The 71,936-nt window shown below is 46.6% G+C and overlaps 1 protein-coding gene and 1 long non-coding RNA gene across 2 annotated transcripts; both read right to left on the bottom strand.

The window, feature by feature from the left end:
• Positions 1–5,784: 5,784 nt before the first annotated feature.
• On the bottom strand, positions 5,785–12,587 carry LOC116519069. Its single transcript, XR_004256612.1, has 2 exons — positions 12,530–12,587; positions 5,785–6,501 (listed from the first exon to the last, which is right to left on the bottom strand). It is a non-coding gene; the product is annotated as an uncharacterized LOC116519069 (long non-coding RNA).
• Positions 12,588–15,298: 2,711 nt separating this feature from the next.
• Positions 15,299–64,146, bottom strand: STRBP (spermatid perinuclear RNA binding protein). The gene is given in 16 exon segments (XM_032232736.1): positions 15,299–15,494; positions 15,590–15,724; positions 18,076–18,234; positions 18,350–18,381; positions 18,384–18,548; positions 20,379–20,471; positions 29,899–30,010; positions 30,170–30,267; positions 32,008–32,119; positions 34,577–34,672; positions 34,812–34,903; positions 42,372–42,516; positions 44,061–44,226; positions 50,441–50,661; positions 52,675–52,852; positions 63,650–64,146. Coding segments are annotated over 15 exon segments (1,818 nt in total). The 5' UTR covers positions 52,678–52,852; positions 63,650–64,146; the 3' UTR covers positions 15,299–15,305.
• Between the last annotated feature and the right edge of the window lie 7,790 nt (positions 64,147–71,936).

Raw genomic sequence — 71,936 nt, 5'->3', positions numbered from 1 at the left:
ATAGATAGATAGATAGATAGATAGATAGATAGATAGATAGATAGATAGATAGATAGATAGATAGATAGATAGATAGATAGATGATAGGCAGGCCAAGTGTAATTGGACACAGAAGGATTTTGTCTTCAGTGCATAAGCTCTCAGTGTACATTATAAGCAACAAGTGATAAATTTAGGGGGGGGAACCATGTGGTTTTCCACAGCAAGTGATGTTCTTTCTTCTCAGGCAGATGTGGACAGATGTTGCTTGCAGACATTACTAAAAGACAGTGTCCATGGGTCCATTTTTAGACCTCCTTAATGAACCATCCATCACACACACACACACCCTGAATGACTAGAAACTCACACTTTTTTGTTCTGGATGCCAAGTTTTAAGCCTGAACCCCAATCTGACACCGGCTTCTCTCCGTGTTATTAAAAACTCTTTCCCCACAGCTCTTTCTCAACGGCCACCTGTCAATCAGCCCCGAGAAGGAATTGGTTTCAAATCAGCCCCGAGAATTCATTGGTTCTATTTACAGCTGGATGTCCACCAATATTTTTTTTTGAAAGCTTTAAAGTAGATCTTGAAAGAAAGGAAAAAGATCAGCCTATCACAGTTGGGAGATCCATTTTAATGATTGATCGTGAAAACATGAAGGTCTCAGTTGGAAGCATGTAGGAATGGGTTGTCCTCTTCTGTTCTTCATGCTAACGTGTTGGTGTCAAACTGGACAGCAGGGACCACGGATGGTATCACCAACCTCTTCTCCCTCCCACCTTCGCTTCCATTAGCCAAAGGCAGTACCTTCAACTTGGACCAAGAAGTACCCTGTTTCCCCCGAAAATAAGCCCTCCCTGGATAATAAGCCCAATCGGGCTTTTGAGCCCATGCGCTAAAATAAGCCCCCCCCCCTGAAAATAAGCCCACCCCGAAAATGTTGCAACACAGCAGCAGCCATGCAGTGACCACGCTTGCTGCCTCTTGGACCTCAAAAATAATAAGACCTCCCCGAAAATAAGGCCAAGGGCTTATTCCGGGGTCAAAATAAAATAAGACCCTGTCTTGTTTTCGGGGAAGCATGGTAGACGCTGGACCAACTCATACAAACTTGACTCCCTGGTCCAAATCTCCAAACCTTTGCCTTGATGGCTGAGAATTCAGGTAGCTCGCCTGCAGAAGCACCCAACTCTGGAAAAACCAGTCCTGGATGCTACTCAGACAACTTAGTCCTATCCTAACTCAAGAAGACATTCCCACCACTAACTTCTGCATTTTAAATCACGTAAAGAACACCCTGCCCCGATATCCCTGTTAAGACTTGCTAATAAAACAGTTGGAAAGTCAAGATACAACTCCCTTGGTCTTTTATCCCAATAAATAAATATATTCTCCTCCCCACCCACCCCCACAGAAAAGAAAATCTGAGAAAGCCTTTGCAGAATGAAGCATGTCCCCGTAAATATTACATCACATTTCATTGAGAAGGACACAGAGGGGAAAAAAACAAAAACTGGCATTAAGTATGAGAAGCGGTTGCAAGATAGCAAAAATGCAGGAACAGAAAGAGATCTCTAGTGCTTAGCTGCTCACCCTTTCCATTCTCTGTGACTTCTACCTTCTGGCTTATTTTACACACAAATGTCTCCAGGGGCATGGAAAACACAATTGCTTCAAAAACAATCACGGGTAGAAGTTTACCCGACTTTTGGTAGTGAAGGCACAATCCAGGGGCACCGTCTCCCACAGAGTCAACAAAAGGAGCCCATCACAAGGACTTCCACCTTCTTGGTTCGCCCTCCCTACCTTCTTGCTACAACCCTCCTGGTTCCCCAAGCCCACCGCCCTTTTGCAAAGTCGGTACGAGCTCCGGGTTGTCTCGTCTTTCTGGCAAAATCCTCACCTCACCTTTTCTCGGACAATTGGGGCTTCCTAAGTCCATCTCCCGGGTGGACGTCATCGAATGATGATAGCTCAAAATAGCCCATCTCACGGAGATTTGCTCCTTCGGGCAATTCAAGTCACAGAAGGCGCTCTGTTCAGCTAGTTTCCGCCAGCCAGGAATGTTGAGGTTATTGCGGATCCTCTCCAAACATCCCATGTGCCTCCGAAACATCCACTTGTGTCCTTCTGAGCTCATAGGGGCATTTAGCTAGCTCAAGGGTTAAACACTCAAAGAGCCACAAAGGTCCTAAACAGAAGCCCCGCCTTCAATTCCGGAGCTGACTAGCAGTCTGGTTCCCCCACCATAGAGTCTCCTCCTAGTGTGGCATCCTTTTTCCTCTGCCTGTCCTAACTGAAAGCCCTATCAATTATGGAGCCGACCAGCGACAGGGAGCGGCAGCAGAGGGATGAAAGAGCCACATGCAGCTCTAGAGCGGTGGGTTGCTGACCCCTGAGCTAGCTAGATTCAACAGGATGGGAGGCTTACTGCTGAACCAAGACCTGATCCATAGTGTAAAGCATAAAAAGGAGGCCGACGGAAGACGCCCCTCTATCATACAACTATTGCTGTGGTTTTCAAGAGCCAGGATTGGGGGGAGGGTGTGGGGCAGGGGAGGTGGCCTATTTGCTTTTGGGGTGCTGGAGGAAGTCCGAGGATTTTAAAATATTCGATACAAACTGCCCTTCCCTCCTCCGAGTGAGTCTCCATTAGCTCTTGCTTTGAAAATTCACGGGTGGGAAAAAGCACCTTTGGAGCTGGGCAGTCTCACTTTGCTTTTAGAAGTCAGAGAAGAATTCCTGAGGCCCCAAGTGAATTATAAAAGGCGTCACGTCAAGTGGTTGGCAGTAAGGACTGTCAATGAAACAGCCACCTACAGCACAGGAAAGAGCAGAGGCAAGAAAAGGGAGGGGGGGAGAAGAAAAAAGGAAGGTTAATTTTGTTTTTAAAAAACAGGACAGCACTCCTTCAATTTCTCTGCTCTTTCCAGCTGTGGGTGGAGTTTCCATTGCAACAGGGTGCGTGGGAAATGTAGTTCTAAGGTAATCGTAAGGGTAAAGGTCCCCCTCGCACATCTGTGCTAGCTGTTCTCGACTCTAGGGGGCGGTGCTCATCTCCATTTCAGAGTCAGCGCTGTCTGAAGACGTCTCCATGGTCATGTGGCCGGCATGACTCAATGCCGAAGGCGCACGGAACGCTGTTCCCTTCCCACCAAAAGTGGTTCCTATTTTGCTACTTGCATTTTTAACCTGCTTTCGAACTGCTAGGTTGGCAGAAGCTGGACAAGTCATGGGAGCTCACTCTGTTATGCGGCGCTAGGGATTTGAACAGCTGAACTGCCGACCTTTCTGATCGACAAGCTCAACATGTTATCCACTGAGCCTAATGTAGGTCTAGCCACTTCCAAAATGCCCTCGCCATCTTCTTATCTTTCTAGGCAAATATTGTTCTGGATCTCAATACCGCACACACACAAACACACACAAACCACAACTAAGGTAACTGAGGAATGGGGTCCCCCCCAGTAAAGCAGAGAAATGTAAATATGCAGCAACAGGGCAAAAAAGTTACGACGTGGTTAGTAACTCCCAACATGATCAAATAAATAAATAAAATAAAAATAAAAAAAATGGAGAGGAGGGACGGGGAAAAATGACTTCATATCAATTATTGGAAATGACGGCCATTGTGTTGGAAAAAGCAGAGCGCTCGAGACAGGCCCTGGCTGCTCAGGAGAGGACCACTCTAGGAAGCAACTTCTCCCAGAACTTTATGCTTTTATAAAAGATGGGCAGGAAGAATTGGTGGGCCTTTGCAGAACGGCCAACCCCTCCGGGAATCGATCCGGCCGCCAATTGCAGGGAACGAATTGATCTGGGGGATCCTCTTGATCGATCGCCATGCTTTTTTTTTCCAAGCCCCACGATGGCGCCTTTTTCATCCATAGGCCAGCAGGCAGTCCGTGTTTTAACCAAAGCTGTTTCTCCCGTGGAAAAGACGATACCCCGAGGAGGGTTTAGGGCCTCTACCCACCCCCGTCTTCCACCGCCCCCTTCGGAAGGAAGAAACAAGAGGTTTTCCCAGGTTGGATTAAAGCATCACCACCCCGAACGGCAAGCGAGAAGGAACTACACCACCAAGAAGGACGAGGACAATAAATGGAGGAGCACATTCCAAAAAAGCACAGCCATCAACGGCAGCCTGGGCTGCGTCTTCCTTTCTCTCCTTTCCAAAACCAGCTGTGGTTCTTTGCTTTCGGCTCCGAGGTTCTCCATCGGCAAGGGAGATCGACTCGCGCTGCGAACGGACCGTTCCTCTCCTCTCCATCCATCCCCCCCAGCGCCCCCCGTTTTCCCACCAACCTACCCAGCCCAGAAAGTCTTGTCCACCGCATCCTCGGAGGGTCAACGTGCTTTGAAAGGGGAGAACCACAGGTGGGGCAACTTTTGAAAAGAGCAACAGGTTGCTTGCATTGAGCGGGGAGGTGATGCCTTAATAAACCAACTGTCCTTTCCTCATTCACGGCTCCTAATTTCAGGAGGGCTCCCCTCGGCACAGCCCTGGGAAGGAGGTAAAAGATGTGCCTGCCGGGGTGCCCCGCCGCGTGAACAGCGAGCATTTTTGGGGGGTACAGAAATTGAAGGAGGAGGCACGATACCGGCCTATGGCTGAAACACTGAACTATTCACAGCAGTGCTGGACAACACCAGACAATTAAAATAGCAAGTTTTTTTCATGGGGGCTGTTGCTGCTTCAGATTCTGAGAATTGAGCAAGGCTGCCGAGAAGAGGAATGATCATAATTTCTCATTTTAAGCCCTGGCGGATGGGGAGAAACGCATCGACGGGCTATTCAAAAGAGGCCACAAGAACCATTCTGATTTACTCGAGGTGGGTTTCTTTTAACAGCTTTGGAACGAAAAGATCTAATTTCCTTTTGAATCCCTGCGTTACATGATGATATCCGCTAATGGCCTGGAGGCGCCTTTGATCTCTGCAACCGATTTCCCTGAATATTCTGGCTGGCTTAGCGCAAAGCAGCTTTCGAAAATTTGGGAACAAATGAACCCTTGACAAATTCCAAGCCCCTTTTTTGGTTCCAAATCAAAAGAAATCGGAACGGAAGGAGGGAGGGCAACCCTGCTGCTTGGGAGAATCCAACCTAAAAACTCCTGATTCCCAAGGACTTAGGAGAAAGCCACAGGTATGGATGGCCAGGTGGAGAAGACAGGTAGGCAGTCCTACTTACAGCAGTAACACTTAAGACTTATATACTGCTTTATAGTGCTTTTGTAGCCCTCTCTAAGCGGTTTACACAGTCAGACTATCCACAATCTGGGTCCTCATTTTACCCACTTCGGAAGGATGGAAGGCTGAGTCAAACCTGGTGAGATTCGAACTGCCAAATTGCAGGCAGCCAGCAGTCAGCAGAAGTAGCCTGCAGTACCGCCCTCTAACCAGGGGTGGTATATTCACTTACTTTCCCTACCGGTTGGCAAATGTGATGTGCTTTGATTGTGGTTTGCACGCAAGTGTGCAGCTTGAAAACATGCCTAAATAGGACGGCATTAGAGCTGGGGTGAGCCCACCAGCAATTTCAATTTTCACAAACCGATTTGTGTGAACCGTTCCGAACCGACTGAATACCACCTCTGACTCGAACTCCTTGTGCCATGGTGGCTCCTATCCCAGATATGTGCAAAGAAAGCCATGGAAGATCATTCTTGATTTGGAGGCAGGTGTCCCTAGGAGAGGCCTCCGCAAAGCCCTTATTGCCCTGCTAACTTTAAGACAAACTTCCATGATTATAAAACTAGCCCTCTAGCTTCCTTTCGTTTCTTGAATAGTAATTTATTGGCATGTCAGTTTCTTTTAAAAAAAATAAATCCCGAGCCAAAAACGCAACTGCATCCCATAATCCTAAAATTATAAAGTTTGGTCCCAAGGGGTTGGTATTAGGAAACAGGCAAAAAAAAAAAAAACTTCTCTATTACAACAAAAACTGGTTTTATTTTGTGATCAGTTTTTTTTTTATAGTCTATACATCCTTCACAAGTTTTAAGGTTTTACATAATTCGGAATTCCGTTCAGTTAAAAACAAAGCATCTAAAGTTTCTTCCCTATCACATAAGGTTGAGATATGTATGTATGTATGTATATATATATATATTTGGAGGTGAAGGGGAAGAAAAAAAATGAGGTAACCATTTTCACAGACCATAGTTTCATGTATGTTGGTTTTTTTTTTCCTTCTTCAAGTTTTTAAGAGAGAACTAAGTTTGCATTTCGTTAAAATAAAATAAATTTTTTAAAAAAAGTTGGAAAAAGATGGATATTTTTTTTTTTACAAATGCTTTTGCTCAAGTGTGTTTGTGTTTCCAAGAAACCAGGATTAAAAGGTAGGTAGGCTAGCTGTGTGTCCTGTTATCTCATTTCCTTCTAACATCCTGTCTTGGGTTTATGGAAGCCGGTCAAGAGAGGGTTGGAGTCAGCCGAAGGCTAAAAGAACGAATAATGGGGCATTGGAAAAGTTGGGAATTTCATAACTGGCAACAGGAGCATTCTCTTGGGTAGACCTACGGAAGGAAGAAACCGAAAAAAACTTGGATAAATCTAAGTATCCGAAAAAGGTAAGCTAGAAGGAGAAGAAGAAAGGAAATGGATTTGGACTCCTAATTCATCTGAACATCAAAAGACAGATGTGTCTGTGTGGGTCAAAGTGAGTCCCCTCCGCCAGCATTCCCAAAAACCAAAGAGGCCCATTCCTTCCCAACGGACTTTTCGTCGGGAAAGGGATCTACAGAGCTACTAATTTCAAGAACTCGGCACGTCCCACCAAGTTTGTGCTGCGGTCTGCTGGCGGCCTGCGGACTGGCAGTGGATTCGGACACTGAGGAGGTTGGGGAGGAACCTGGGTCAGTCCTGGAGTCTGGGGAAGGCTCGGACGAGGGCTCTGCGTCGGAGGCAGAGAGGGGTCCAGAGCCGTATGCCAGTTATCAGTTGCCTTCAGAGTCAGACATCAGTGAGGCAGAAGAACAGTGGGAGCCTATTCCAACTGTGCGCATGCGCAGAGCTTCCAGAAGGGAAGAACAATTAAGACAAAAAAAGGGCGACTTGGGAGTAAGGCTTGGAGATGATTGGCCCCTCCCACAAGACATAAAAGAGGAGCAAACAGAGGTGAGCCTTTGCAGGAAGCGACTTTGTTCATTCTGGTTGGTTCAAACTCGGAGAAGCTCCGTTTGATTCTGTGCTCCATTTGGCCTTGCAGAACTAGTTGGCAATTAGGTCTCTGGCAGCGTTTCAAGGGAGATAAAGGTGGGCGCTTATCAGCATTACCCTGAAAGACTTTGGCAGACTTCTGTTGGACTTTTCACAGACTCTTTTCTTTGTGAATCATTACAGGCTGTGAATTATATAATTCACAGCCGTTTAAATAAACAGAGTTTTTGGCATTAAGCGTGTGATTTTTTTACTGTCTCAGGAAGCTTAGGTCAGGACAGGCTGATCCTGTGCTGCGGAAAAGCAAACCCATACGCCACAGCCCGACGTCCAACCCAGCGTGGCCAATAGTTTCCTAGAGAATGTGGAGGGCAGGGTATTTTGAAGGTCTTTCTTTGCCTAGATTTTTTTTTTGTTTAAAATTCTTGTGGCCCTCGCGAGAATCTTTGGGAGATGCTCGGCTTTGGTTTTAAGTACCAAAACGAGAAGGTTTGCTTCCCTATCGGATGATCTCTCTGAATTGTTTCACCGCCCCCGCTAGCGTGTCCGGGTTTTTTTAGAAATCAGAAAGCAGCAACAGCAGGTTTTTTTTGTTTTTTTTTTCAAAAGGAGCAACATGGTCAAGAGTGAATTATTATCATCATTTTTTTTCCGACATGCAAATAGATTCACGCAGGCAGAGAAGAGAGAAGAGGGGAGGGAGGGCTTTGGCAAAATCAGGAGCAGCCCCGCGGCCTCAAAATTCAGCACCACAACCAAGCAACCAACCAACCAAAGGACAGAAACAAACCAACGAAGGGACCTGTGAGAAATGTTTATGCAGAAAAGGAGGGCAGCTTTTCTCTGCTTAAGCCTGTTGGAGTCAGCCATGGACCGCTTGAGTAGTAGGGGCGGGGAAGCAGGAGAGAGAAACAGTTGCATGTCAACCTCCCACCCCTCAAAGTTGGGCTTCTGGCCGTTTTGAGGTTTTTTCCCCCCTGATCTTGCACAAGTTGGGGATACCCCAAACTCCTGAGGCTTGAAGGCATAGCTGGAGGGACAGCGCTGTCCGGAGACGTCTCCGTGGTCATGTGGCCAGCGTGACTCAACGCAAAAGGCACACCGAATGCTGTTACCTTCCCACAAAGGTGGTTCCTATTTTTTCTACTTGCATTTTTTTACATGCTTTGAACTGCTAGGTTGGCAGAAGCTGGGACAAGTCACAGGAGCTCCCTCCATTACGCGGCGCTGGGGATTCGAACCGCTGAACTTTCTGATCGTCAAGCTCAGCATTGTAAGCCACTGAGCCACCATGTCCCCCATGTACATTCTGTACATTGGGAACTGTACAGTCCCATTATTTTCTCAAATACCACCAGCTTGTTCACAAGGCAGAATAATGGCTGGTCGAGGAAAAAATTCTCAACAGCCAGCGAAGTCCTTGGAGTTAAACTTTCTCCCAAGTCCATACCTCCACTGGCTCAATATATTTAGCAATAGCAACAGGACGTAGACAAGGGATGTCAAACTGGATTTCTTCGCGGACTGGATCCGCATTGGGTTGTCCTCCGTGAGCCAGTGGGGAGAGACGGGACGATGCCTCCTGCAGCACTCTTCTGGCCAAAACAGTGCTCGGTGCTGCAAGAGACTGTCCAGGCTGAAAATGGGCCGCCGAGAGGGGGGGCTGCACGTGGCCCCCTGTGGCCCATTTGGCTGGCAGAATGCTACAGGAAACCATTTAGGCCAAAAACGGGGCATGGGGGGGGCACTCACACATCCCCCATGCCCCTTTTTGCTAGCAGAGGCACTGCGGGCCACTCCTTTGCTATTCCCTAAGCCAGCCCGAGGGTCAGATCAAAGCACTCCGTGGGCTGAATCCGGCCCGTGGGCCAGATTGAGTTTGACACCCCTGATTTAGGCCTTTTACATACAGTGCTTTCCATCCCTCTCTAAACTGTTTATATAGAGTCAGCCTCTTGCCCCCCCCCCCCCCCAACAATCTGGGTCCTCATTTTAGTGCGATGGAAGGACGAGTCAACCTCATGACTCAGCTGCCTGCCCCTAAAAAAATCCATCCTTCCTGTCCAAACACGGGTTTTTTTTTTTGCAGTGTTTATTTCTTCCTGAGGGAAGTTGCCAAGGTTAGAGCCATATCAAACCCAGGATAAACTGGGCAATGTGACCAGTTTGCTATAGAATTTGGAGTTTAAGGTTTGCAGGGTGCAAGGCAGCCCTCCCCGCTCTAATGAACTACCTGTTGTGGTCTGCCAGCAGCCTGCAGAGCTGGCAGCAGAGTCGGACAGTGAGGAGGTTGGGGAGGAAGATGGGCCAGTCCTGGAGTCTGGGGAAGGCTCGGACGAGGACTCTGCGTCAGAGGCAGAGAGGGGGGTGCAGGGCCATCTGGGAGTTATGTCTCCAGAGCCTCTAGTGTCTGACATCAATGAGGAAGAAGAACAGTGTGAGCCTGTTCCCAGTGTGCACATGCACAGAGCTGCCAGAAGGCAAGAATAGTTAAGACAAAAGGGGCGATTTGGGAGTAAGGCTTGGAGATGATTGGCCCCTCCCATAAGACATAAAAGAGGAGCAAATGGACGTTAGCCTTTGTGCATGAAGCAATTAGTTCGTCTAGTCGGTTCAAGCTCTGAGAAGCTCTGTTTGACTCTGTGCTGCCTTTGGCCTTGCGAAACTAATGGGCAATTAGGGTCCCTGGCAGCGTTTCAGGGAGATAAAGGTGGGTCTTTATCAACATTCCCCTGAAAGACTGTGGCAACTCGCGCAGACATCTGGCGGACTCTTCACAGACTATGAATCATACGGGCCTGGGAATGAACCATAATTCACAGCCGTCTAAATAAAAGAGGGGTTTGGGGACTAAGATTGTGATTGATGCTTCTCAGGAAGTCTAAGTCAGAACATTGCCTTTCCAAGAAGAGGGAGATTCGGAGCGCCGCCTCCACAAGTATCCGGCAACGCCGTTGTGCTTCCGTGCATCATCTGACACAACCCCCTGCAAAAGTCAGACTGGAAGTGGGCCAGGAAATCATGCGGAGACATAACGGGAAGCTCCCGGTCCTCCCACGGAGCCACCAAGCATCCAGCCACCTAATGCAAGGCAGAGAGCAGTGGCCATGGCTGACTCCAAGGCGTTTCTCCTCTTTGCTGCATAAAACTACATTCAAAGTCACCAAAGAGCCAATTCTTTTCTGTTTGTTTGTTGTTGTTTTTTCCCCTCCCCGAATTATTCAAAGTCAGGATTTTTTTAAAAAAATGAAGGGTTGCAGTCGAAGATGTGTTGAGGTTGGGGAGCGAAGCGTAGACCTTAGCACCATGATGGTGAACCTGTGTCGGAGGAGGGGGGCAGGCAGAGCCCTCTCTGTGGGCACACGCACCGTTGCCAGCTGGTCTTCGCCGGCACCGGAAAAAAGGCCTGAAAAAGGAATCCCCAAATGGCCAAAAAACAGGCATTTTTCAGGCCCTTTTCAGGGCGTTTTTCGGGTTGAAAAAAAAAACAGCCTGAAAATAGCTCGAAAAACGGCCCGAAAAGCAGCCAAAAAAACCAGGCTCATGCTGGAAACTAGGAGACAAGCTAGCTGGCATGCACATGCGCACTGCCCAACTGGTCTTCCAAGTTTCTGGTGCTCCGGCGGGCACACATGTGCTTTTTCGGACACGGTGCCGAAAAGATTCACCATCCCTGCCTTAGCAGCACCATTGGGAGCAAGATTTTTCCTTCCCCTAGCTTGGGGAAGGAAAAATGATGGGGAGGGGGGCAGGCTCCTGGTCCTTGCCACGGGTGGATTTTCCAAGAATGATGGAGTCAGGACAGGTAGTCCTCGACTTACAACCGTTCATTTGTTTAGTGACCCTTTCAAAGTGACGTCCCTGGAAACAGATTTATGGCCATTTTTCACACTCGCGATTTCCCCCTGTGCTCATCTGATCAAAAATCAGCTGCTTGGCAACTGACTCATAGTTATGATGGTCGCAGGGTTACTTCTGGCAAGCCGCGGGGGAAGCCAGATCCACCTCACGACAGCATTGCTGACTTGATTCCCTTAACAACGGTGGCAAGCCAAGGCCGTCCAAGGGGGCAGAATTCATTCGACAAATGTTTCACGCCGCGGGAGAAATTTGGGGGGGCTGAATCGTGGTCATAAGTCTGAGGTGTAGGGGAGTTCTTAAGAGAATTCGGAGTTAGGAGAATTGGCTTTTACAAATTTAAACGTTGGTTGACTTGACTCTTCAAACAAGAGCAAAGCTAGTTAAGTGTCTTGTAGCAGAAAATCTGGGCCTCTGGACTCCGCAGGATTAGGCCGAGCGGCAACTAACAGCCCCTCCCTCCTTCGGGTGTCCCTGCAGGCAATCTGGTGTCCCTGCAGGCAGGATGCTGAACAATTCCCATCTGCCCCCAGACAAATTAGGGGACGATGGAAAATGCAATGGAAGACCCAGCCATTGGGGGGGGGGGCACTAGAGGCCAAAGGGCAGCCTACAGATTCTCGGGACCTAACCCCAAGAGGTGACCTTGCCATTTGCAAATCAGAAAAGAGGACCACAGAGGGAAGGCGGTAGAGAAGCCAAGCGTTGTGGCCTGTCGGCCGCCAGCCCCCCCCCCCGGGAGCCAAATCAGAGCAGGAGGCGGAGTGGGAGTCAGGATCAGCATCAGGACAACCTGAGAGCTCCGAGGGGGGAAGAGGGAATGGAGCGGGAAGACAGAGAGGCGGAGCCTGGGCCCATCCGTCAGCCCTCCGATGAGAGTCAACAACCCCCAGGTCTGGAGATGGCTGATGAGGAAGAGGAGGACAGCTGAGTCCAGTGCCTGATGCGCGGATGCGCAGAAGGCAGAGGAGAGGAGAACAGTGGAAATCTATGGATGGTCCTCGGGACGGAAGAGCCACCACTGCTAGCAAAGCCCCACCCTAAGTCTGGGGATGAAAGGCAGGGAGTGGAGATGAATAGATGTGGCAGACAACTATTCATCTTCCAAAACGTACGGACCTGTTAGCCTGAGAGAGAAACTTTTTGTCCGGGCCGCGCTGGTGCTCCTAATGAAGTATCTTTTGCGTTCACTTCAGAGGGATTGTCGTGCTCGATGAGCTGGATGACTCGGAGTGAGGAGGAAGATTTGGCCCTTTGAGCAGCTTTGAATGGAGCACAAGATGGCTGTTCAGGAAGGGGACAGTTCTCTCGGTTCTGGCGCGGGGAGGACGAGGGAGCAGGCAGTTAGGGCAAGCAGCTCTTTCGCGGACAGGCAGAAGCAAGCCAGGAGGAACAAGCCACAGCGAGAAGAGCAGCTTGGCTGATGGCCGTCCAGAGAGGACCCCCTTTTCCTCCCCCAGCCTCCCCCCCCCAAAAAAAATCTGGCCTGAGAATGGGGAGATACACGTAGACAAGGAAAAGACGTACCGTAAGCTGGCGCAGCGGCAGCTGCCGCGTTGTATCCGTATGGTGCCGCATACCCTACAAGGGAAGCAGACAAAAGAAACGGTGACAGGTCCTCGCGGGTGGGCACGGATGGCCAAAGGGGCATGGCAGAGATGCCCGCCGGTCAGATTTTAAGACGTTAGCAGCATCCTGAGGTTCATCCAAGCCTGCTTTCAACCAGCAAATGGGAGAATCTGGATTCATTTAATAAATGTGTGTGTCAACTCTCAGTGTTGTCATGGGGACAGGATTGGGGGGGAAGTGCATTCCACCCATACTGTCGGCTGGAGTCGGATCTCAGGTTTGGGAGGGGTGCATCTTATAGGGTAATGTGATTTATGACACAGACTGGCGGGAGGGAAGGAACCGGGGTAAAGTTCAAAGATAAATCAAACAAAGCAGAGGCTTGACTGCGAACAGATCTTGCCTAATGGAGCTCCTAATAAATGGCTGGTTTTGTACTGGAAATTTGATTCGATGCTTACGAATCAATGAGGGCATTTTTAGGAAATCGGACAGATTTCCACATTACCCTACAAGATGCAGCCCTCACAAACCAGCAGCAGTAACCCGACATGCGACTCCAGCCGAGAGCATGCGTGGAATGCACCTCCCCTCCCCCACATTCTGGCCCCGTGACAACACTGAGAGTTGACAGTGTGATTCATTGACTGAACACCCTAATAGGGGTTGAAAAATCAGATCCAGTCACGTGACGACTCGCTGAAATGACCACACTGTTTAGCAACTGAAATCCCAGTCCTAATTGCCATCATAAGTCCAAGGACTAACCATAGTAGGTCTCAGTGAGATGTAGTATATAGCGGGAGCCTCCCAACTTGACAACCTTTAAAGTTTTGGGGACATCAAACTCCCAGAAGTTAAGGGTTTCTTGCAGAATATCTACTCTTTGTGATTATGGTGACTTGCAGACAACCCCAACATGGGGGATAAAAATTGGATTATTATTATATTTTAATGGTCAGCCATGGTAGGGCCTGTTGTCTCCCCTCTTACAACCACAGGATAACCCTGGCTGGTTCTACTGTGCCAGGTAACTGGTGGCTGCTGCCGCCCCGACAAACGCCCCCCCGCATGGGAGAACCCTCGTCCTCTTCCTCGCGCCGCTGCAGACAATGGCTGTTGTTTACGAATCCCTCCTTGTTGGTCTGTGGAAGAGATGCGGAGAAGAATGAAGACCAACTAAAAAAAGTATCCCAGCCGCTGCTGACTCCCTTTTCGTTTTGTCTCTTCAAGCGGGATTCTGGTCCTGGGAGGGTCAGGATCTACTGAAAGAAGGACCAATCGGGCTGAGATCAGAAGAACGAGATTCCTCAAGAGCAGAGAAAATAGCTATTCGGTGGCCAAGATGAGTGAAGTAAGGACCATGTTCTAGCTTCCTTCTGCACAACATCTGCAGATGGCTTTCACTTCCCCACAAAGTGGTCAGGAAGGGCCACAGTTTGTCCTCTCCGGCTCTGCTCAAACCCCTTCCTCAATCCCCTCCCCAGCTGGATCTACACCCCCCCCTTTCTTCATCATCTTCTTTTAAAAACACTATAATAATCCCTGGCAGGGTGGAGTTTGGGCAACCAAATGGATCTGAGTGTTTACTGCCCTTCCTGTCACCAATGAGGAGTTATGTTCAGCAGATATAGTCAGTTTCTGGCACTGCTGCATACACAAAGGCCAGCTGATCGTTACACCAGAAACCCGGAAGAGGAATGAGCAACACCGTGCGCGCCAGACGACCTGGTTTCGTGTGCCACTTTGGGCACACAGGCCATCGGTTCGCCATCACGGCTCTATACCATTTCAGACAAGTGACTGCTTAGTCATCATCTTCTCTTAACGACCCCATAATCCTTTGTGGTCAACTGAATGGAGCTGAGTGGCCAGATGCCCTTCCTGTTGCCAATGAGGAGGTTTTGTTCAGCAGATATATTCTCCTTGTGCCCAGAGAGAGAAATATCTGCCTCTAATCTAGGATTGGACTCACACCCTCCTGAATGTGAGGCGAGAGTTCCACCTCTAGGCCACACACCCATCACCTCGTGACCCAGAGTGAAAACCACCCGTCAATCAGCCATGGATTGTTCTGTCAGTCAGTTATCAGTTATGGGTGTTCTCAGTGGAAAGCAGCCGGCATTCAGTCATAAAGAGTGATGGAGAGTTCTCAGCTGGATTGCTTGTGGAGGGGGAGGGAGATCTCCAACTAGTAAGCTAGCAAGGGCAGCTCCCATAGCTTCCCCTGTCCGAATGGCAGCTCCAGGCCTGCATGTCAACTGCAAGTGTTCCATGACTACTATCAAGTCAACATTAAAAAAAAGGGAGTAGAATTCCATGCATACCTTTGGCCAGAGTGAGATCTCATATTCCTACAGCTGGTGTGTGAAATGTGCATGCTCATAGCCTGCTGTAGCATCTTGTTGGTGAATGTGATTTATGACACAGACAGAAAGGAGGGGATACAGGGGGGTAAAGCTCAAACGCAATTAAGTGGAAATCAGTTTCGGCTCCACAGAAGAACATGCCAAAATGTCGATCCTAATAAATGAATGGATTTCTTTTGAACTTTGTCTCGAGGCTCGTAAATTAATTAGGTCATCCTTTGGGATCTTCACACTGTGGGCTCACCGGAGTTGACATGTGGCCCCTCTACCATGGAGACAGCATCTGGGGAGATGCTGTCCTTCCCTTCCTCTCCACCCCCAAATCCTCCCCCGTCCCACCCAATTCTTCTGGGTTTCTGCTGACTTCAGAAGCTTGCACAGGGGTCCCTCCGGTGCGGCCCCTCCCCTCTCACCTGTGGGAGAATCTTTTTCTTCTTATTGGCAGCCGCGTTGGGCCCAGAGAAAAGTTTCTCCAGAGCCGCCAAGGCAGCGCTGGCCTTGGCTACTTTCTTGTTGGGGCCAGCCCCTCGGAACCTCTGCCCGTCGACTTCTACCTGGAAACGAGATTGGCAATGGGCACCCTGGCTGGGCGTCACATCCCCCCCCCCCAGAGGAAGTCTCAAGCCTGATAGGGACCCTCCCTCCTCACCTCCATCACAAACCGCTTGTCATGGCTTCCGCCTGTCTCCGAAATGAGTTCGTACTTCAGGCCTCGCCGCTTCTCGTTGAGCTCCATCACCGGATTCTTGCCGCTGGCTGTGAGGATGGGACCCTGAGTTCGGACCTAGGAGAAGCAAGGGGGGGAGTTGAGGGCCAGGGGCCACAGGGGCCCTTGGTTTCATCATGTGCAATGTTTGGTGAGGACCTCTCCCTTCTCCCGCAATTGGTAGGAATCAGAAGGGAAATAGGTAGGTAGGTATGTTGGTAGGTGGATGGGTGAGTGGATGGATGGATGGATAGATAGAGAGGTAGAGATAGATATAGATAGGTAGGTAGGTAGGTAGGTGGATGGATAGGTGGGTGGGTGGATGGATGGATAGATAGAAAGAGAGAGGTAGAGATAGATATAGATAGGTAGGTAGGTGGATGGATAGGTGGGTGGGTGGATGGATGGATGGATAGATAGATAGACAGATGAGAGAGAGAAAGAGAGGTCGATATTAGATAGGTAGGTAGGTAGGTAGGTGGGTGGGTGGGTGGGTGGTGGATGGATGGATGGGTAGGTAGTGAGAGAGAGAGATAGGTAGGTACAGATAGATATAGGTAGGTAGATGGATGGATGGATAGGTAAGTAGGTAGGTAGAAAGATATGATAGATGATAGATAGATATAGATAGATATAGATAGATAGACAGAGATAGATAGATAGACAGACAGACAGACAGACAGACAGATATGGATGGATGAAAGGGTAGATAAATAAATAAAAGGTAGGCAGGTAAAGGGTAGAGAGAGGGGGAGAGAGGAGAGATATGGTAATAATTTAATGGAATGTAGAAAGAAAGGAATGGAATGGAATATGGATAGAGGGAAGAGACAGAGAAGCAGAGAGGGAGAGAGAGAGAGAAAGAGAGAATTGAATAGATAAACAGAAAGAGAAGATAGATAGACAGAATGAAGGAAGACAGGCAAATAGACAATAAAGAGATGGACGGATAGACAGACGGAGATGAGAAAGGAGGGAAGGGGCAGCTCCGAGATCTTTCTATCAGCCAAACAGAAGCCGCTTGGGCACAATTCATACAAGAGGGGAGGCAGATAGTTCCTGGACCCTGTGGTCTCATGCCTACGGAACTTCCGCTCACAAGTGTTTTCACACCTGATTATATATAATAGAATAGAATAACAGAGTTGGAAGGGACCTTGGAGGTCTTCTAGTCCAACCCCCAGCTCATGTAGGAAACCCTACACCACTTCAGACAAATAGTTATCCAACAACATCTTAAAGACTTCCAGTATTGGAGCATTCACAATTTCTGGAGGCAACTTGTTCCACTGATTAGTTGTTCTCACTGTCAGGAAATTCCTCCTTAGTTCTAAGTTGCTTCTCTCCTTGATTAGTTTCCACCCATTGCTTCTTGTCCTGCCCTCAGGTGCTTTGGAGAATAGCTTGACTCCCTCTTCTTTGGGGCAGCCCCTGAGATATTGGAAGACTGCTCTCATGTCTCCCTGCATAACTGGCCATCTCCCTGCCTCCTCCTCCTCCTCCTCCTTCTGCCCGCCTGAGCCAGAAATACTCCAGACTAAAGTTTCCAGTTACTCCGAGGCGCCTGCTCCGATGCTGAGTGAGGGGAAGGTCACGTAACAGTCTGGGTGTCCCAGGGACAGCATCCCTGGACCCACTGGAACCGCCACAGGCGAAGTCTCGGGTGGATGAAATCAATTGGGTCCTACCTAGCTCCACCTTCAGCTTCATTTCTTTTTCTTTCTTTTTTTGAAAAGGGCAAAGGGAGAACAAAGGGAAGGGCAGTAAAAGGGTGGAAGCGGGGGGGGGGGGGTAGGAACCCTGCCTGCCGTTAACAGCCTTGAGCAAAGGGCTTTGCAGGTGGGAAAAAGCAAAAGAAAAACACAATTTTGGGTTTAGATCATTGGCGCCTAAAGGGGCACAACCAGTGGTGTTTCTGTGCTTTCTCTCCTGACCCAGAAATTGGCAGGTCAAGGGGAAACTTTTCAACCTCATAAGAGAAGAAACAAGAAATGCAAAGAGGGAGGCAGGGAGGGGAGGAGAATGAGAGGAAGGAAGGAGTTGAGAATGGTAGGAAGGAAGATGAGAATGAGAGGAAGGAAGAGAGGAAGGAAGAAAGGAAGGAAGGAGATGAGAATGAGAAGAAGGAAGGAGTTGAGAATGGAAGAAAGATGAGAATGAGAGGAAGGAAGGAAGGAAGGAAGGAAGGAAGGAAGGGAGGAAGGAAGGGAGGAAGGAAGGAAGGAAGGAGTTGAGAATGAGAGGAAGGAAGGAAGGAAGATGAGAATGAGAGGAAGGAAGAGAGGAAGGAAGGAAGGAGGAAAGGAGATGAGAATGAGAGGAAGGAAGGAAGGAAGAAAGGAAGATGAAATGAGAGGAAGGAAGGAGTTGAGAATGGAAGGAAGATGAGAATGAGAGGAAGGGAGGGAGGGAGGAGAAAGAAGACGCACCTCTAAGGTTGCAGAGGTATCAACTGTGGAATTGCCATTATTATTGCTCGTGGTTGAAGAGACAGTCTCATTTTTGCCTTCGGTGTCTGACTTCTCGTCGGAGCTCGTGCATTCCATGTCTGCATCGAAGCCGGTGGGATAACCCATCGCTTGCAACACCTGCATGAATCGCATATCAAGGAGATATTTTCCTTCAGCCCAGGTGTTGACCCGTCCCCCGACCCCAACCGACAACCCGAGAAAGGCCAAAAGACCAGAGAGCGGGCTGGCTTACCTTCACAGCTACATGAAGCTTGGCGGTCTTCTGGAAGGTCCTGAGGCTTCGTAGGTCGTCCCGTCCACGTCGACCGACATGGTGAAGACCGGGGCATGGACGGGCCCCGACTGAGAAAGCAACTTGTACTGGAGGCCGGGCCGGATCTGATTCAGCCGCATCAAGGCATTCATGAGGTCTATTGCTTTGCTATCAAGGACTGAAAGGAAGCCAAGAAAGAGACGGTGTCAGGCCTGCAGCCATCTTTCTCTTGGATCTTTGGCCTGCCACACTTTCCATTATCCTTAGCCATAACAACATTCTTTCTAGAAAGCCAAGGTCATCCTTTGTCTTTGCATCTCTGCACCAGACCGGAACTGGATGGGTGGAAGCTGCCAGCATGGCAGTGAAGTATTGAACCATGTGATGAGTTTGTGGGGGGGGGGGGGGAAGATCTTGGACTTTCGACTGGGTGGAGAAAACCAGGAAGTTTTCAGATTCGGGTTTTCCCAGATGTGCCAATGTGGCTCTCTTAATAAATTGGAACTTTGAGCAATCGCTTGCCTTGGACTCGGATTTAATTTTGGGTTCTCTTTGGAACCTGACATTAACCCGAAACTGACAGACAGGCTAAGAATGGGGGAAGATGGGATGGGTACGGGGCACGCCAAGGCCATGCCTTCTGTAGGGGGGGGGGAGCAGGGGGAGAAATCTGCTTTTCTCCACTGCTGTAAGCTCTTTGGGGGTCTTGGAGATCTTTCCCTTGTCTCTGAGAAACTCAGCAGGGTGAGGAGACCACCAGGTGATCCTGGAGCCAAAATTGAGAATTTCCAGAAAAAGGGGACACTAAAATCACTTTATTGTCTGAATGGAAGAACTGAATAGAATAGGCTGGTGTTTTCCAGAACAAACTTTCCTTCCCTTCTTGTTTTTCTTTCCAATCAAATTTTTATTTTATATTATTTATATGTATCAATGCGTGAATGGTATGGTACCTGGGTGTCATACATTTCAATACACGTAAACATAATCTTATTACGCCTAGTTGTTACATTTCATTTTCACTATTTCCTTTTTTCTTTCATCTTTCCTTTCACCTTCTCTTCCTTCTTCCTTTCCTTTCCTTCCTCCTCTTCCTCTTTCTTTCTTTTTCTTTCTTATATTATTTATACATATCAATGCGTGGATGGGGTGGTATCTGGGTAACAGACATTTCAATACACGTAAACATAATCTTATTACGCCTAGTTATTACATTTCATTTTCACTATTCCTTCCTTCATCTTTCCTTTCACCTTCCTTTCCTTCCTCCTCTTCCTCTCTTTTTCTTACTTTCTTTCTCTTTCTTTCTTCCTTGCTTCCTTCCATTCTTTTTCTTACTTTTTTCTCTTTCTTTCTTTTACTACTTCCTTCTTTCCTTCCGTTTCTTTCACATTCATCTAATTTATTGATTTATTAAATTTAATTCTCTTAAACCAGCTCTCAGGTAACGTTTGGAATTTGTTTGAAAGGTAATACCCAACACTTGCCAAAAAAAAAAAGCAAGCAGAGATTTTATCCCAATCCAAAATTGACTAGGCTGATGTTTGGAAAAAAGAATCCAGTAATCTTTACACAGAGAAAATTGGGGTATTCTAGTTTCATTTGTTTACTAGAGTGAAATCAGTGCTGATTCTGGCCGATTCAAGACGCAGAATTTGCAGCTGTTGCTAAGCACTGCAAATATGTAAAGGGCTGTTTAGTGACCACAATTGGGGTAGGGAACTCGGTTGTTAAGCGAAGCAATTGCTCAGTGAAACCATGCCACAGTCTTACTTCCAACTTTCCTTTGTGTTGTAAACTAGTCGTAAAAAGCCAGCGACTTTTTCCTCACCGTCGTTAACTGTAAACAGTGGCTAAACGAGGCAGTCACTAAACAAGGACCACAAATTCCCCACGGCAAGAGTTAGCTGACAGTGGAGCAGAGATGAATGAAGGGCAGCTTAGAAATTAAAAAAACCAACATACATGGCGGTAATGAAAGGGAAGGAGAAGAAATAATCATCCTTACTTTTCCTCAAATTCCTCTTCATTTTCTTACTGGGGTCTTTCTCATCCCCCAACCCGTCTTCGAAAGGCCTCTTTAGGGCAGAAGAACCTGCACCTAGAAAGAAAAGAAAAGAATCTTTTTTAAAAATTGCATAAAAGAGAAAAGGCAAACATCACTGATGGCAGACGATGCAGCTGAGCCACGGAAAAAGAATTGAGGGGAAAAATCCCTTTTGCAAAAAGGAAGATTGGCTGTGGGCTCCACTCTTCTAGGCTGGTTAGAGAAGGGGTTTCTCTATTAATGTTCTGACCAAGGCTTCCCAAGAGCATAAAGCAAACTCCTGGTCCCGACAAAAACTCCTTTTAATAATTTGCTGTGAATTCTGCTCACTGACATCCAGCAAAGTCTTTCATGGGAGGATTTACAGTCACAGACCTTATCTGGCTTGGAGAGCTGCCAGGCCGATATCTGCAGAACTTGACAAGGAGAGTCACAAGCCAATGAAGCGAACTAATTGTCTCCTGCAAACTCCACTCCCCTTTCGCTCCTCTTTTATTCCCTCTGGGAGGGGCCATTCACCATCCACCTGTGGCCTTACTCCCAAATCAACCCCTGTTCTTTAGCTGTTCCCTTTGTCTGGCAACTCTGTGCATGCACACACTGGGAATAGGCTCCAGCTGTTCTTCTGCCTCACTGAAGTCTGACTCTGAAGGCAGCTGATAACTGGGCATACGGCTCTGGCCCACTCTCTGCCTCCGATGCAGAGCCTTCATTCAAGCCTTCCCCAGACTCCAGGACTGGCCCAGGTTCCTCCCCAACCCTCCTCACTGTCTGAGTCTGCCATCAGCTCTGCTGGCAGGCCACAACAATTTTGATTTATTTATATATTTTTATTTATTTATATATGAACATAGTGATAATAGTGTAATATTTGTATTGATATGATAAAAGGGAAATTGGCAGTTGGACTTACCTGAACTGCATGTTTCGACGAGAAGTGTGGGAGGAGTAACCATTGGGTATTAACCTAATCTTGATTGCCTATTGGAGATTGAGGAAATCTTTGGAAGCCACACCTCCTGCTGGTCCGGTGGCTCGCCACTTTAACCGAACATCTGAACGGTATCTGAAAGGAAGCAAAAAGAAACAGCCAATACCGATTCTTCCTAGCTGTTGCTTGAACCTGGACGTGCTCAGGCCCTGCTTCATGGCGAAAGTCGCCATAACGGGCGGGAAGTGACTCCTCCCACACTTCTCGTCGAAACATGCAGTTCAGGTAAGTCCAACTGCCAGTTTCCGAAGAGAAGGTGTGGGAGGAGTAACCATTGGGACATACCAAAGTTAGTTGTCCTGGGAGGGAATGGACGGGCCTGAGCCCCCTTGCATGTCTAGGACGCCCTGAAGGACCCTCCTGCCGAAGGCAGCGTCCGCCGAGGCGTAGGCGTCCAATCTATAGTGTCTAATGAAGGGAGACGGGGAGGCCCAGGCGGCCGCTCGACAAATCTCTTCTAGGGGAGCCTGGGAAGACCAGGCGGCTGAGGTGGCAGCACTTCTAGTGGAGTGTGCTGTGATACCCTGTGGGACCTGGAGACCCCGAGCCTGATAGGCCTGAGATATGGCCGCTCTGATCCATCTGCTGATGGTGGCCGAGGAGACCTTAGCCCCCCGGGTGGAAGGTTGGAAGGACACGAAGAGGGCCTCTGATCGTCGAAGGGAGCCGTGCGTTTCAGGTAGATGCGTAGGGCTCTTCTAACATCTAACTTATGCCAGGATTTCTCCCTCTCCCCGGAGGGATGGGGACAGAAATCCGGAAGGATGATCTCTAACCCTCTGTGGAAGGGGGAGTTGATCTTGGGCATGAAAGAAGGGTCGAGTCTGAGGACGACCCTGTTCTCTAGGAAGGTGCAGAGGTCTGCTCTGCTGGAAAGGGCATTGATCTCTGAGACCCTTCTAGCTGAAGTGATGGCTACCAGAAAAACGACCTTAAGGGTCAGGAGCTGGAGGGAAACCTCCTTCAGAGGCTCAAACGGAGCCTCCGTTAGAGCCTGGAGGACTGTGGGAAGATCCCAGGAGGGGAATCGATGGACCGCTGAGGGTTTCAAATTCGCCGCCCCTTTGAGAAAACGCCTGAGAACCGGGTGTTGAGATAGGGGGGGAGCGTTCACCCCCCCTAGGACTGTGGAAAGAGCGGAGACCTGACGCCTAAGGGTGCTGGTGGCGAGGCCCTTCTGGTGACCCTCCTGGAGGAAGTCCAGAACCTGAGGAACCGAGGCAGTCGTAGGACAGATGTCTTTACCCCGGCACCAGTCTGAGAAGGCCACCCACGAGGCATTGTAGATGCGGGTGGTGGATTGTCTCCGGGATGCCTCTACCACCTTGATGACCTCCTCGGAGAACTGAGCCTGTCTCAGTTGTTCCCGCTCAAGCGCCAGACGGTCAGATGGAGCCACTCCGGGTCTGGGTTGCTCTAGGGATCCCTGGTGAAGCGTCACCTCCCTGCTGGTATCCTCCAGGGAGAAGCTGTGGACAGGTCCACCAGATCTGCCAGCCAGGGGCGGCGCGGCCAAAAGGGAGCCACCATTATCAGATCTGCCCTCTCCGCTACCACCCTCCTCAGAACCCCGGGGATGAGGGGAAGGGGGGGAAAGGCGTAGAGAAGACCTGGTGGCCAGCTGCAGCGTAGGGCGTCCGTGTCCATGGCTCCCGGGGTCGGGAACCTCGAGACGAACTTTGGTAGCTGGGCGTTGTGCGGTGTCGCAAACAGGTCCACCGTCGGATGGCCGAACCTCTCGCAGATCCTGTGGAAGATCGAGGGATGGAGTTGCCACTCTCCATTGTCGATCGTCTCTCTGCTTAGCCAATCTGCCTGATGGTTCTCTGTTCCGGAGATGTGCTCCGCCTTGATGGATGCCAGGTGTTTCTCCGCCCAGTGACCCAGGCGCAGCGCCTCGTCGCGGAGAGCCTTGGAGTGGGTGCCTCCCTGTCTGTTCACGTGTGCCTTGGCCGCTACATTGTCTGTCAGGACTAGGATGTGTTGACCTCTGACCATGTCCTTGAAGTGTCGGAGGGCCAGGTGGATGGCCCTGAGCTCCAACCAGTTGATGTTGTGCTTTAGATCTGTTGGAGTCCACCGACCTTGGGCGATCTGGTTCTCCAGGTGGGCCCCCCAGCCGAAGAGGCTTGCGTCGGTGGTGAGCATCATTCTTGGTGGATCTCTGAAGAGGCAGCCTCTGTTCAGAGCTGGGGACAGCCACCAGTGGAAAGATAGCAGCACTTGGGGTGATACTTGGATCTTGAAGATCGCGTCGCTTGTCCCGGACTTCTGACGTGGTAGCAGGAACCACTGGAGCTCCCTGGCGTGCAGTCGGGCCCAGGGGATGATCCCTATGCACGAGATGAACTTTCCCAGGAGCCTGGAAAGAAGAACTACAGGGACAGAGCGTGACTTGCGAACCTCATGAATCATCTTAACGATGCTGTCCTTCCGATCCTGAGAGAGGAACACCTCCCCCGCTACAGAGTCGATAATGGACCCTAGGTGAAGCAGCCTGGTGGAGGGCACGAGGTGGCTCTTCTCCAGGTTAATGGAGAACCCCAGGGATCTGAGAGTGTCGATGGTAGTATTCAGATCCCTTGCAGCTGAAGCAGAGGACCTGGCCAGGACGAGTATGTCGTCAAGGTAACAAAATAAACGGACAGGGAGGGAACGTAGGTGACCAGCAGCTGCAGCTAGCACCTTGGTGAAAGTCCTGGGGGCTGAGGCCGACCCAAAGGGCAGGGCTCTGTATTGGAAATGGTCCCCCTCATGGGAGAACCTCAGAAACTTACGGTGTTCCGGGGCGATCCTGATATGCAGGTATGCCTCTGTAAGGTCGATGGAGGCAAGGAAGTCGCCCGGCCAGATGCCCTCCAGGATGGATCTTAGAGAAGCCATTTTGAATTTACGGTATACCACCCTGGAGTTGAGTAACTTAAGGTCCAGGATGGCTCTCCAACCCCCCGAGCTTTTGGGCACTAGGAAGAGGTTTGAATAAAATCCTGACCCTTTTTCCCCCTCTGGGACCCTCTCGATGGCCCTGATGTCGAGGAGATGTTTAATGGCCTTGGCCTTAAGGGCCCTCCTGTTTGGGTCTGAGGAGGAGGAGAAGGTGCGGAACCTACTGGGAGGAAGGGAGCGGAACTCCAGGCGAAGCCCGAGCCTTACCGTCTGGAGAACCCACTCATCCGATGTGATACGCTCCCAGGCATCCGCAAACATGGAGAGGCGACCGCCGATGGGGTGATCCGGGGGCGGATCACTTGAATCTGCGGAAGGGACGACCGCCTCCTCCACGAAAGGGCCGCTTCCCCTGGTGTTGGCCCCTGAATCTGTTCTGAAATTGTCTATCCCCCTGCCTCTGAAATCTGGGGTTTTGGTACCTCTGGCCTTGGCTGTCTCCTTCAGGTGGTCTGTAGGAGGTCCTCCTAGGGTACGGTGCATGGCGGAAATCCGACCGCTTGTTCGTTGACGGGAGGATCTTCCACTTGTTTTTATCCTCCACAAGGAGAGGCTCCAACGCCGTCCCGAATAACTTGTCCCCGGTGTAATCCGCGCCGGTTAGGTGCTACTTCATTCGGGATTCCGCCTGCCAGTGACGTAGCCCGAGTAGTCGCCTAGAAGCAACTGAAGAAGACATAGCACGCGACGCATACTTTACCGCGTCCAAGGTGGCGTCCGCTGAGAACTGCGTTGCCGCAAGCATCTTGGAGATGTCCTGCAGGAGTCGCACTTCAGAGGCTGGGGTCCTATCCCTCAGTTGCTCCAGCCACAGGACCGTGGACCTATTAAAAAAGGAGGCAGAGGCGGCCGTTCTGATAGCCCAGGTGATGGCCTGGAACGTCTTGCGCAGAACAATGTCTGCTCTCTTATCCTCAGGCTTGAGGCAATTAGTGGTGTCTCCTGATACGACCGTTGAGGAAGATGCCAAGGTTGCCACCGGGTTATCCACTTCCGGAACCTGCAAGGCTTGGGCAAAGGCTTGGTTAAGATTATAAAACCTTCTTTCATTCCCCCCTGGGGTTGGAAAAGACCCTGGCTTTACCCACTGAGATTTGAGCACCTCCATAAACATATCTGGGGTGGGGATTTCTTCCTTAGCTACGGGGGGCCTATGGAAGGGCCCTTTCTTCTTCTTGCTTTTGCCCTTGCCCGAGGACTCAGCTGCGGGTTGGGGATCCGAGGGTGGATCCAGATCAGCTGTGGCTACTGCCTTGCGTAAAAGGGAGCTGAACAAGGAGGGGGGGAAAAGTCCCGCTACGGTGGAATCCTCCTCCCCCTGGGGGACCTCATCCTCCGAAAACCCCACATCCTTTAGTTCCCCTTCCTCGAGGTCGGATGCCTCACTAGCCGTGGATGGGGAGGTAGACCTGGCTTCCCTTGCAGCCGAGGTGCTAGGGCGATCGCTCAGCCCTCTGGGGGGATCCTGGGGGGCCCTGCTCCTGGGAGCCTGTGGCTGCTGAGTTAAGCTAGAAGCCATAACCTGGGCCAAAGCTCTGGCAAACATGTCCTGAAAGCTGCTGGTTAGATCAGGCAGCTGAGGCTGAAGCTCTGGTGGTTGGGAATATTCCCTGGGTTCAGGGGATAGAGGTGCTAGGCGAGGCCGGGCTGGGCTGGCTGCTCTGCGGCCAAAGGGATCCGCTCTCGAATCCAGTAGGGGAGCAGGGGAGAGAGGAGGAGAAAGAGAGCTGTGCCTTCTCAGAGATCCCCCTGGAGAGGCTGGGGATGGAGATCTGCGTACAGCCCGGGCAGAGGCCCTGCGTGGGGAGCGAGATCTGGGGGGGGAAGGGCTGATGGTTGCCCTGTAGTCCCTGGCCGAGGCCTTGGTTGCTCTGGTTTCCCTCCTGGGGGATGGATTCCTGGGTGCCCTGGCTTTGTCCCTCCTAGATGGGGATCTGCCTCTGGGAGCAGGGGAAATCGCTCTAGAGGACCCTTCCTCTGGATCCGCACCCCCCGGGGCTCTGGGCCTAGAGTTTTTGCTCCTAGTCGCCTCTGCCATTACTCACGGTTTGTTGCTCACCCACGTGCTCCTTCTGCAGCCGGCTGAAATAAATTCCCTTCCTAGGGATAGGCTCCGCCTCTCTGATTGCTTGCAGGCTCTGCTGCTGCCGGCAGGCAAGGCCCTGAATTTCCCCCCGGATCACCGGCGGGGCAGAGCAGAAAGGAAGCCTCTTCCGGCTTCCTACGGCCTTGTGAGTGCTTTCAGTGTCAGAACACTGTTTACACACTCCCACGTGCTCCTAAAATGGCGACAATCCAAAATGGAGGCAGCTGGTGCCGTCTGGAGTCTCCTTCCTTCCTCCGGTGGAAGCCTCTTTGCAATCCTGGAAGGGTTCTGGGTTCTCCGGCTTCCCTGGGCTCCTCCAATCTTTGTCTGTAAGTTTTTCTGTGATCCTGGCCCTTCCTTGCAGGCTTCTAATCGCGCGCTCTGGCAAGCCGAGGCTTGATGAGCAGCTGGAGCACAGCAGAAGGCAGGTGAGGTCAATTTAAATTGAAATCCCTTGCTGAGGCTTTTCTTGAGAGTAAAAAAAAAACTCCTGAATCTCGGATGGAAAGGAGAGCAGGAAAATCGCTCCAATTAGGCCGAGATTGAGGTTAAAGTGGGGAGCCACCGGACCAGCAGGAGGTGTGGCTTCCAAAGATTTCCTCAATCTCCAATAGGCAATCAAGATTAGGTTAATACCCAATGGTTACTCCTCCCACACCTTCTCTTCGGAAACTGGATATAAATTGTAAACAGTGATTAAGAAAGGAGGTTTAGAAACTTCGTTATTAAACATAATTAATTTTTATTTAGAACGTTTCACAAAGATAGAATGTTGCTGGATGATATTGAAAATAGATAATGGAATGTCATTATGTGGTTTTGCTTTAAATTTTGGAATATTTTATATAAAGGGACGTAAAAACAATTATAGTCATATGAAGATTGAGGTGTGATGATAGTAATATACATATAAATATATTTGATTTAAAATATATAACAATATGAATTGTAGGTGATGACTGTGGAAGGGATGCACGAAAGCTCTTTGTAACCAATTGACACACTTTTTACAATTGGTAATGGAAGATATTTTTGTGGTGTTTGTTGTGTTTTGTCTGTTTGTGTGTCAGGCCTGCAGTTATATTCCTTTTAGAATTTTGGCCTGCCACACTTTCTATTATTTCATTATGCTGTTTCAATAGCATAGTTGATGGGAGGGGGGAATAGACAGGAGTAGGATTGTGGAATGTATTGTTATCATTCTTTTCTAGAAGCCAAGGTCATCTTTTGTCTCCGCACTTTTACACCTGACCGGAAGCAGCTGGGCGGAGACGCCAGCGTGGAAGAAGAAGATTGGACCATATGATGGATTGTGGGTGTGGGGACAAGATCATGAACTTTTAACTGGGTGGAATTCTGATGTTATTTCCAGAATTGGGATTAACACAGACATGCTAAGATGTCTGCTTTATTAAATTGGAACTTTAAGGATAGTTTTGCCTTGGACTCTGATTTAATTCTACATGATACTTGGAACGTTGACATTGGGTTTATTCAAAAATAAAAAATTACAGAAAAAAAAACATGAAACGCCCCCAAGGCGGCGGAATAAAAAAGAAGGCACAACCAAATCTAGGAGGGATTTAAAAACATCATGGAGATTATAATTTTCCAGCACATAGTCAATTAGTTGCAATTAATTAATAGACCGTGATTGTATCACTGGAAGATCAGCTGTCAAGGAAAAGGAGCGTGAGCCCTTTTTTTCCCTTTGGATCTTCGGGGCTGCCACACTTAGCGAATGGGCATGCGGCAGGAACTGGGAGGGGGGGTTGGATGGCGATCGGGTGAGATGCATAGCCATAACAACCACAACATTAATTCACTGGGAGTCAAGGACATTTCAACCTGCACCTGGAGAGGCGTGACTGGGAAGCTCACTCCGGCTAGGATGGTGGCCTGATTGGGACGTGTGGGTGCTGAGTAGGAACTTGGACTTTCCTTTGGTTGGGGAAAACCTGGAAGGGGGTTTCAGATTCAGGTTTTCCCTGATGTGCCAACATGACATCTATATCTATCTTCTATCTATATATATACATAAAAATGGCTGTGCGTGTATGTGTGTTCCAGCATAACTCTGGAACGGCTTGAGTAACTTCAACCAAACTTGGTATACAGATGACTTATTGTCTGGAAAAAAATATTGTGCGGGTAAGACACTCCTAAAAACCCTCTGTGTGTTTGTTCTGTTAAGATACAGCCTGCTGTGCCTTAAAACGGATTCTACTGTACTGCCATAAAATGGCTTCTACTGTGCAGCACAGTGGAGTTGCCATGGTAATGGCTTCACAGTACTCCACAAGGGGGCTCTCCCTCTGGTGAGGGGGAAAATCCAACATTAGAAATTACGTTTGGTCCGGACATTTCCCCCCTATAAATAAATGCCCTATTTTTCAGAGCATAAGACGCACCTTTTTCCCTCAAAAAAGAGGCTGAAAATTTGGGTGCGTCTTATACACTGAATACAGCATTTTTTGCCTCTCGAAACCCCGCCCCTTCACCACAATGGCCGTGCAGAGCCTCTAGGAAGTTCCTGGGGGCTGGGAAGGGCAGAAATGAGCAAAAAACGGCCTGTTTTTTGCTAAATTTTACCCCCCTCAGCCCCCAGGAGCACTCTATAAGCTTGCTAAAGGCTATCCATGCACTTTTTTTTTTACAATAAACAGGCCTGTTTTTGCAAAAAAAAGGACTGTTTTTTGATCATTTGGGGGGGGCACCCCCCAGGAGCATTCTGCAAGCCTCCTAAAGGCTATGCATGCCCTTTTTTTGAAAAAAAAAAAAAGGGCCCTTTTCGCAAAAAAACAGGCCGTTTTGGGGAGATCTGCAGAGTGCAAACACTTTTTTTTTAATTTGCCTCTTCAAAACCTTGTTGCATCTTATACTCCCGTGCGTCTTATACTCCAAAAAATACGGTACCCAGACAATGCCAGGTATCAGCTACTCTCTAAGTAAGCGGAAACGCTTACTTAGTCAGTGGGTGTTTCCTGGAACCCTGACATCGAGAATGAACAGAAAAACAGAGCTGGAAGGCTCCCCTGCTCGGGCAGGAAACTCTATTCCATTTCTGTCAAGTGCCTTCTTAAAAAAAAAAAACCCTCCCGTGATGGAGGGTTTTCACAATTTGCTGCAAGTTGCTCTACGGATTAATTAATTAAAAGGGCCGAGGTGGCGCAGTGGTTAGAGTGCAGCACTGCAGGCTACGTCAGCTGACTGCAGTTCTGCAGTTCGGCTGTTCAAATCTCACCGACTCCGGGTTGACTCAGCCTTCCATCCTTCCAAGGTGGGTAAAATGAGGACCCGGATTGTTGGGGGCAATATGCTGACTCTGTAAATCGCTTAGAGAGGGCTAATTGCTAATTGTTCTAAGTGTCAGGAAATTCCTCCTTAGTTCTAAGGCTGCTTCTCTCCTGGATTAGTTTCCATCCCTTCCTTCTTGTCCTGCTTTCAGGTGCACCTACCTTCTTTGTCGGCCCCCGACCACGAATATTTCTGGAAGGACTTATTGGAAGGGAGAGGATCCATCTCCAGCACCTTGTAGATTTGGCCGAAGGCCGACAGTCTCAGGGCATGCTGGAAATGAAAATGGGTCAAACATTAAAGATATCTCTGCTCCATAGATTGGGCAGCTTTCAACCCATCATCCTAAGCAGCGGCGTTAATCCCCGAGGACCTTCGTTCTCCATTGCTGGAGGGAAAGGAGGCCAACCTAGGTGGCTGGCATGTTTTTACCTGGGCACTATGGGTTATGGCTTCCCTTTGTGGAACAGTCACACTAGACAAGGCATCCGTTGGCTCTCGTTCGCAGGGATCATGCACGCCGGGCCCACCTAGGCACAAGGAAGGAGTTCAACCCTCAAGCCTATCCCATGGACCCCCAAAACCATAATCCTGATGCCACAGAGTAACAACAAAATAAGAGCTACACCTGGGAGGAAAAGGGCTAGTTAAGAGATTGTTCCGACCTAGGCTTCACCAAAATGATGAAGGAGACTCCTTGTCCCGACAAAACCCCTTTTTATTAAGCCACGGTGAATTCCTCGCATTCGCCTCTAGCAAAGCTCCGGCAAACAGTCTTTCAAGGGTGAATTAACCACCACAGACCTTATCAGGCTTGGAGAGCTGCCAGGCTGATATCTTCCAAACGCCGAGCTGTACAAGAAGCTTTGTAAGGAGTCTCTGAGAGTCACGAACAAATCTTCACACTAATTAAACAAACTAATGGTCTCCTGCAAACTCCACTCCCCTTTCGCTCGTCTTTTATTTCCCTTGGGAGGGGCCGTTCACCGTCCACCTGTGGCCTTCCTCCCAAGTTGGCCTCTGTTCTTTAGCTGCTCCCTTCCTCTGGCCACTCTGTGCATACGCACACTGGAACAGGCTCCAGCTGTTCCTCTGCCCCACTGATGTCTGACTCTGAAGGGAGCTGATAACTGGCATAGGGCCCTGGCCCCCTCTCTGCGTCCGATATAGAGCCCTCATCAGAGCCTTCCCCAGACTCCAGGACAGGCCCAGGTTCCTTTCCAAACTCCTCACTGCCTGAGTCTGTCACTAGCTGCGCTGGTCGCTGGTGGGCCACAACAGAGATGGGCGCCTAATCCATGTTATCAGTTGGCTTGTATCAGTTTTACATAAGGAAGATTTAAAGAGAAAAGCTGTGGAGACAGCTGGGAATGAAAAAAAAGGCTCCTTCCAACTATCCTTCACTTGTACCAGCCAAGATTCCTCAAGCCAACCTCAAAAATTAGGTCATGTTTTCAGAAAGGTTTCACGTTAGTGTCATCACTCCACAATAACAGATCTTAGAAGAAGACCTTTGCCCACTCTCAAGATTTTCTGACCCCAAAAGGCAGAGTCCCGGTCCTATCAAAACCCCTTTTGTTAAATGAAAGTGAATTCCTCTCATTCACATTCAGCCAAGGCCAGGCAAAGAGTCTTTCAAAGGAGTATTTATGACCACCGACCTTATCTGCCTTGGGAAGCTGCCATGTAAATATTTCCCAAATGAGCAAGGAAAGACTGGGCACAGAGTCTCTGAGATTCATGCACAGATCTTCACACTCCTGAAACGAATCTAATGATCGAACGAACAAATTGTTTCCTGCAAAAGCCCCCTCCCCTTCCGCTCCTTTCCTATGGGAGGGGCCATTCACCGTCCACCTGTAGATTTACTCCCAAGTCAATCCTGATTTCTCCGCTGTTCTTTTCTTCCGGCACCACTGCGCATGCAGACACTGGGAACAGGCTCCAGCTGTTCCTCTGCTTCACGGCTGTCTAGCTCCGAAGGCAGCTGATCACTGCCAGACGGCCTCGGCCCCCTCTCTGCCTCTGACACAGAGCCCTCGTCTGAGCTTTCCTCAGACTCCAGGACTGGTCCTCCCCAACCTCCTCACAGTCCACTGCATGGACAACCCGTTTCAGTCTCCTAGTTAAAGAAGACCGCCCATTGGAGTGATGTCTTCTAAATTTGCAGGATCGGCAAACCAGAAGATGTCCATCCAAACAGGACATGCTACAGTGGTCCATCAATGCATGGCCGGTCAACCTTTGAGGAAAAGCTTGGCGGATCTCACCTGGCAACAGGATGCCTGAGGCCAAACACTCCAACACCCGCCGGAGAGCTTCCCCTGCGCCCAACGGCCTGTTGCAGGTGCCAATGGCTTTCTCGCACAGCAGCTCCAGGGGCTGGAAGACAACTGGATGGGGTCAGTACCCATGCTATAAAAACATCACAGAAAGACAGAAAGACTGACGGACGGGTAAGGCAGGTCCAAGCATGAGGTCAGAAAGGGACCAAATAATTTCCATCCGTCGTAGATACAGTTCGGAAATCCCGCCCTCTTCTTGGAGGTAGCTGAACGTTTGGGTCCACCAAAGGAAAATCGTACCCTGTTCTGGTGATCGGCGTTAGGAGATCCACTCACCACCGAGTGTACAATGGGCACAAGCAAGCAGTACGTGGGATCCAGGGGGGTGAGTTCCGGCTGCTGCTGCTACTGCCGGAACACAGCTCGCACACTTGGTGCGCAGTACTAAAAAAAATGCTTCTCTTCATGCGCAGAAGCCAAAAACAAGATGGTAGCGCCTACAGGGGCCACCGAAAGAACTGGTTTGGGGCATGGTAGGCCTGGTTCGCTGCCGGTTCCAGCGACCCAGGCTGCCAAGTTGCTACCTATCCCGCCGAAGTGGTCCAAAGCGATAGGAACCCACCTGTGGTGTTTATCCAGATTCAATGTTTACATCAGAACACAATTTCTGTAGAGAACATTGTGTTGGCGCTCTTATCAACCAGCTCATCAATCTGGACCCGGGAGAAAAATCCCTTGTGTGGAATATATTACGTATTCCACACAAGGGATATATATATATATATATATATTATATATATATATATATATTTTATATATATATATATATATATATATATATTATATATATATATATCTATATATATATATATATATATATATATATATATATATATAAATATATATAAATATATATAAATATATATAAATATATATAAATATATATAAATCCCAGTAAGGGTATGGCTAGCTGATGAGAGCTAAATAGCTTGAAATAGATCTATACTAGTCTCCCTTTATTTATTTATCAGCACAAATTAAAAAGAAAAAAAAAACAATATATATATATATATATATATATATATATATATATATATATATATATATATATATATATATATATATATATATATATATATATATATATATATATATATATATGTTGTTTTTTGTTTTTTTTTTTCTTTTTATATATATATACCAGGATGGGGGAAATGGTGTCCCGCATCAATGATGTTAGTCAGTTGGGTAATGAAACATCTGCAAGCCAAAAATCAAGCTCAGGAGGTACCAAGATCTCCACTGTTCAACCCTGAGCTGCACATCTGCTCTTCTATTGGTGCTCTTCTAGGCAGGGAGAGCTAGGACTTCTGCTCTGGATCCATCACTTTGCAGGGCAAACTTGGGAAGTACTACGTGGTAGTTGTGAAAACTTGGTCCTCCTTGCTCACTGAAAGGAATAAGGGTTGCACTGATGCTCTTTTCTTTTCAACAGACCTGGCTTAGGAGACAATCCTGGACCATGGATGGTCAAGGATAGTTCTTGAGATGTTGTTCAACTGGGTGCTTGCCCCTGAAGATTCTTATCTCACCGACAAGTAACTTAAACCCAAGTTCCACAGAAAGTACTAAAATCTGCAAGGATTATCATATTTTTCGGTGTATAAGACACACTCCCCCCCCAAAAAAGAGGGTGAACATGGGTGTAGCTTATGCACCGAATGTAGCCCCGCCCCACTCTTTGCCTCTGCCTCCCAGCAATTTGCCTTCTTGCAGCAAACAGCCTGTTTTAGTTTCACCACAGATAAGATTACTTACAACCATCTGATTGTCCGATGGATCGACCTCCCAACCATCAGCTGTTTCAGACTGCAGGGATTGCCATTGCCTGTTGCCGTCTCCGTGCCCCATTTTCCACCCATTCCAATCCCTGCCACCCAAAACGGGAGGAAAATGGGATGTGCAGAGGCCGAAAACAGCGCGTGTGGAGGCGGCAATAGGCAATGGCAATCCCTGCAGCCTGAAACAGCTGATCGTCGAGAGGCCGATCCAACCAACTATCAGCTGCTTGTAGTAATCAGACTGTGCTGAAATTGAAACTAAAACACGTTGTTTGCTGCAAGGAGGCAAATTGCTGGGAGGCAGAGGCAGATTTTTTCCCCTTGTGCTAATCAGGCTAAACTGAAACTGAAACAGGCTGTTTGCTGTTTGCTGCAAGGAGGCAAATTGCTGGGAGGCAGAGGCAGATTTTTTCCCCTTGTGCTAATCAGGCTAAACTGAAACAGGCTGTTTGCTGTTTGCTGCCAGGAAGCAAATTGGTGGGAGGCAGAGGCAGATTATTTTTTTCTCGTTTTCCTCCCCAAAAGCTAGGTGCATCTTGTACTTCGGAGCGTCTTAAGCTCCGAAAAATACGGTACGTTTAGAGAAGGAACTGGCTGGGGTTGAGGGCAGTTTATCCGATATCTGAAACCAGAAGCGGCAAAAGATTAACGATGGGACTGCATTCTCCCAAGCACATTTTTTTTTTGCAAACGTGGATTAAGCGAACACTCACCCAACCTTTCAAAGGTGCCCAGGTAGGAGCTCTGTTGCATAAATCTCTCAGGATTCGCAGCACAATCACACACGACTTTAGCCCGTTCGCTCTGGCCTAAAAGAAAACCAGAATGCTCCCGTTCTTGTCTGCAGGCTGCCCGCAAACCTAAACAACTACTTTCATTATTATTTTTTTAAAAAACAAGAAGAAAACTTTTGAAAGGACTACGATAGGTAAGAACAAAAAGCCCAACCTGGAACCACTTGGCGTGTCGCAGAGACGCCAAAGCTTCGAGGCACTTTTGCCTGCTGAGTAAATCCGGAGGCTCTTTCACCGGGGTATTGTCTACTGGGGAGATGGGAATATGAGAGGAAACAAAAAGAGACATGCAGAGTTGGAACAAGCAGACAATTCTGATGCCCCAAACACAGAACAAATGCCAGCAAGACAGAAAGAGAGTTTTTAATAAGACGCCCAGAATTGCCCTGGCTTCCATTTTTTTTTAAACTCCGTAATTTTTAGGTCCTATCAAGGTGGCGTCCCATTTTTTTTTTTAAACAAATAAATAAAAATTTAGCACATGTGCCAGGTTCTTTTTTCTTTTTAAATAGTAGTAATTAGGCGTGTGTATGTTACAAGGAGCAAAACAGAGGCCGGTTGTTGTTGTTTTTTTTTCTTTCTCCAGTGTTTGCAGACAATCTGGGATCTTATTAATTGGTTAAAAAAGAACTTGGGGCAGACTGTACAAAGTGTGTTGCTTTGCATCGTTCTCGTGGTTTCTCGAGGCAAAAAGAAAATTTGGAGGCAGAGAGAGAGGGAAGAGAGAGGAAAAGAGAGGAGAGGGAAAGAGATGGGAAAAGAGGGAACAAGAGGGAGCAAAAGAGAGAGAAAGAAGAAAGGGGGAGAGAGAGGAGAGAAAGAGGGAAAGAAAGAGAGATAGAGGGAGGGGGAAGGGAGGGGAAGAAATGGAGAGGGGAAGAGAGGGAGGAAGGGAAAGAAAGAGAAAAAGAGGAGTGGGAGAGAAAGAGAGAGAAAGGGAAAGAGAAAGAGGAAAAGAGAGAGGGGGAGGGAGGGAAAGGGGGAGAGAAAGAGGGGAGGGAAAGAGAGGGAGGAAGGGCGGGAAAGAGAAAAAGAGGAATGGGAGAGAAAGAGAGAGAAAGGGAAAGAGGAAAAGAGAGAGGGGGAGGGAGGGAAGGGGGAGAGAGGGAGAGAGAGGGGAGGGAAAGAGAGGGAGGAAGGGAGGGAAAGAGAAAAAGAGGAGTGGGGAGAAAGAGAGAGAAAGGGAAAGAGAAAGAGGAAAAGAGGGGGGAGGGAGGGAAAGAAAGTGGGAGAGAGGGGAGGGAAAGAGAGAGAGGAAGGAAGGGAAAGAGAGAAAGAGGAAGGAGTGGGAGAAAGAGAAAGGGAGGGAAAGAGATAGATAGTGGGAAAGAGAGGTAAAGATAGAGAATGGGAGGGAAACAAAGGGGGAGAGAGGGATAGAGAGAGAAAGCAAAAGAGAAAAAGGAAAGAGAAAAAGAGAGTGGGAAGGGAAGGAGAGAAGGAGAGGGAGAAGGGGAAAGAGACTGAAACTGAGACTTTTAATAACTTCTCTGCTCCCTCCAAAAGGTTTGAGGGCTGCTTTCGTGAGGTTACCTACTTATCATCTGCTTTTTCAGAAAAGCAATGATCAAAACCCCTCAGAGCCAAACCAGGAATCTGCTGAGAGAGAAACTTTTATTATTTTAAACGTTCTCCTCACAATTTTGGATAAGGAAGCAACAAATCATTGACATTTATCCTCTTTTTCTGTTCTTCCAGCCTCGTGGCGTGGCCCATAAACTTTAGAAGGAGGGAAAAAAGCTGTTGGCTTCATCCATTTTCTCTATCTTTAGAGATAAGACAATGCAGCAAACATCCAAATACTTTGCTCCTTCGTTAGGTAGAAGTAATTTTTGGCGGGAGATAGATCTGTGAAAAAGTTCTCGGGACTCGTCCCTTGTCATCAGATCAAAGGCACTGTGGATAAGATTCAGCACCCACAACTTTTAAGATATTTGGCCTACCGAGTTTGCTAAATTTGTCAGAAATGGTGTACGGTCTCCTGCTTGAGAAGGGGGTTGGACTAGATGACCCATAACCGTGATGGTGACTTTATGGCCAGCGTACCAGAGGTGGCACGGAGTGCCCTCTCTGTGAGCACGGCACTGTCGCCAGCTGCTCTTCTGGCTTTCCGCTGTGCATGCTGGGTTTGGCGGGAGCCAGAGCGCCAGAAAACTGCCCGAAAAATGGCCAAAAACCCAGCCATTTTTCAGACCATTTTCCGGGGTGTTTTCCGGACATATTGGCCTCAAAAACGGCCTGAAAATGCCCCCCAAAACAGCCAAAAAACCCAGGCACAAAAGTGCAAAGATCAGCTGGCTGGCACTCTTGAGCGTGCCAGAAACTCAAAGACCAGCTGTTCGGCAATTCCGGCATGCGCAGATACACACAAGTTCCAATTTGGGCACTTGGTGCCAAAAAAGTTAACCATCACCGGCCTATAAGGTCCTTTCCAACTGTGTTAATCTGTTAAAAGGGCACAAACCCATTCAGGACTCGGGAAATTCAACCTTCAGCTTTGGATGGTGGCCAACCATGCTAATTTTTTTGTTTTGTTTTTAAATTAAGACAGGGGCAATATTGTATTCTGAACCAGCAATGTCAACTTTGTCAAAACTTCCTCAAGCTCTCTTCTGGGGAAAGGAAGCAATTGATGGGTGTGTGACTGAATACACACACAAACACACACATGGAGGTTGCTGGCTGGGAAGTGTGCAGTACAGTGCAAATTGTGGTCAGAAGGGCAATTTAGGTAAAGGTTTCCCTTGCACCTATGTGCTAGTCGTTCCCGACTCTAAGGGGCGGTGCTCATCCTCGTTTCAAAGCCAAAGAGCCAGCAGTGTCCGAAGACGCCTCCGTGATCATGTGGCTGGCATGACTCAATGCCAAAGGCGCACGAAACGCTGTTCTCTTCCCACCAAATGTGGTCTCTATTTTTCTACTTGCATTTTTGACCTGCTTTTGAACTGCTCGGTTGGCAGAAGCTGGGACGAGTCACGGGAGCTCCCTCCATTAAACGGCGCTAGGGATTCAAACCGCTGAACTTTCTGATTGACAAGCTCAGCATCTTAGCGTCCCACTAAGGGCCATTTATAATTTTGTATTTTCAGCCATACTTTTATACTCCAACCTTGGCAACTTTACCACTTGTGGATTTCCAACGCCTGCAACTCCGAGAGTTGGAAGCCCACAAGTGGTAAAGGGGCCAAGATGGAAGACCTCTGCTCTTACTCAACACCATGGGGCATAAGGAAGACGAAAAAGAGAATAAACCTCAAAAAAAAATCTGTCTCGCATTCTGTCTTCTTGTCTTGTTGAGATACCGCAAAGCCTCACACAGTTACAGTCAACCCTCTTGTGATGTTTGCAGCGTTGATTTTTTTAAAATTATTTTTCATTTTTGATTCGGCGGAGGGTTACTGGCGTGACCGGCGGGTAAGAGACGCCCAATGAAAGCTGCAAAGTCATCAACAGGATTAGCCCTCAAGTGGCTCACAAGCACAACAAGGACACAACTCTAGTTTCGGGGGGGGGGGGGGGGAGTTCGGTTGGTTGGTTTTCCCGAAGAAGAAGAAAAAAAAAAAAGGAAGTTAGCTGTGGTTGTTGTTGTTGTTTCTTCCCGCCTCTCCCCAACTTTTTAGCCGGCAAAACAATCCCTTCTCCTGTGAGAAGGAATTCATCACTCATCCATGGATCTGGGGGTTATCTGGACCGGATAGAGCTTTTGGTAGCGTTTGCGCTTCAAGGAAGGCGAATGGCGTTGATTTTATGAATTAACCAAATTTATGGAGCGGCATTGTCACAAATAATGGTGACAAGACTTTGCTTGAAAGGCAATGGGGTGTGTGTGTGCAAAAAACAACAACGACAGATTGTCCGTCTCCAAGGCCATCTCCACCAACCACGGATGGTCCCAGCAGCTTCCTTCACTCAAATCGTGCAGTTTGGGTAACCATTAACACAGAGCGAAGGGAAGGACAAATGACGATTTAGAGACTGCCCCCCACACCTTCTTCTGCCTTAATGGTTTCACCGTGGGAGGAAGATAACCCTTCCCCTCCAAGTGCTGGTTAATGCTTCCTTGAAGGAGCCATGCTGGAGGAGGTTGAGGGAAGACCTTGGAAAACAGGGACGGGGAGACGTTACGCTGCTGTGTTTTCAAACGGTTGCGCCTCCTGGCTGGAGGGGGTGATTGCGAGAGTGAAACTCTTGGAGGAGGGTACCGGGTGGGGGAGAAGAATGGAAAGAGCTGGGGTGGGTGGAGAAAGAGAAGGAGAGGACCAGTTGGGGGGAAAAAACCATGAGTAGAAAATGGTCATCGGTTCATGCCTGTCCATCAATGGTGGTGAAAGGTTAGTAAGGAAGTTCTAGGTAAGGTTGAGGAGATACAATAGGTCATGATTTACTCCACGGAGGCGGCCGGGGTGAAGAAAGAAGGGGCGGTTAGCATTGCAAATGGATGGAAGGTGGAATCTGGGTCAAGATGAGACCTTCCTCTAGAGGTTAATGGACCTCTTCTTCTTCTCCCTTGGATGCCTTTCTTGGCCCAACAATGGGCCACCTCAATGTACGCCAGCTCACTTTTACCCAGAAACCCAGGTTTTCCCCGCCCTCTTTTTTTCCTGACTTCAAGCTATGGGGTCCATAAAACGACGGGGGCAGAGTGAGAAGAAAAGAGGCAGAGAGAACCCATAATGATAGCAAATCAACATTTTCAATAGCCTCAGTTCTTTGGAAGTGGAACTGAAGAAATAGCTGAAGGTTGGGTCAGGCTCAAGCTGAGGTCCATGAAATCACAGAGCAAATGCGATGGGGGAGAAAGTTGAGGGTTGTTGTTGTTGGGGGGGCTGTCATTCATTGCTCCCAGCAGCTGGTACAGGGCAGGGGAAGGGAGAGTCACCCCCCGCCACCCAAGGAGAGAGGGAGAGAAAAAAATGGTCAAACAGAAGAGCCATTCATCCAAATGATAGACCATCAATAAAGACACAGTTTCACTATATCGAAAAACAGACAGCAAATGGACCAAAATTAATAAACGGACTCACAATAGAAAAACGCTTTTTGTTTTGGATTTTTTTCAAATTTTTTAAAAAAGACAATAGTAAAAAGACCGTGTGTTGAATCCTTCTTTTGTCTGCATGGCACATTTTTGGGAAGAGTGCCAACCAAACACCCGGAGTTCCAAGATTTGCTGCTGAAAAGGATTCAGTTGGTAGCATCGGGGCAGGGAAATCCAATTGTGCCCTCCACAATAGAATTTGTGCAATGCCTAGATTTGGGTCTAGGAATGGGTTGGCAAACCTATGGAAGGCATGCCGGAAGTGGCACGGACTGTCCTGCGCGGGAATGTGCGGCTTCGCTGACTCCTCTTCTGCGTTGCAGTGGCCACATACGCGCCAACCAGCTGTACTTCACGCATGCGGGAGTGACAAAACCCGGAAGGACAGCGTTCCGTGGTGCATGCATGCGCCGGCACTTGAACCTCTGGGTTTCTGGCGCATCCATGCGCACCAGCTTGCTCTTCACTGGGCACGTGCCGAAAACCGAAAGCTCGGCTGTTGGCGCGTACATGCAAGATGGAACGCTGCTCTTCCAGGTTTTGGCGCGAAGGACAGCGAGGCCGCGTGTTCCTTGCAGGATGGTTCTGCGTGCCATTTTGCGGCCCGTGGTGACGAGAAAGGTTAGGATGACAGCAACAATCCCCAAAATAAAATGGGGTTGAATGGCTGGGGCATGGATCCAACTTGCTCTGGGCTCCATTCGGGACCTGTTCGGGACCCAACCGAAGACAGTAGATCCAACATCAAGGACGCGTGGCCTACAGTGATGTTGGCTTGATATTGCATGGAGGGAAGGCAAGAAGAGGCCTATGGGGTAAACTCAGAAGTGGGAGAGATCAGCCACAGGGAAAGGGAGGCTCAGCGACATCAGAAGCTCAAGTCCACTTGGAGAAGGAAGGGATGGCAGGATACGAAACAAAGATAGAAACCCATCAACTAACCAAGCCATCCCACTGAGTAGCCTGGGCTTAATTTGAAGTATGAAGATCTCCACAGCGTCAGGCCTGGAAGCCATCTTTTGCATCGGGCCTTCCAGCTTGCCGCACCATGTGTCTCCTTTCAAGAAGAGGGGGGACTGTGAAATTATGCTGGGCTCACTGCCGTCCTCTCCTTAACACAGACGGGAGGCCAGCCTCCGATACTTCCTTCTTGCAAAGGAGGTCAAGGTGGACAGAGGAGGTCAAGGTGGACGGAGGAGGTCAAGGTGGACAGAGAAACAGGAGAAGGGGCCCGGCAAGGAACGAACCAGATAGAATTTCACAAATGGCCATCCCGTTCGGCTACGGGAGTCAGCAGCAACCGAGGTTTTGTTCGAGACTGGCGTGTCTGTTCGTTTGTGGGAAAAGCAGAGTCACACATTGTTGTGGTTCGGAGGCCTTTTCTCACAATAATTGTCCCCCCTGTTCATCACCGGACAGCATTTAAAGTCAACTGACCAGACTCGATATCGTCAACCGATAGCAAAGCAGAAGAAACATCAGTGATGAAGGTTACCTGGTGGGACATAATCCTACTCAAAGGACCTCCTTATAAGAGTATAAAATTCAGAAAACAGGGACTGACTTTAATAAACCTTTCTCTTCTCTTCTTTATATTAATATCTGGAAATACTGATATATTTATGTGATCATACAATATATTATACAATATAGAATATATTAAGCGAATACAGAAATAGAGCTTATGTAAATAACCAACAATATTGAAATGGACTCGTTGCAATGAGCGGAAATTCGCGTTTTGTTTTTTAACGTTTTAAAAAAAGCTTAATAATTTTTTTTTTTAAAGAAAAGAAATCTTTCTCGTCCCTTGGCACTAACGGAGAACTTGTTCCTAGAATCCGTTAATTAGAAAAGAACCAAGAAACTGCCTCTTCTACCTCCAAACCAGCATCTAGTGAAAGAGGTCACAACCTCCGGAGGTTTTTAATGTCAGGTTATAAATGCTCTCCTGGTGCTTAGACCCAAATCCAGAAATCTGAATCATTTACTTTCCCTACCGGTTCGCAAATGTGAATGCACGCGCCCCTGATCTGAATGCTTTCAGCGCTGGAAGGAGACCAAAACCCATCTAATCCCAACCCTCTGGGCCTTCGAGCATCCGTTTCCAGACTGTAGAAATAAAACTTTTCTACAGCCTAGGGGAGAGCTCACTCCAGACACTGGCTCTCGTTTCATACCAAAATAGCTGGCTGCAAATCGGGGCCGAGCCAAATCCTTGTCAGACTCTGAATCAGGGGGGCATCGTAGGAAATTTATAAGTTTCTATCCCTCTGGAAATTCAAGCAGTGTCTTCGAGGGCGGGGCTGTGCAGTAGTTAGAATGCAGTATTGCAGGCTAATTCTGCCGACTGCCAGCAGTTCGACCCTGGCCAGCTCCAAGGTTGACTCAGCCTTCCGAGGTCGGCAAAATGAGGACCCAGATTGTTGGGGGCAAGAGGCCGACTCGGTAAACCGCTTAGAGTGGGCTGTAAAAGCACTGTGAAGCGGTATATAAGTCTATTGCTATTTGGTGACGTGAGACTCTTCTAGGTTTGGTGTCCCACAAGAAGACTGGATCTACTTTGGGTCTACCACTGGCCAGGGGAGGTCAGCAGCTACGCACCCTTCCCATGGGGCCAAGGGAGACCCGTTATCACCCCAAACCAGCCCCTTCCCTTCCAACTACTCTCTTTACCTCCGTCCTTCTTCTCGGGTTCATCCCGGATTAGCGGAGAGGTGAGGGTCACCTTGAGGGTCAGCGGGAGCCCCGTTGTGCTACGGATGACGATGGCCGCTTCGCTGGGATGATGCTCTATGTGGTACTTCTCTTCGGTGAGTTTCTGAAACGATCCAGAAAACCGGCTCCGTCAAGAAAAGCTGGAGCCCAGCCGAGAAACACTCATCCTTCGCCCCTGCGGCTGTAAACATTTAAACAACCCGCAGCAGGAGCCGAGCGATCCTTTTGAGTCTTTCCTTCTGGGGAAGAAAATGATCATTGGGGGGATTGGCTTTTTATGCCTCGCTAGAAATGCAGGCAGAGGATTCCTGGAGCATCCAAGAACAGTCAAGAAAAAAGATAAAAGTTCCCCTCGCGCGTATGTGCTAGTCGTTCCCGACTCTAGGGGGGCGGTGCTCATCTCCGTTTCAAAGCCCAAGAGCCGGCGCTGTCCGAAGACGGTCTCCGGGGTCATGTGGCCGGCATGACTCAACACCGGAGGCGCACGGAATGCTGTTCCCTTCCCACCAAAGATGGTCCCTATTTTTCTACTTGCATTTTTTCATGCTTTCGAACTGTTCGGTTGGCAGAAGCTGGGACAAGTAACGGGAGCTCACTCCATTACACAGCGCTAGGGGTTAGCCACTGAGCCACCTTCTACAATAAGATCCACTAAGAATAAGATTTCTCTTCTTAGTTATGCTGACTGGCAGGAACAACGTCTACAAGGACTGTATTTCCTATCTGGTGCAGGATTTTTAGAGGGCAGACTTTTCAGCAGTGGGCAGCAGGGGGGTGGGGGCTGCTCTTGCTCAGCTCAGAAAAGACACCTTGCCAAGGAAAAATGCCCTTCAAAATGCTTCTTCCAGCAACCGGCAGCAAGAGAGGGGGGGAGGGGGAGGAAACCCTGGGGAGAAAAACCAAAGGAACCTGCACAGTTTTCTCTCTCACCTTCTCCAGAGACCAACCTGTGTTACAGAGAAAAATGGATGCATTTTTAAACTGCCCCAATTTTTCCTTGGTTAAGCAATAAATAAATAAATAAACGCTGGGAAACATTTCTTCAATGCCCAGATAATATAAAACACTAGCTGAATACCCGGCACGGCCTGGGTATTTATAGACGTCAAAGCGTTTGTATGACGGGGAGGCATTGGGAAGGGTCTTTCTTCCACCTACTCCTATGCCCATCATCCCTGGCCTCTCCCTTCCCCCTGCCATCCACGCTCCTCCTTCCCGCCCTGTTTACAATCCTGGCTCTTTGCCCCAAATTCATCAGGCGCTTCCCCATTGTTCCACCGGAGGGCGAACGTCACGGCTGGCTTTCCAGAGGAAGCTGCGAAGGAACGGACATCACAAACAATTGCCGCTCTAGGACGCCGCACTCACTCTCCTTAACAGCCCCAGGCTCTCCCTTCCCCCTCCCATGACATCCAAACAATTGCCGCTCTAAGATACCGCACTTGCTCTCCTTAACGGCCCAGGTTTTCCCTTCCCCCTCCCATGACATCACAAACAATTGCCGCTCTAGGACGCCACAGTCACTCTCCTTAATGGGCCAGGCATTCCAGAGTTATGCTGGAACACACACACACACTCGCTGATAGAATAAAACATGATGCAGCAACAGGATTAATTATAAATGTGGACTTCTTGAGTTTGGCTCACCTGGATTTGGACAGGTAGATTGTCTTTGACGAGGGATAAGAGGGTCTCTGTGGGCTTTTCTTTGCACATCAGGACTAGTTCCAGGTCCATGTCATCCTTTATCAACAAGCCTTTGGCCACCAAACCAATCCTCATCACACCGCACAAGATCCGGCCACCTTGCTCCCTGGGGAAGGAGGAAATGGCGTTATGGTGATTGGTGGCACAGTCAGACCGTTGTTTAGACTGGATTTGGCAGGTTTTGGCCCACCTATGGAGCCTTCCCAAGGACAGATGTGGACATTTGATGGTATTACATTGCAGGATGTAAGCTGTTCCAAGCCAAGCTGCCTTCTGCAATTGACCAACGGGGATTTTTGTCAATGCCAACGGTGCTCATAACGGTACTCCAGTTGTTTTGGGGATCGCACTGAAGAATCTTATGGCTATGGATGCCACCTCTGCTTTCTTTTGACACAGTCTTCCTACGCCTTGCAATTCTTATTATTCTTATTATTCTTATTATTCTTATTGTATTTTGCACCCACCTGCTTGACTCTCTTAACTCCAGAATGTTTGACAAGGGACGCACAAGGCTTCGGAGCGTGCAGAAATGTGAACTCCAGGCTGTTAACTCATTAGAGCAGCTGCTTTGGCTTCCAGAGTGTAACGCAACTCACACCAAGAGCATTGTGTCAACAGCTCAGTGACAACGGGTGGCTGGGATTTCAGAAAATGCTGGGCACCCAGCGCTCTCGCTCTCTCTCTCTCTCTCTCTCTCTCTCTCTCTCTCTCTCACTCACTCACACACACACACACACACTCACTCACTCACTCACTCACTCACACAGAGAGCAACTGAAGGGCAAATGGAAGCCTACAGGGGCTCTTACGCAGAGTAGCCTCTTCAACCAGGCAGCTGCTGCCTCTGAAAATCCCCACGTTGATGTAAGGACACGGCACAGCTGGGCCACATAATCTGCCACATCACCGCTTTTTAACCACTAATAAATTTTGCATTTAAGGCTCCACCACCACCACCCCCCTTCTTTCAGTCACTGTCCCTTTTCTGCTCCAGAAACTCTGGGATATGTGTCCCCCCCTTATCTTCCTTGAAGGGGAAGGGAAGGGAGTTTGACTCTCTCTCCCTTTCTCTTTCTCTCTTTCTCTGTGTGACTCTCTCTCTCTCTCTCTCTTTCCCTGTTTCTCTGTGTGACTTTCTCTCTCTCTCTCTCTCTCTCTCTCTGTCTCTCTCTTTTAAAAAAATGTGGGGAATGGATAGAAAGAGCTACAAGAAGGCTGGTATCAGGAAAAGAAACTAAATTAGGGACAAGAGGCAAAACCTCAGCACCAACACTACTGAATTTCCGTGCAAGCTTCCCTACAGCCAACCTGTAAACATAAAGGTTCCCCTCGCACATATGCGCTAATCGGTGCTCATCTCCGTTTCAAAGCCGAAGAGCCAGCGCTGTCCGGAGATATCTCCGTGGTCATGTGGCCGGCATGACTCAACGCCAAAGGCGCACGGAACGCTATTCTTTTCCCACTAAATTGGTGCCTGTTTTTCTACTTGCATTTTTCACCTGCTTTCGAACTGCTAGGTTGGCAGAAGCTGGGACAAGTGACGGGAGCTCACTCTGTTATGCTGCTAGGACAGCGTCTTAGCCACTGAGCCACCGTGTCCCTAGTAGAGCCAAGCTGCAGGCTGGCCAAAAGTGTTTATCCACCCGTCGAAGAAAACGGCACCCCAAATTTAGCACGAGCTCATGTAAAAAATTTAAGAAAAGAATCCAGCACAGAGAACCAGGGAAAAAGAGGCTTTTGGAGTTTGCACCATTGGCAGCTGTTAAAAATGCAGTCACAACCTCACACGAAAAGAGATGGCAAAGAGAAAGATGTTGCACCCACAACGAACAACCAAAATAACAATTTTAGCCCTTATCTTTTCCTTTCTGGACTTTCTTCCCAACTTCCTGCTGATGCCTCCTGGATAATCTCATGCTTTAACTATGCACGGATTTATCTTAATCAAATGCCAGGAAGAGCTTTTGATTAGTTACCTGATCTCATATTTAAATATGAGACAACCATTTAAATAGGAGCCAGCCGTGTGCAGCAGCTGCCAAAAAAGCCAACACAGTTCTAGGCTGCATCAACAGAGGGAGAGAATCAAGATCACGTGAAGGGTTAATGCCACTTTATAAGGCCTTGGTGAAGCCACACTTGGAATACAGCATCCAGTTTTGGTCGCCACAATGTAGAAAAGATGTGGAGACTCTAGAAAGAGTGTAGAGAAGAGCAACAAAGAGGATGAGGGGACTGGAGACTAAAACGTATGAAGAACGGTTGCAGGAACTGGGTATGTCTAGTTTAATGAAAAGAAGGACTAGGGGAGACATGATAGCAGTCTTCCAATATCTCAGGGCTTGCCCCAAAGAAGAGGGAGTCAAGCTATTCTCCCAAGCACCTGAGGGTAGAACAAGAAGCAATGGGTGGAAACTAATCAAAGAGAGAAACAACATAGACCTAGGGAGAAATTTCCCGACAGTGAGAACAATTAATCAGTGGAACAAGTTGCCTCCAGAAGTTGTGAATGCTCCAACACTGGACATTTTAAAGAAGATGTTGGATATACATTTTTCTGAAGTGGTGTAGAGTTTCCTGCCTAAGAAAGGGGTTGGACTAGAAGACCTCCAAGGTCCCTTCCAACTCTATTATTCTGTATATAAGAGAACAGAGCGCTGGGAAAATCAGGGAGATCCAGGCAGTTCAAATGAGTGTAAAGATTTATTGCAAGCTTAAAATTTCTTTACAAGGATGGGAACTACTAACCAGGTCAATGAAAAAGGGCAGTAGATAAAGGCAGAAGGAATTCAAAATGGGTCCCCTGTTTGCGTGGGGAAGCTCAAGAGCTGGTTTAATGTAAACCATCCAGTTGGCAATTCCAGAAAAAAGAAACTCCTGGGGCATCATTTTACCAAGAGTATAAACTTTACTGAATAAATCCACATCGACATAGAAGAAGCAAAACCAGCTCTGAGCTCCCCGCGCGAATGCAGTTCACTTCCCTACGGGACACTCACAGTCCGTTACGTCCACCAATCATTTCTGTTCATTTTGTTTTGGGAACCAGATGATCACACTGTGGTGGCATCTGCTCTGGGTATCTCGGGGGTGGAGGGTGGTGGGGAGCAATGTCTCACACTTAGATGGCCATTCCCCCCATCCTTGCTTTCCAACCCCATCCCTCATTCTTTGTCCCGCTGCAAGCAGGTGAAAGTTTCAGTCAGTCTTGTCCGTGGGCTCTGGCGGGCACCAAACGATTCATGACTGATGACGCGCCATTAATTACAACAACGGGGGGGAGGGGAAGGTCAGGAGTGGAGAGAAGTCAGCAAATTGGCGTCCTGGGACTCCTCGGATAGCCAATCCATCTGATCCTAAGCATAGATTATTTGTTTTGCGCCATCGACTTTCTATCTCCGGGCAATTTGTTGGCGCACGCATCGATGGCTTCGCCGCGTCCAGCCTCACAGCCCAAATGTGTGGTCTGTGGGCTTTTATAAAAAAAGCAAGTAAAAAATAACAACAACAACCAAAACCACAAAGAAGTGGACCAGCCTGCTCTGCTGTTTACCAACTGACCAAGTTGAGAATACTAAAGCTTTCCACTCGGCGGGAGGAGAAGTAAACCATCCAGGTCAGGGATCGGCAACCTTAAACACTTCAAGAGCCGCAAATGTCCTAACCTGAAGCCCCCCTTTCAAGTCTGGAGCCGACCGGAAGTCCGGTTCCCCCACCATAGAGTCTCTTCCTAGCGTGGCGTCCTTTTTCCTCTACCTGTCCTAACCGAAAGACCTATCAATTGTGGAGCCGACCGACAATAGGGAGCTGCAGCAGAGGGATGGAAAAGCCACATGCAGCTCCGGAGCAGTAGATTGCTGACCTCTATTTTATATGGCTCGTCCTGACTAATCCAGGCGAAGCTCTCTCCTATGACTGCTCATCTAGCAGGAGACACACACACACACACACACACACACACAAAAACACCCATGTCAGGTTACATGTTGAGCTCCACCGACTTGGAACCGAGCACCAAATACTACTCAGTGGCCCTCTGTAAATCGTCTCCCTCGGCCAGCCGATCTTGCCTTATTTAACCCGGAGACTCCTCAAGCTGACAGCTGCACAAATTGCTGCATGTCCTCGGAGAGCATGGGGCAAGGCCCCTCTTGCAAGTCCAGGGCACTGCCAACCCCCTTTGCTCACTGACTCTGGAAGACAAGGAATAGCTCAGCTCCTCTCTTTCTCCGCCAACTCTGGCCGATATCTACAGACCCCTCTGGTTAGGCTCTGCAACCGAACAAGACAGGCACAGACTTCAATGGATAATTAGAACTGTAGAAAAAGCAACTGCTACCAACCTGCCTTCTACTGAGGACCTGCACACTGCACGAGTCAAAAAGAGGGCTGTGAAAATATCTACACACCCCTCGCATCCTGGAATAAATTGTTTCAACTCCTACCCTCAAAACAACGCTATAAAGCACTGCACACCACAACAACAAGACACAAGGACAGTTTTCCCCCAAATGCCATCACTCTGCTAAACAAATAATTCCCACAACACTGTGAAACTATTTACTAAGACTGTATTACTATTATTCTTCTCTTCCTTCCTAGTACCTATTTCTTCCCACTTATGACTATAACCATGTTGCTTGTATCTTTACAATTTATATTGTTTTATTTAGTTTCCTAGTATGATTTGATTGTTTAGTAGTAATCTATAACTATCACTAAGAGATGTATCTTATGATTCTTGATGAATGTATTTTTATGTAGACTGAGAGCTTCTGCAACAAAGACAAATTCCTTGTGTACCCAACCACACTTGGCCAATAAAGAATTGAATTGAATTCTATTCCATTCCATTCTTCTCTTCCATTCCATTCCATTCTTCTATTCTAATCCAATTTCTATTCTATTCTACTCTACTCCAAATTATATTCTCTTCTATTCCATTCCATTTTTCTATTGTACTCCAATTTCTATTCTACTCTACTCCAAATTATATTCTCTTCTATTCCATTCCATTCTTCTCTTCTATTCCATTCCATTCTTCTATTCTACTACAATTTCTATTTTATTCTACTCTACTCCAAATTATATTCTCTTCTATTCCATTCCATTTTTCTATTGTACTCCAATTTCTATTCTACTCTACTCCAAATTATATTCTCTTCTATTCCATTCCATTCTTCTCTTCTATTCCATTCCATTCTTCTCTTCTATTCCATTCCATTCTTCTATTCTACTACAATTTCTATTCTACTCCAAATTCTATTCTATTCTTTTCCATTCCATTCTTCTATTCTACTCCAATTTCTATTCTATTCTACTCTACTCCAAATTATATTCTCTTCTATTCCATTCCATTCCCATTCGTCCCATCCCGTCCCATTCTATTTTTCCCCGATATTCTCCATCCCAATGAACCTTCCGAGCCCAAGTAGATCGCTGTGCAATGAAGAGATACTTAAGAACAGGGTGGATAAAAATGATTTTAGATTTTATTTTATTTAAATCAGATTTTTTTTATCTTTATCAAATTTACTTTAATACAATGCTTTTGGAGTAAAAATCTATCTAAAGATAGTTTATTCAGCATGAACTGGAGCTTAGTTATGTAGCAGGAGGTTGTATATTCTGCAATATTGGGACTGTCCGTAAGTCAACAGAGGATCAGAGGAGGAGCTGCTGTGGGACGGAGATGAACGTGGCTCTTTAAAAATTACGATTTAAATTGAGCTGATGTAAATCAAGCCAGTGATTTAAATCATGATACCAACGATACCAATTCTCCATAGCAACGAACCTTCCAAGCCCAAGTAGATCACCCTACTGAGGGGTGCATGGAGTAAAATTTCCATGCCTGCAGCCATCTTTTCTTTTGGATTTTCGGCCTACCACACTTTTTTATTATTCTACTATGCATTTTCTATTGTGGGAAAATGGATGGGGGGATTGTATGGAGTTTAGATGCTATGTAGCCATAACAACATTCTTTCTAGAAAGCCAAGGTCATCCTTTGTCTCTGCACCTGACCGGAACTGGATGGGTGGAACTGCCAGCGTGGCATTGGGAGATTGGACCATGGTATGGACTTGTGGGTGTGCGGGCAAGAGCTTGAACTTTCAACTGGGTGGGGAAAACCGGGAAGCTTTCAGATTCGGGTTTTCCAAGATGTGCCAACATGACTCTCTTAATAAACTGGCACTTTGAGCAATACTTTGCCTTGGACTCTGATTTACTTTTGGATGCTATTTGGAACGCTGACACATGGTGTATCTCAAGGGTTGTATAAAAATGGGTCAGCCCATGTTTTGTCCACTCACTTGCTACTCCGGCCATCGGCCGTTTCCTCTTTGTCCTCCACGTTGCCCTCCATCCGAGAAGACTTGCTCGTTTCGTCCATCCAATCGGAGACCTGCTTAAGGGCGCATTCGACAGTGGAAACCATGTTCTGGACGGCTTCGAGTTCCTCTGGAGACGGATAAATCGTCGAATGTTTCATCATCACGTGCCGGTCATCATTAGCAAACGATCGGATTGATCTCTGTGGGGGAGAGGCAGCAAGGAAGCCAGGTCAATGGGCGAAGTTCCCCCAAGATGATAAGAGAGAAAACCGAGGAGGCAAGATAACAAGCAAGATCATAAGACACCAACGTGAGAACTGTTGTTTCATATGATTCTTAATGAATGTATTTTTTTTATGTACACTGAGAGCTTATGCACCAAAGACAAATTCCTTGCGGGTCCAATCACACAAGAATTAAATTCCAATAAAGAATTCTATTCTATTCTATATTATTCCATTCTATTCCATATTCTTTTCTATTTTATTCTATTCTATATTATTCCATTCCATATTCTATTCTATTCTATATTATTCCATTCCATTCCATATTCTATTCTATTCTATATTCTATTCCATTCTCTATTCTATATTACACTATTCCATTCCATTCTTCTATTCTATATTTATTCTATTCTATATATTATTCCATTCCATATTCTATTCTATATTATTCCATTCCATATTCTATTTTATATTATTCCATTCCATTCCATATTCTATTCTATTCTATATTCTATTCTATATTACATTATTCCATTCCATTCTTCTATTCTATATTTATTCTATTCTATATTATATTATTCCATTCCATTCTTCTATTCTATATTTATTCTATTCTATATTATATTATTCTATTCCATTCCATATTCTATTCTATTCTATATTTATTCTATTCTATTCCATTCCCTATTCTATTCCCTATTCTATTCTATTCTATCTTCTATTCTATTCTATATTCTATTCTATTCTAATTTCCTATTCTATTCCTGCCAAGCATCTGAATTCTGATCACATGACCATGGGGATGCTTTGAAGGTCATAACTGTGAAAAACAGCCATAAGTCACATTTTTCAGGGCCGTTGTAACTTGAAATTGGCATTTAGTAAATGATTAAAAAAAACAAAAAAGGATACCATAAAAGGAGCAAAGCAATAAAATGAAAACAAAAATGAGAAAGAGAGAGACAGAGAGAGAGAGAGAGAGAGAAAGACAGAAGGACAGAGAGAAAGAGAAACAGAAAGAGAGGGAGAGACAAAGAGAGTGAGAGAGACACACACAGAGAGAGAAAGACAGAAAGAAAAGAAGAAAGAGAGGGAGACAAAGAGTCAGTGAGAGAAAGAGGGCTAGAGAGAGAAAAGAGGAGGGAGAGAGAGACAGAGAGAGAGACAGAGAGATCTCCCCCCCCCCATCCCACTGCCTTGGGAAGGGTGCTTTTTTTAAATGCCATATCGCTGCCATCTGACAGGGGGAAAGGGAGGGAAACGCCCTTCAAATAAACAGCCACGGAGAACCCCAGGGAATGGGACAACCCCTCCCTGTAGACCTTCCAAGTTCAAGGTTACAACTCGCAAATGTCACTTTTATTAGGAAAGGTTATTTATGCCCATCTTCTGCTCCGGCGCTTAATAATTCATGCCACTTCCAGACTCCACACTGGGATTTTTCTACAGTGACCCTGCTATAAATCAAGGCTTGTTTCTTCCCCACCACCCTACAGTTTAAGAGCCGGACAAGCCTTTAAAACAGCAGTCCTGTTTTGCAAGCTCGAGGGCTAGCTTGGTTTAAGATAAAGGTTCCCCTCGCATATAGGTGCTAGTCATTCCCGACTCAAGGGGGCGGTGCTCATCTCCGTTTCAAAGCCGAAGAGCCAGCGCTGTCTGAAGACATCTCCGTGGTCATGTGGCCGGCATGACTCAACACCGAAGGCGCACGGAACGCTGTTCCCTTCCCACCAAAGGTGGTGCCTATTTTTCTACTTGCATTTTTTAACGTGCTTTCGAACGGCTAGGTTGGCAGAAGCTGGGACGAGTCATGGGAGCTCATTCTGTTACGCGGCACTCGGGGTTCAAACCGCCAAACCTTTCTGATTCACAAGCTCAGCGTCTTAGCTGCTGCGTCCCCCCAGCTGGTTTAGCAAGCTGGTTTACTAGGCCAGGAAGTAGATCGCCCTTCATACTCCAGGCCGGTGTCTTTTAGTCAACACGACCTACCATGGCTACAGCAGATTTCAGCTCTGGTGCTCTTCGCCTTTCTCCTTTTCCTTCCTCCTGGGTATCTTGGCTAGGCACTGAGACTTCGACCAGCAGCTCCACATAAGCCTCTCAGTCTTTCCCAAGCCAAGAAGTTCACCCAGGTGTACCGTTCCTGGAGTCAGGTTCCACCAGGCACCTGCAGAGAGAACAAAGGGAGAAATTCAGAAGCAATCAGAAACCAGTTGAATGGAATACGCATCTTTATATAAGAAGGTGATGATAAGAAGAGGGGGAAATTGGAACTTGAACGACGGTAGCATTAAGAATGTTTGAACCATGTTTGAACCATATTACTCATTCGCAGTTATGCACCTCCATAACTGTCTGGTTTGGCTCTGCAACCGAACAAGACAGACACAGACTTCGGAGGAGAATCACAACTGCAGAAAAAACCATGGCTACCAACCTGCGTTCCACTGAGGACCTGTATACTGCATGAGTCAAAAAGAGGGCTGTGAAAATATCTACACACCCCTCGCATCCTGGACATAAATTGTTTCAACTCCTAACTTCAAAAGGACTCTATAGGGCACTGCACACCAAGACAACTAGACACAAGGACAGTTTTCCCTGAATGCCATCACTCTGCTTAACAACTAATTCCCACAATACTGTCAAATAATTTACTAAGACTGCATTACTATTATTCTTCTCTTCCTTCCTAGTATCTTATCTCTCCCCACTTATGACTATAACCATGTTGCTTGTATCTTTACAATTTATACTGTTCTATTTGTTTCCTAGTATGATTTGATTGCTTATTAGTAACCTACGACTATCACCAAGTGTTGTATCTTATGATTCTTGATGAATGTATTCTATTTTATTTTTCTTTATGTATACTGAGAGCTCATGCATCAAAGACAAATTCCTTGTGTATCCAATCACACTTGGCTAATAAAGAATTCTATTCTTATTCCATTCTATTCTATTCTGTGATTGGAATAAAAATAACATACTGAAATACTGAACAATTAAATAATGGAAGATTATAATTTAACATAAAGGTAAAGATTCCCCTCATACATCTGTGCTAGTTGTTCCCAACTCTAGGGGGTGGTGCTCATCTCCGTTTCAAAGCCGAAGAGCCAGCGCTGTCCGACGACATCTCCATGGTCATGTGGGCGGTATGACTCAACGGCGAAGGCGCACGGAACGCTGTTCCCTTCCCACCAAAGGTGGTTCCTGTTTTTCTACTTGTATTTTTTACCTGCTTTTGAACTGCTAGGTTGACAGAAGCTGGGAGAAGTAACAGGAGCTCACTCCGTTACGCGGCACTAGGGATTAGAACCGCTGAACTGCCGACCTTCTGTTCAACAAGCTCAGCATCTTAGCCACTGCGTCCCCCACCTGCGTCCCCCTCATCTCCATTTCAAAGCCAAAGAGTCTCCGTGGTCATGTGGCCGGCATGACTCAACGCCGAAGGCGCACAGAACGCTTTTACCTTCCCACCAAAGGTGGTTCCTATTTTTCTACTTGCATTTTTCACATGCTTTCAAACTGCTAGGTTGGCAGAAGCTGAGACAAGGAACGGGAGCTCCCTCTATTAAGCAGCCCTAGGGATTCAAACCGCTGAACTGCCAACCTTCTGTTCGACAAGCTCAACGTCTTAGCAACTGAGCCCCTTCAACACCACGTAAATTAAACCAAATAGATGTAAATATACAAATATTTGTTGGAGGTGCAAGAAAGAGGTTGGAACATATAAACATATGTGGTGGGATTGTGAGAGTGCATAAAAAGCATGGTGTTTAGAGAAATTAGAGCACCGTTGAATGTAAATTTAGACATGTCACTGAGAATTGCATTATGTTGCTGGTGGAAAAACGGGATATGAATGAAACAAAAAAGGAATTGATTGTAAATTTGATAATGGCAGCTAGATTAGGGATGGCTAAATATTGGGGACAAAATTGGGATATTCAAAGAAATGAGTGGTATAATGAAGTTTGGAGTAGGATAACAAAAGATAAATGAACAACAGAAATTAAATTAAAAAAAGAGATGATCCAAACAAATAATTACAATGAAATATGGGGGGATTTTATAAAATCAGTGTTGGTGGAAGGCAAAGGGAAGAAACCTACTCAAGAATATAGGTTGTTTTGGAGGGGATAAAGGCACAATTGGAATATATTGTATATCTTTTAGTTGTTAAAGATGAAGAAATACAAGGGGGGGGAGGTCTCCAGGGGGTGGGGATGCACTATATGTTTTCCCCTTTTTCTTTGTATTTAGGTGTATATGTACTGTTCTGACCCACTCCTCCGTCCAGTAACAAAAGCCGAGACAATCTTAACTAGAATGTACTTTTAATAGCAAGAAGCCAAAATCTCAGTGGCTGAAAGTCAAGCAAACAAACAGATAAGGACCTTGGCAGCAAGTCAAACAAACCTTGGCATCAATCCAGCCTGCCAAGTTAGTTACGTTCTCTTTAGTCAATGCGCTGACTTCTGCAAGAAAGACGTGTCACAAGCAGTCTTTTTTATAGTCTGGAGAGGAGCCTAATGACCACCAGCTGAGCACAATTACCTCCTGTAATTGCATAATTGTTCCTGAGCCGAATAGCTCTTCGATGGCGTGCATCCAGGAACAACTCACTGCTGGCTTCTGGATCACTCTCCCTTGTCTCCTCCCCACTGGTCCAAGGCTCAGGTGCCACCTGGTGGCCAACCAGTCTCTCTGCCCTGCTCGGAGTCGGAACCCTGTCCAGGGTCCTCCACCTCTTCCAGAGCCGACTCATAAGGCCCCTCGCTGTCGGAGTCTGGTGGCAGCTCCAACGGTTCCTGCTGGGCCACAAAAACGTACTATGTTTATATTATTTGTATTCTACTTTATCTAGTAGTAGGTTATGGCGTACTTTATCAAATGCCTTGCTGAAGTCCAAGTAAACTATATCGACGGCATTCCTCTGGTCCACTAATTTTGTCACTTTATCGAAGAATGCGCTAAGATTAGTCTGTTTATAATTGTTATAAAGGTGTAATTTCTTTTGGGTCTGATGAGAGGAGAGGTGATATAAATAATAAATAATTTTTAGCTAACTACAACAATAACAAGGAAATGTTAATGGATAATTTTTAATGATATATTAAGAGCCGAGGTGGCACAGTGGTTAAATGCAGTACTGCAGGCTACTTCAGCTGACTGCAGTTCTGCAGTTCGGCTGTTCAAATCTCACTGGCTCAGGGTTGACTTAGCCTTCCATCCTTCTGAGGTGGGTAAAATGAGGACCCGGATTGTTGTTGGGGGCAATATGCTGACTCTGTAAACCACTTAGAGAGGGCTGAAAGCCCTATGAAGCGGTATATAAGTCTAACTGCTATTGCTATTGCTATATATACATGTGTTGTATTGGTAAAAGCAAATTGGATACAAGCTTTAAATAGTGAGTTGGGGGGAAAGGGGGGGGAATGCGTAGATATGTTATTACTTGATTTCTTTTCAGAATATAAAGGTGTAATGTTATTGGAGGTTTAATGAAATTGCAAATGAATGCCAGTATGTGGTTGTGTCTTTAAATACAAATGATTTCAGATAAAAGCATGTTTAAATAATTGTAAGTTAAATGAGAATTGTGGTACACTGATAGTAAAATACATAAAGATTTTTTATTTAAAATGTACAATTCAATACGAATGAAGTATAAGTAATGATTGTGGAAGAAACGCACAAAATGTATTTGTGTCCAATCGACACACTTTCTACAAGATGTAATGAAGGAGAATTCTTTTTTTGTGTGTTTTTGTTCAATTAAAACAATAAAAAAACTTTAAAAAAAAGATTAGTCTGGCACGATCTGTTTTTGACAAACCCATGTTGGCTTTTGGTTATTTCTTTGTTGACCTCTAGGTGTTCGCTAATTCGTTGCTTGATTATCTTTTCCAGAATGTGCCCCGGTTGACTTGGAAGTTATTTCGAAGCAAAAACTTGCAAATGGGACAAAAGTCCAATAACTAAGCTCCTGTTGTCCCAAAGGTGCGTTTTTTTTTTCAGGAGGAAACTGGACTTTCTTGTTTTTCCTTTTGAAGACGTTTCACTTCTCATCCAAGAAGCTTCTTCAACTCTGACCGGATGATGGTGGGGAATGGAAGGATTGGTGCTCCTGGCAGACAGCTAGTCCTTTGCATCCTTTTAGAAGGTCATTGAGGCCACTTGGAGGCTTCTCTGTGTCCTCAGGGTCACCTGAGTGGTGCAATTGTTCCTCTGGATAAACCAGCATGATGAAGAGATAATTAGGAACAGAGTGGATAAAAATCTGTTCTGACCTCCCTCTTCCTACACCAAAGCACGCCGAGACAAAGATACTTCAAGGATTTATTAACACAGAGACTAGACCTTGGCAGCAATCCAGCACAGACTGACCTTGGCAGCAATCCAGCCTGCCAATCTAACCACGTTAGCTTCTCCAGTTCTAGTGAATACGTTGATTCCTGCAACGAGCGTGTAGAAAGTCATTCCTTTTATAGTCTTGAGAGGAGCCTAATTACCACCAGCTGAGTTCAATTATCTCCTATAACTGTGTAAATGTTCTTTACGCCTACTAGCCCTCTGTTGCTGGGCATCTAGGACCAACTCCCTTGTCTCCTCCCCACTGCTCCAATGCATGACGTCAGGATCACACTCCCTTGTCTCCTCCCCACTGGTCCAAGGCTCAGGCACCTCTTGGTGGCCAACCAGCCTCTCTGCGCCCTGCTCGGAGTCGGAACCCTGTCCAGGGTCCTCCACATCCTCCAAAGCCGACTCATAGGGCCCCTCGCTATCAGAGTCTGGTGGCAGCTCCAATGGCTCCTGCTGGGCCACAACAAAAATCAATGGGATTTTTTTTAGAAAATAAAAAAAAAATGGATTTTTTAAAAATTTAAATCAGATTTTTTTTATTTCTATCAAATTTATTTTAAGAACATGTTTTTGGAGTAAACATCTATCTAAAGATAGTTTTCTATTTAAGATACATTAATAATTTAGTTTTCTCCGCATGAAATGGAGCCTCGTTCTGTAGCATATGAGGCTGTAGATTCCGGAGTCAACAGCGGGCCAGAGGAGAAGTCACGGTGGGACAGAGATGGCAGCGGTTCTTTAAAAACTAGGATTGAAATCGAGTCGATTGAAATCGAGTCGATTGCTAATAATTGAAATCGTGATTTAAATTGTGATTTAAATCAAATCCACCCTGTTAAACTCTTGTGCTTTAGTGGCAAAGGAAGAGACAGACACACAGACGCAGTCCAATTAAGAAGTAAAACAAAGGAGCAAATTTCCACCCAGTGAATTGTGTTTAGCAGACAGGCCAACAGACACAAATAAAGTTTTCCCCCCGAATGCCATCACTCTGCTTAACACCTAATTCCCACAATACTGTCAAATAATTTACCAAGAATATATTATTATTATTCTCTTCTTTACTAGTACCTATCTCCTTCTCTGCTTATGAATATAACCACGTTGCTTGTATCTTTCAATTTATATTGGTTTTATCGTTTCCTAGTAAGATTTGATAGCTTATTTGTAACCTATGACTATCACTAAGTGTTGTATTTTTCTATTCTATCCTAAATCCATATTTTATTCTATCCTATCCTAAATTCATACTCTATTCTATCCTAAATTCCTATTCTATTCTATTTTATCCTAAACCCATATTCTATTCTATTCTATCCTAAATTCATATTCTATTCTATTCTAAATTCATATTCTATTCTATTTTATCCTAAATCCATATTCTATTCTATCCTATCCTAAATCCATATTCTATTCTATTCTATCCTAAAATCATATTCATATTCTATTCTAAATTCATATCCTATCCTAAATTCATTCACATTCTAAATTCCTATCCTATCCTAAATTCCTATTCATGTCCTATTCTATTCTAAATTCCTATCCTATCCTATCCTCTCCCATTCCATTCTAAATGCATGCATTTGAATTTGGTAGAATTATATGAAAAGAAGCTTCCGGGATAGGACAAAAACAGACAACCTGGCTCAAAAACAGCCACTTGGGGAGGGACCTTGGAGTCCTGGTGGACGATCCCTTAAACACGAGACATCCGTGGGCAGCAGTAGCCAAAAAAAGCTAATACGATCCTTGGCTATATAAACAGAGGCACAGAATCAAAATCATGTGACCTATTAGTAGCGCTTTATAAAACCTTAGTAAGGCTTCCACACCTGGAATCCTGCAACCGATTTTGGTCACCGCGTTACGCAAAGATGTTGAGACTTTGGAAAAAGTTCAGAGAAGAGCAACGAAGATGGTTAAAAGCCAGAAGATTAAAACGTAGGAAGAACGGTTGCAGGATTTGAGTAGGGCCAGACTAAAGAAAAGAAGGACGGGGGGGGGGGGACGGGGACGGGACATGATAGCAGGATTCCAGTATTTGAGGGGCTGCCACAAAGAAGAAGGTTTATGAAGGTTTTATGAAGGTTTTATTCGACTTGTATGCCGCCCTATTCCCGAGGGACTCAGGGCGGCTAACAAAACCAAGGGAGGGGGGGAAGGACGATACAAAAAGGAAAACCACAACAAAAACAAACAACAGTACAAAACAGTCTAAAAGGTCTCAACACGCATACCCGTACATTCGAGTAGGGGATGGGACTCAGCAGCCCCAGGCCTGCTGGAACAGCCAGGTCTTGACGGCTTTATGGAAAGCCTGAAGGGTGGTGAGGGTCCGAATCTCCACGGGGAGATCGTTCCAAAGAGAAGAGGGTGAACTTATTCTCTAAAGCACCAGAAGGCAAAAACAATGGATGGAAACCGATCAAGGAGAGAAGCAATCTGGAATTAAGGAGAAAACAGTGAGAACAATTAACCAGTGGAACAGCTTGCCACCAGAAATTGTGGTTGCTCCATCACTGGAGGAGGCTTTTAAGAAGAGACTGGACAGCCACTTGTCTGAAATGGTATAGGGTCTCCTGCTTGACCAGGAGGTTGGACTAGAAGACCTCCAAGGTCCCTTCCAGCTCTATTCTCATTGAGGACTTCTTTAGAGCGCAAAGACTCTCCCTGACCGAGAACTTCGGCGAATATCACAATCCGGCATCTTGACGCATGATAAGCAGTGACTTGGGGTAGAAATTCACTTGGGATCTCCCAGGACACAGCAATGGCTGAATACAGATCTAAACACGAACCATTGTTGAGTTCAACCACAGTTTGTTGAACGATCCATCATTGGCCAGGTGCTCACAACCTAACAGAATCCTAGTAGAATTTTGGCCTGCCACACTTTCTCTTATTTCATTATGCCGCTTCTTTAGTATAGTTGATGGGAGGGGGGAATAGACAGGAGTAGGATTGTGGAATGTATTGTTGTCATTCTTTTCTAGAAGACCAAAGTCATCTTTTGTCTCCGCACCTTCACACTTGATCGGAAGCAGCTGGGTGGAGACGCCAACGTGGAAGAAGATTGGACCATGTGATGGATTGTGGGTGTGGGGACAAGATCATGGACTTTTAACTGGGTGGAATTCTGATGTCATTTCCAGAATTGGGATTGACACAGATGTGCCTAAGATGTCTGACTTATTAAATTGGAATTTTAAGGGTCGTTTTGCCTTGGACTCTGATTTAATTCTACATGATACTTGGAACGCTGACACCTAGTTTATCCCTGGGACATTCACAGACTGTGTGAACCCTCATCCAAAGCGGGCCCACCAGACTTTATATCAAGATAGATCAACTCTACTAGGATGGGTTTTCTTAACCAGGAACCGAGGAGAGCAAGTCAATTCTCATCAGGGGAACCCATCTCAAAAGAAACACATAAGGCAACCAGGATGCGCTCCATCTTCCCCGAGTCTTCATGGCGCAGGGTGCCGGGTCGCCATTCGGGGCTCAGGACCCCCGACAGCGCCCTGATGCTTCAGGGAGCTGGTTGGAGTTTCGGGTTAATGTCAGGGTTCCAAGTAACACCCCCAACAAAAGAAGCCTGCGAGGCTCGAAGCTCCTTGAAGTTTATTAGCGATGCCACATTGGCACATCTGGGAAAACCCAAATCTGAAAGCTTCCAGGTTTTCCCCAGCCAATTGCAAGTTCAAGTCCCTGCCCCAGCACCCACATGTCCATCACATGGGCCAATCAGGAATTGTCTCAACTGGAGATGCCGCCCAGTCACCACATCACAGCTGCAGGGCCAGATGGCCTTGACTTTCTGAGAAAGAATGTCGTTATGGCTACGTATCGTCCACACTCTGTATAATCCCCCCTCCCATTTTCACACAGCACGAAATGTGGCAGGCCTAAAGGCACAAGGCAAAAGATGTCTTCCAGGCTTCACATAGGGAATTTTGCTGACTGTCTTAAGCGTGCGCCACTGGTTTTTGCAATAATGGAGAATATCTGTAGCTTGGGTATAGGATGACGGTGACAGTTCGTTCTCTGAGCTTGTGTTCTGACCGAGGCCTCCCAAAAGCCAGAAGCAAACTCCTGTTCCTGACAAAAACATCTTTTATTAATTAACTGTGAATTCTGCTCATTCACCTCCAGCAAAGTCTTTCAAGGGAGGATCTACAGTCACAGACCTTATCTGGCTTGGAGAGCTGCCAGGCCGAGATCTGCCAAACTTGGCTAGGAGTCTTGGAGAGTCATGATTGGTTTGGTTTGGTTTTATTAGTTTTGTATGCCGCCCACTCCTGAAGGACTCCGGGTGGCTTACAATAAAAAGGGGAAAGGGATAAATAAGACAATACAACAATTTAAAATACAACATTCACAGTTACAGTGGGGCTGGATACTTCAACAGCCCCCGGCCTGCAGGAACAGCCAGGACTTAGTGGCTTTACGGAAGGCCGGGAGGGTTGTAAGGGTCCGGATTTCCACGGGGAGCTCATTCCAGAGAGCCGGAGCTGCAACAGAGAAGGCTCTTCCCCGGAGAGTCACCAGCCAGCATTGGCTGGCAGATGGAATCCAGAGAAGGCCAAGTCTGTGCGATCGAATTGGTCTTTGGGAGGTAATTTGCAGGAGGCGGTCTCTCAGAACCAATTAAGCGAACTAATTGCCTCCTGCAAACTCCACTCCCCTTTCGCTCCTCTTTTATTTCCTCTGGGAGGGGCCATTCATCGTCCACCTGTGGCCTTACTCCCAAATGGACCCCTGTTCTTTGGCTGTTCCCTTCGTCTGGCAGCTCTGCACAAGCGCACACTGGGAACAGGCTCCAGCTGTTCTTCTGCCTCACTGATGTCTGACTTTGAAGGCAGCTGATAACTGCCCAACGGCCTCGGCCTCCTCTCTGCCTCCGACACAGAGCCCTCCTCAGAGCCTTCCCCAGCCTCCAGGACTGGCCCAGGTTCCTCCCCAACCTCCTCACTGTCCGAATCTGCGGCTGCTGGCAGGCCCCAACAGCTTGTGGGTTGGTTTCTGAACGTTTAGTTAGCACGCTAGGTAACATCTTCAGAGTAGTTTAGGGGAGGTCAGGTGTGGGTGTGTCAAGTGAGGCCGACGTCCTCTAAACTCCACCGAAGATTTTACCTACCTTGGTTACGAAATGTTTGGAAACCAATCCACAATCTCAGAGAACGAACCTCCACCCTCATCGACTGTTTTATTTACTCCCTATAAATACTAAGACTTTCCTAAGAGTTGCTTTGTGGTAATGACTAGAGATACGAAGGAAGCCATGGGCATCTGTTGAAATGGAGAGACACCTTGTACCATTTCTTTAAAGGGGTTGGATCATGTTTGAACATGACCTGTTAACTCCTGTCCACATACACCACCTACCTAGAAAAGTTAAATGAACTTGGTAAATTAGATCATACTCTTTATTTACTGAAAGGCACGTTTCCCAATATAAAGTTCCAAAACATAAGCATTCAAGGTTGACTCAGCCTTCCGTCCTTCTGAGGTCGGTAAAATGAGGACCCAGATTATTGGGGGGCAAGAGGCTGACTTGACGCCCGCTTAAAGAGGGCTGTAAAGACAATGCAAAGTGGTATATAAATCTAAGTGCTATTGCTATTTGTCTCCCTGTCTCTCTATCTGTCTACTGTGTGCATCTATCAATCTGTCTACCTGTCTATCATTCATCTATCTATCCTCTGACTCTTATCTATCTATCTATCTATCTATCTATCTATCTATCTATCACTATGTCCAATATCTATCTATCTATCTATCTATCTATCTAGACTATCTATCCTCTATCTGACTTATCTATCCTATCTCTCTCTCTCTCTCTCTATCTATCGCTATCTATCTATCCATCCATCCATCCATCCATCCATCCATCCATCCATCCATCCATCTCTATCTATCCTCTATCTGACTATCTTTCTATATCTATGACTATCATCTATCTATCTATCTATCCCCTATCTATCTATCTATCTATCTATCTATCTATCTATCTATCTATCACTATCTATCTATCCTCTATCTATCTATCTATCTATCTATCTATCTATCTATCTATCTATCATTTATCTATAATCTGTCTCTGTCTCTCTCTGTCTCTCTTTCTACACACACACCTTTCTGTCTAACTTTCTACCTACCTACCTACCTACCTACCTACCTATCTACCTACCTACCTACCATCTATCTCACTATCTATCATCCTATCTATCCATCATCTATAATCTATATAATCTGTCTGTCTGTCTATCTATATCATCTATCATCTATCTCTCTCTCTCACTCACTCACTTTCTATCTACCTACCTACCTATCATCTATATAACTATTGTCCTATCTATCCATCATATAAAATCTATAATGAATCTGTCTGTCTGTCCATCATCTGTTTGTCCATCATCTGTATGTCTCCCTCCCTCCCATCAACATCTGACAAATTAACAGAATAAACATACATACAAAAAGCAGCTTAGAAGCTTTCTATCAAAGGACCAACACGCATGGTGGGCTATTCACTCGATTCCACGGTAGGAAAGCCCCAGCTGTTGGACCTGCTCGGGTTCCACCATACCTCTGCTGAAGGTTCTGGATGCTACAGGCACTAAGTGGCCTCTTCTTCACCCAGGGCAGCCTCCACCCTCACGACAGACAGGCACGTCCTTCCGATTTATTCCAGAGATCAAAAGCTTTGAAGCTGCGACTTTGCTCTGCCAGCAAGGTGGACCTGTTTGGCCAGAACTGCAGCTTCTCCAAGCCTGTTCAACCAGCCTTTCTTCTCACCAAAAAAGGAAGCAAGTGCAAAAGGAGTTTTAGGACTCTTACTTCTGAACCCTATCTGAGCAAACACCTTCGATTCACAGCTGCCCGAAAGAAGCTTTTTTCCATTCTCACGACAAATTCTTCGTCTCGTCCACAATGAAATCCAGCCAACTTCGAAGGGCCTTCTGGCCAAAAAGAGGTTCCAGAAACAACAGTATCAAAAGTAGCCCTCAAGTCCTTTGCCACATCAGGGCCAGTTCTTGAACCCTGCTTCTCCCTCCCTCACCGGCTTGGCATTGTTGTTTTGCTTCTCACCTATTTCCCTGGCTGGACTTTGGACGGTCTTATGCGCCTGTCCCTGCTCTTTGCGCAATTAACCACTCGGTGCGTGATTCCTCCTGGTTGTAATCCCTGCCTCTCTTAAATTACGGCAATACCTGCAGAGGTTCCAAGCACCCTGTGTTTCCTGAAAATAAGACTTCCCCGGATAATAAGCCCAATCGGGCTTTGGAGCGCATGCGCTAAAATAAACCCCACCCCAAAAATAAGCCCTCCCTGAAAACAATGCAACACAGCAGCAGCCATGAAGTGACCCCGCTCGTCACCTCCTGTGCCTCAAAAATAATAAGTCCTCCTCGAAAATAAGGCCAAGCAGACATGAGACTGTTTTGTCAATGCAAAAATACAGGTTGGTAGATGGAAGAGTATAATTAAAACTAGTTAAACTTAATGAAATTTAGTGATAATAGGTATAGTTAAATAAAAAACTGATAACGATAATAATGTATACAATGTGTAGTGTTATGATAAGCAATAATTGGATATGAATATTGAATGATACCCATGAAGGGAAGATCTGAAAACCTTTTGGATTATATATAAAGGTCATTTTTTTAAAAAAAGAACTAAATTAGATTGAGTCAAGTTTTGACTATTAGGGGGGAAATGTTATGATATAGGATATAGTCAAATAAAGAAAGGATAATGATAAATAAATTATATATAGGTATGGGTACATCATAAGGAAATTGGATGTAAATTGTAAACAGTGTTTTGAAAAGGAGGATTGGAAAATGTTGTTACTAAATATTATGGATGTTTAGCTAGAATAGGTTATAAGGACTCAGTACTATTGGAGGATTTTAGAAATAGTAAATGAAATGCCAGTATGTGGTTATGTATTAAATTTGGTATATTTTAAGATGAAGGAGGTCTAAACAATGATAGTCAAATAAAACTGGAGGTATGATGATGGTAACATCCATAAACATTGGAGTTAAAATATTTGAGCTAATATGAACTATGCTTGATGACGGTGGAAGAGATGCACGAAAGCCTCCTTCCAGGTGTGAGAACGTCCTTGGTTCCCAAGAGCAAGTATTTTGTTTTGACTACACAACCCCAGCTATCTTTAATCCCCCCTCCCTATCCCTCAGCTCCAGTGTAGCAGTGCTGAAGCCCCCAAGATGCTTCAGGGATTGACACGGCCTTCTTAGTGGCCATTTCCCAGGGACGCGGTGCCTCAGTGGCTAAGACACTGAGCTTGTCGATCAGAAGGTCGGCGGTTCGAGTCCCTAGCGCCACGTAACGGAATGAGCTCCCGCTAGTTGTCCCAGCTTCTGCTGACCTAGCAGTTCGAAAGCATGTTAAAAAATGCGAGTAGAAAAATAGGAACCACCTTTGGTGGGAAGGGAACAGCGTTCCGTGCGCCTTTGGCTTTGAGTCATGCCGGCCACATGACGTCATCGGACAGCGCTGGCTCTTCGGCTTTGAAACGGAGATGAGCGCCGCCACCTAGAGTCGGGAACGACTAGCACAGATGTGCGAGGGGAACCTTTACCTTCCAAGCCTGCTCCAAGGTTGGGCAGCGGAGGCCCTAGGAAAGCTCAGCCTGACATTCCTGGGTTAAATATTTCCACGGTCTGCGTTGGAAAAGATGAGCATTCCAGTCAACACCATCTCCACCGGTTATGCTGAGAGAGACTTAGACAACTCCTTGCCTCCCAGTGACCTCACTTCATAGTAACTCTGCTCCTCGCTGTTGCATCATTCAAACCCCTCCTTTGCAAATGGCCCATCAAGGAACTTGGCCAACACACAACAGTGTCATAATACAACCCAACGTTGTTATAAACAACTGGGAAACCAGCCGTGGGCGTAGCAGCCGGGTTAGAAATTCCAAGGAAGCACGCCATCTCCCACTCAGGAATTCAGAATGCACCGATTACACCTTTGGGGTTGAGGTGTGCTAAACCTGGGCCTTTGAGTCACTCCTGTCCAAAGGAGCTTCAAAGGAAGTCTTGTGTTCAAAGATGGCGCCCACAGATATTTCTTTTAGCATCTTGTTAACTCCCTGAAACCTGAATTTCTTCAGTAAAAATAAATAAGAATGCTGAAATACTGCAAGCTGGCAGTTCCAAATCTCAATCTTGCATCCAAAAGTAGATTTGTCTTTCTATATAGGAAAAGTTAAAGGTTCCCCTCGCACATTTGTGCTAGTCGTTCCCAGCTCTAGGGGGCGGTGCTCATCTCTGTTTCAAAACTGAAGAGCCAGCGCTGTCCGAAGACATCTCCGTGGTCATGTGGCCGGCATGACTCAACTCCCGAAGGAGCACGGAACGCTGTTCCCTTCCCACTAAAGGTGGTCCCTATTTTTCTACTTGCATTTTTTTATGTGCTTTCGAACTGCTAGGTGGGCAGAAGCTGGGACAGATAATGGGAGCTCCCTCCGTTACGTGGAACTGCCAACCTTCCTGATCGACAAGCTCAGACAAGCAGTCCGAGACAGAGAGGGGGCCAGGGCCGTCCAACAGTTATCAGCTGCCTTTGGAGTCGGAGATCAGTGGGGCAGAAGAACAACTGAAGCCTGTTCCCGATGTGCGCGTGCACAGAGCTGCCAGGAGAAGGGAACAGTAAAGGAACAAGGGTTGACTCTGGAGTAAAGGCACAGGTGGACAGTAAATGGCCCCTCCCATAGGGAATAAAGAGGAGTGAAAGGGGAGTGGATTTATTCCCATAGGGAATAAAGAGGAGTGAAAGGGGAGTGGACAAATTGCAGGAGACAATTTGTTCAATTCATTAGGGTGAAGATCTGTTCCTGAGTTCTTGCCAAGTAATTGCTGCTACAGCGTGGAGTTTGGAAGATATCAGCCTGGCAGGTCTCCAAGCCTGATAAGGTCTGTGGTTGTCAATTCACCCTTGAAAGGCTGTTTGCCGGGACTTTGCAAGGAATTCAAATTAGCTTCATAAAAAGCGGTTTTGTTGGGACAAGGAGTCGGCTTTGTGATTTTTGAAACCTAGGTCAGAACCGATCAAAAAATCCACTGCCTCCCGCCTCCCCCTTTCAAACCAACATGCTGGTTTTCCTCCCTGCCTCGTTTAAACAGATGCTTCCTCTCTCCCTTCTTCAGTGAGCGTTTCTTACGTCCCATGCGCATCAATGACAAACGGCGAAGCACGCCTGGCTCCTTCTGCACCGTAATTTAAATTTCTGGCCTGCGTTCAAAGTTCTCTCCAGCAGCATCCGTCACAGTGGGGAACCATATCTGGGTCACCGTCGCTCCAGTGAGCACGCTGGCACTGCAATCGTTTCTTTTATTATTTTTGGGGTGCTCTTGGGATGAGGCCTGAATCAACCCGGGGGGAATTGAAAGAACGCTGCGCGCAAAATACGAGGGCAACAGTTCAAACAAAAATGTACCTCAAAATTTAATACTCCAACTGGTCAGTTTAATACAATGCAGCGGGTCCGTTAACAAAGGTGCCTTATTCCTGAATTCAGAACAATGGACTCCGCAGCCAAATGAGCAATAAATCTCCAAATGTTTACAGAGGAATGATTGAGTCTGTCATCTGCACCTCCATCACTGTCTGGTTTGGCTCTGCAACCCAATAAGACAGACACGGACTTCAACGGATAATTAGAACTCCAGAAAAAACAATTACTACCAACTTGCCTTCCATTGAGGACCTGTGCACTGCATGAGTCAAAAAGAGGGCTGTGAAAATATCTACAGACCTCTCGCATCATTGACATAAATTGTTTCAACTCCTAAACTCAAAGCGACACTATAAAGCATTGCACACCAGAACAACTAGACACAAGGACAGTTTTTCCCCGAATGCCATCACTCTGCGTAACAACTTATTCCTGCAATACTGTCAAATAATTTACTAAGACTGCATTACTATTATTCTTCTCTTCCTTCCTAGTATCTTATCTCTCCCCACTTATGACTATAACCATGATGCTTGTATCTTTAAAGTTTATATTGTTTTATTTGTTTCCTAGTATAATTTGATTGCTTATTAGTAACCTATGACTATCACTAAGTCAGTGTTTCTCAACCTTGGCAACTTGAAGATGTCCGGACTTCAACTCCCAGAATTCCCCAGCCAGCGAATGCTGGCTGGGGAATTCTGGGAGTTGAAGTCCGGACATCTTCAAGTTGCCAAGGTTGAGAAACACTGCACTAAATGTTGTATCTTATGATTCTTGATGAATGTGTTCTATTCCATTTTTCTTTATGCACACTGAGAGCATCTGCACCAAAGACAAATTCCTTGTGCGTCCAATCACACTTGGTCAATAAAGAATTCAATTCAATTCAATTCAATTCAATTCAATTCAATTCTACTCTATTCTATTCTACTCCTCTCCTCTACTCTACAGATATTTCTCGGAGAAGCAAGCAGTATCTGTTCACTTGGGAAAGGAGTAGAAGCATTAGGTAGAAGCATTAGGGACGATGGTGAAACGGAAGATTTTTCCAATCAGTAAAGGAGAATTTGGGACACAGAAGCTATCCAAAATATATTCCCACAACTGAGTTTTGAGTATTCTAAATCAGTGTTCCCTCAATCTTGGCCACTTTAAGATGGGGGGGGGGGGGACTTCAACCCGTGGCAGGGGGATTCTGGGGAGTTGAAGTTTACCCTTATCTTAAGCTGCCAAGATAGAAAAATATTGATCTAAATACTGTTTGGGGAAGCCGAAGAAAAACCAGCCTGAGTGAACCCTAACAATAGTTTTATTTATTTATTTAACAAAATGCACAGGTACAGTATAGGTGGCACCTCGCTCAATAGTAGTAACGGTGAGAGGGATTCTGGAGTCCCAGTTGACAACCATTTAAATAGTAGCCAGCCGTGTGCAGCAGCTGCTAAAAAAGCCAACACAGTTCTAGGCTGCATCAACAGTGGGATAGAGTCAAGATCACGTGAAGTGTTAATCCCACTTTATAATCCCTTGGTAAGGCCACACTTGGAATACGGCATCCAGTTTTGGTCCCCACGATGTAAAAAAGATGTTGAGACTCTGGAAAGAGTGCAGAGAAGAGCAACAAAGAGGATTAAGGGACTGGAGACTAAAACATATGAACAACAGTTGCAGGAACTGGGTATGTCTAGTTTAATGAAAAGAAGGACTAGGGGAGACATGATAGCAGTCTTCCAATAACTCAGGGCTTGCCACAAAGAAGAGGGAGTCAAAGTATTTTTCAAAGCACCTGAAGGCAAGGCAAACTAATCAAGGAGAGAAGCAACTTAGAACTAAGGAGAAATTTCCTGACAGCTAGAAGAATAAATCAATGGAACAACTTGCCTCCAGAAGTTGTGAATGCTCCCACACTGGAAGTTTTTAAGATGTTGGAGAACCATTTCTCTGAAGTGGTGTAGGGTTTCCTGCCTAAGCAGCGGGTTGGACTAGAAGACCTCCAAGGTCCCTTCCAACTCTTGTTATTCTATATTCTACACATTGGCGGGTTATTGCAACGCTCCAGCTTTAATGAACCACATTTTTTGAAATGGGTCTACCGGGGAATTGCCCCGACGCCAAAGTTTTGTTACGAGACAATACGTAAGAATAAACCCAACCTCCAGCACGCTATTAGAGGCGGTAATCAATGAGCACAAAGTAGTTATAGAGTTTGCTTTCCACAAACGTCGTTTTGGCTAGTGAGTGCCTCTAAACAAACCCGTTCTGGAAATGAAGAAGACGATGAAAAGGGGGGGGAGAAATTATTGCTGATTGCATGTACATATTCTGCATAAGCAGCTCTCTTAAGTGCATTCTCAAAGCAAAGACAGATCCTCTCTGGCTAGCTGGATGCACTAAAATATTTAACAAAAGAGCAGGGGGCGGGGGAAATAAATTAAACCAGCGGAGGGCTTTTGACTTGTTAGTCTGCCTTAGGAGGATTCCAGCAGCATTGGAGGTATTGGGGGGAATCAGTTGGCAAGCAAGTCGGGTATTTTTCCAAGCCCTCCCTTAAAGCCTTGGCATCTGAGGCCAGCTGTGACTCGGAGCGGCTCGCTTTCTTAACGTTTGCATCCCTTCTTGAAATGGCATAAAACCATAAGGGCCGAAGCGATGGCCCCACTCTTTAAATGGAGAGTCATTAATCTTTAAACTAGGCATCGGAGCCAAGCAGAGGCCACTGAACTCTTTGGGAAAGCAGAGAAACGGGAAAGGCTCCGTCCATAGATGCAGTTCTCTACAGACAACAGTTTTACAGAAACTGTCTTCTATTCTAGAACTGTTATTCGACTGATAACAGTAGACGCCATTTATACGGAGGAATCGTTGAGTCTGTCATTTGCTCCTCCGTAACTGTCTGGTTTGGCTCTGCAACCCAACAAGACAGACACGGACTTCGGAGGAGAATCACAACTGCAGAAAAAACAATGGCTATCAACCTGCCTTCCATGGAGGACCTGTAACACTGCACGAGTCAAAAAGAGGGCTGTGAAAATATCTACGGACCCCTCGCATCCTGGACATAAATTGTTTCAACTCCTACCCTCAAAATGACACTATAGGGCACTGCACACCAAGACAACTACGCACAAGGCCAGTTTTTCTCCGCATGCCATCACTCTGCTAAACAAATAATTCCCTCCCCACTGTCAAACGATTAAGCCTGCATTACTATTAACATTAAGTGTTGTACCTTATGATTCTTGACTAATGTATCTTGTCTTTTTATCAACACTGGGAGCTTCTGCACCAAAGACAAATTCCTTGTGTGTCCAATCACACTTGGCCAATAAATAATCCTATTCTATTCTATTCCCTATTCTTATTCTACTCTACTCTATTCCTATGACTATCATTAAGTGTTGTATCTTATGATTCTTGACGAATGTATCTTGTCTTTTTATGTACACTGAGAGCTTCTTCACCAAAGGCAAATTTCTTGTGTGTCCAATCACACTTGGCCAATAAAGACTTCTATTCTATTCCTATTCTATTCTCTATTCTCTTCTCTTCTATTCCTATTCTGCTCTGCTTTACTCTATTTTCTATTCTACTCCATCCGATCCCATCACCATCCTCTATTCCCATTCCCAACTCTATTTCTATTCCATTCCATTCTCCCTGCTCCCCTCTCTAACGCCTTTGTCATTTCCTGGCTGAAATTCCTCTGGGTTGTCTGGTTCTCTCCATCATTTCTTTACAAGATGTCGCACAGCCTCCTGGTAGTACCAAGCTTGCAATTAATCCGAACAATGACTCTATCCGTGGTTAAACATGGGGATGAGAAACCCAAACATGTCTTTCTTTGGCTTGTTTACAGCAGCCACTCCTAACCGGCCTTGCTGTGCATTTCTGCACCAACGAGAAAATGAAAACGTGGGATTTTTGCCACCCTTGTGTACACAACTGACTTGCGCAAGCTGTTCGAAATAGCTTATTCCACAAATAGTTTGTTTTTATTTTATTTATTTATTTTGCAATGTCCGCATTGGCGATGTCTTGGCGGTGTGGATGATTATATTATGGCCCCGCAACTGGGTCACAGGTGAAGAGAAGCTGGACTGGGCTTGACCTGTCATTGCCCGGGTCATCAATTGCAAAAGATGAGTTATGCTGGGCAGCAAAAATGCAGATTCAGGTTTGCTCAAAAGAGATGAATAGAATGGAATGGAATGGAATAGAATAGGAATTAAAATAGAGTAGAGTAGGAATTAGAATAGAATAGAATGGAATGGAGTGGAGTGGAATAGAAAAGAATAGCATATATATAGTAGGATAGAGTAGGAAATGGAATGGAGTGGAATAGAGTAGAGTAGAGTAGGAAAGAGAAGAGAAGAGAATA

This window comes from Thamnophis elegans, chromosome 16 (assembly GCF_009769535.1).
Source record: "Thamnophis elegans isolate rThaEle1 chromosome 16, rThaEle1.pri, whole genome shotgun sequence".
Lineage (NCBI taxonomy): Eukaryota > Metazoa > Chordata > Lepidosauria > Squamata > Colubridae > Thamnophis > Thamnophis elegans.
The sequence above is the reverse complement of the archived record's forward strand: the minus strand, read 5'-3'. Positions and strand labels throughout refer to the sequence as shown.